The sequence below is a fragment of the Botryllus schlosseri genome, chromosome 3 (assembly GCF_051294905.1).
Source record: "Botryllus schlosseri isolate E-star chromosome 3, Bs_hap1, whole genome shotgun sequence".
NCBI classification, from domain to species: Eukaryota; Metazoa; Chordata; class Ascidiacea; order Stolidobranchia; family Styelidae; genus Botryllus; species Botryllus schlosseri.
The window spans coordinates 23,460,965-23,533,053 of NC_137238.1; the positions used below are offsets into that span (position 1 = coordinate 23,460,965).

Consider the following 72,089-nt stretch of genomic DNA (forward strand, 5'->3'; position numbering starts at 1 on the left):
ATGGTTGGGTTATATTTTTATCTGAACAAGTCACACACAATGTATAATGCGCGATAAGACACAATGCGATGTCATGAACAGATAGGGGGATGTAGAACGACACGCATCAGTAGCGATCCTTTACTCTAACATCCACCTCGGCCTAGAGTGCCCGATGTCACAGTTCTTTTTCGATGTTGATCTCTTTGAAGCCGCGGCCCTTTCTACCAGTTGTTTTCCATTCGTTGTGAGTGCTTTCTTTCATCGGGTCTTTTTCTGGGCTTTTTTTGTCGCCGTAAGAACGGCAACGCCAGGGGAAGAGGAGCCCAGATAAACCTCCGACGGGAATCGAACGTTCATTTTATAGCGAGCTCCCGGTCCACGTAGAATATGTTGTAGCCATTATTTTCATATAAAATACCCTTACACAATCGAGAAAGTAACCTACAGGTTTCTGATAAGGCAGTGGCTATTCGTCCGGAACCGGACGAATAGCCCGCAGCCATAGTCCAGGCTATTCGTCCGGAACCGTGTGACGTAACCATCCGGAATAAATGTTATGTGTGACGTAACTATTAAAAACCAACACTGCATACCGGCATTATTGAGTATTGACGGACATCGGCTGTTTATGTGTTTAGGTTATCGTTACACAATAGCGCCATGCTCTTATCTAATACATTGTTTGTATGGCAGCACATAGTGAATCTCAAAGACACAGTACACGTTGCGTGAGCATGAGCAGTGAGCACGCGGTACATTGTGCAGTGCAATGATTTCCAGTACAGCATTGTCCACTGCTATGCGATGGTACCATCCGAAGAAAAAATTAAGCAAAGTAGTACCGCATCTCTGCTATGCTACCTCTGCTTTTCAGACTTAACAATAAATAATCGCCGTCTTCTCCCAAAAGCAATTTTTGTGGTGCATTGTACTGATAAAAAATGCTAATAAACTGAACTGATATTAGACCTGGTATTTGGACACTGGTTCAACTCGCCCTGTTTTCATCTCTATCTTTTCAGCACGTCTGCTAGAAGATGAAGATATATATCGTAACCCGGGATATATGGCGTTGTGGATGGCTGTATTCTGTACCTCATGTACAACGACCAATTCCCTTTCATTGACTGATGAAGGGATCTCGATGGTATTATACAGACACGTTGCAATACAATTACACATTAGAATCAACAAAAAGTATACAAAAACTCCAGCAAGCAAAGACAAAAGTCTACAGTCGCGCTGTAGTGAAAGGATCGGGAGATCATCACAGAAACGAATGCGAAATAATCAGTGTTCATCATCATCATCATTGGTTTATTAGCAATTTTATCAGTTCAATACACCACAAAAATGCGATACAATGCAAAGAAAGGAAGATGTCGAAGCGACTAGGAGTTGTCTATGGAATCGGACACCCACCTTGGCCTAGGCGATGTAAAGAGGAGGCATGCACACGGAATGAAAGTAAAGAAGATAGTATTGAAAAAGGAAGCGACAATAAATAGGGCGGCATGTCATAGGAAGCGGGATCGATAGGTCAGTCGTGGTCCGGTAATTTTGAGGATGGACTGTGTTCAGTTCATGCAGGAGTAATTTGATGGTATTGTGATAGTGAGCAACTGCGATAACTGCCAGAGCCTTCTTACTAATCGTAGTCTACCTACGTGGATCCTCCAATCGCCAATCCAATCTGTTATTTTTATGAAGTATAGAATGCTGCACGTTATATTTCATCACGGCGCTTGTAATTCAATTTCGTAGTGATTATCGTCGGGTCATAATTTTCAAATAAACACACGTAAAATGCGATATACAGGACATAATGTGATGTAATGAACAGAACAGACATTAGGATGCCGGAAGACCATAGTATTTTAATCCGGTTTCCACCTCAGCTTCGTGTAGGTTCATTCTTGATCTTGTCGCGTCTTCCATTTTCAGACAGCCCTTACTTTCTCGTTTTCATTCGATTCTTTGTTCTGGTATAGAGATTGTAGGATTGTACAATCTCTATAGTTCCGGTCCTTTTACTAGTCTCTCTCTGCGCTTATCGACGACTTAGGACCGAGTAACACTGGGCTAAAGTAGCCCAGATAATCCTCCGGTAATCGAACCCAAGCCGCTAGCGTTGTAGGTGGCGGAAGTCACCATTGCGATAGAGTTCCCTTGTTTGGATATTAGTGGAGATAGGTAACCGGCGACGGTATTATGTTCCGGTAATATACAGCGATTAACTAAACACGCAAACGCAGCCGAACCGAAGTCCGTCAACTCAGCAACGTCAGTAAGCTGGCGGTGCATAATTACGTCACACATCAGATGCTGGCGGTGCTTAGTTACGTCACACAGTTCCGGACGAATAGCCTGGACTATGGCTGCGGGCTATTCATCCGGTTCCGGACGAATAGCCACTGCCTTCTGATAACGGCAACCGCGTACGTAACAACGGCGGTTACCACCTAAAGTCTGGCGACACCTAGTGAATTGATGGACCCTATTGTAGAATGAGCATTTTTGGTCAATAACTTCATTGAATGCTGACTGTCAGGCACTTGGCTGCAACCTGCAATCATGCATGTCTTCATCTTTGCAAACTAAAGATTGAATGAGCATATAGGAGTCAATATTGTTATGCCGTTTTGGGTATGCTACATCGAGATAGGCAATCATCTCCAAATAAGTTTCATGCAGCATTAATGCCAATAAACGAACACAGTAAATTAATATGTAGGCCTACCGGTACTATGTCTGAGAAAATGAGAATCCTGAAATCCATGTATTCTACAAACATTTTGTAGCCTAATAATCAATGTTCCCTCTGATTTTTGACGAGTCTGCGCACACTCACCAACTTACTGCGCAGAGCCTTGGACAACACTCACAACAGTGCGTAACGACTAAAAAATGGTCCTCACTTCAGATTTTTTTGTGCGCAACTTGAATTTTCTGTGCGCAGAGACCGTGTAAGCACTGCGAACGTGCGAAGCTTACAGGGGACATTGCTAATAATCTATTATTTCCAGATCAAGTGAATTTCAGTGCAAACGCTTCAATGTCCACAAACGTAAAAACTGTTGAATATGCATAGGCTACACCGGTAGCTATGCATCTGTTCGCGACAATAAGAAGCCAAGAACTACGTTCTTTACAGTTCCAAGCTGAACTTCTTACAAGATATTAGCATAAACTAATATTAAATCACCTTATATATACGCGACTTCCTTACATTCCAATGGCGCGGTATTCAGAACACTGGCGTAGCAGCATGCGGTGCCGCCCCTGGCTCTCGATTAAAATGCCGCCCCCCCTAAGTAGACCGCAGCAAATTTCGACGTAGATTCCAGCTCAAGCAATCTTATCGATAAAAATAATTACAAATAATACGCCGCGTTTCAGCGTCACCGTCTCAACGTTAATAAGGCCACAAATAATCAAGACAAGAAATAGCGAACGAGTGTATTGTGCACATAGGGGAGGCGAGTGGCGCAGTGTGTAAATCAACTGCGCTGCGGCACCAATGGTGGTTAGTCCGAACCCATGTTCAAGCTAGTTTCTATGTGTCGGAGGTTTATCTGGGCTCTTCATCGCTGATTCCGCTGTACTAACAGTGTCTTGAAAAGACCCAGAAACGCATTAGGCCACGCTGCACAAAGTCAGCATGCGAGACCAGAAGTTGAATGCATGGGAAAGTGAAATGAAGAGTGAATAGTGAAATGAAAGTGAACGATCGCGAAGCGCTTGAAGAAAGACGCAAATATCTACGATACTTAAAAAGACAATGACACTGAACTGTATAATTTCCATGTCGTGATGCACAAGGCCTAACAAGCGCCATTGAAGTGCCTTGAATTCATATTAATAATAATATTGTGCAAATATAAAATCAATAGCCACCTTAAAACAATATTTCGGGCTTTCGCCGAAACAAAATCAGCGATAATATCTTCAAATTCAAGTTTTTGAACGTAGTCTCTTTCTATAGACAGACTGGATAGAGCTGATAGGCGATCATCATTCATGGCAGAACGTAAATACGACCTAATCAGTTTGAGCTTTGAGAAGCTCCTCTCACAGCTCGCATTTGAAACACCAATGGTCAGATAAAGTTACAGACACGAGCATAAATACGGTGTCGGTTCAAGTAGCTTTGCATTAACCAACCACTGTAAAACATCAAACGCTGTTGCACTATACGATCAAACGTGGTTTCACTGCTCCGCACCAGCGTCTTAAATCTGTCAATTTCCGCAGCCTACTCCATAAAGTAGGCTTACCATACGTCCTCTTTTAAGAGGATTTGTCCTCTTTTTTGACTTTTTTGAAAGTGTCCTCGGAGGACGCCCTTTTGTCCTCTTTTTTGAGATTTTGTCCTCTTTTTTGAAAATTTAGGTCAGATTTAGAGGAAATTGCGAGTGATATGCCGCAAATTAGCGCAGAAGTGCAACTCCGGCGGGTATTTCGGAGGGGAAAGCGGTGATTTTAGCTCTGAGCGAAAAGAAGACCTTTTTTTTAGTCATCCACCTGGCAATGTGGAGAGAAAAACGATATTTTGAGCTCTGAGCGGAAGTGATGACCTTTTTTTTTTTTTTTTCTCTTTTAGTCAACCGATCACGAAGTGGGAAAAATTTGCCGGTTTTTGAGATTTCTTCTCCAGTTTTGCATGTTTGAAATTTCTGAAAAAGTGTCCTCTTTTTACATTTCCAAAATATGGTAAGCCTACATAAAGTCCATCTCGTCGTCATGAATGCTTTTAAAAGCGCTGGTGAATAAATTGGGACTTTCGCTTTGCAGCAGCGCCTGGGGATTAAAAATCCAAAAATATCATTTAAGTGGTGTATGCCGGTAAACCTAGTTTCAGCTTCAAGTTTAAATCTGCTTCTGTATTTCTGCTTGTCTTGCTTCCTTCTTCTTTCTAAAGAAAGCTACACTCTCTTGACACGTTTTATTTTCGAGTCTTAATTAACACTTGTATAAATTTAAGCGCAATCTGTCAATCTGACAATTATTACCATCTTAAGCAATTCCTAGGACTGGTTTACCTTCACAGCTATCTCGGTCGGCTGTACCAAATCGTAACCCAGAGTATAGATCACTAACCTACGAATAGATGCGCAACTTAATTCTCACTCTTGAATACGCAGACAAGCCACTGCTGAGCCAGCTAAAAGCAGCATTATTTGTCTTGGTCATCCTATAGTTGGCAAGGCCCTCCGAGCTCTCAAATTTAACAATACTGATCTTAAAAGCTATTGGTGCCCTGATTCCGGAAATACAATTTACATGCTAGTCTGAAAATCGGCGTAGTTCCGAATAATCGCTCGATATAATTTCCATGATCATGGTCAATTGGTCATTGTGTTGCGATTGTCAGGAACAACCGGCCATGACGGCTATTTCGGAGTGGTTCCATTGCCATGTTAACTTATTAATTTGTGTTTTCGGAATCAGCGCAACACTAGCTTTCGATTGAGACCAGTTTGATTAAATTTCACTCGCGGGACGCCAGCTATAGGACTACCAATTACGCTGCTTTTAGCCGGCTGGTGCAGCCTCATTTTGCCGCCCCCTTCGAGCCTGCCGCCCCTGGCGCAGAGCCAGAACCGCCAGGTGGCTGCTACGCCAGTGATTCAGAAACGTCGGCGAATAACCTCGTCAGGGGAGCAAAATGTGGCTGGTTCTAATCTTCATCATCATCATCATTGGTTTATTAGCAATTTTATCAGTTCAATACACCACAAAAAATGCGATACAATGAATAGACAGGAAGATGTCGAAGCGACTTGGATTTGTCAATGGAATCGGACACCCACCTTGGCCTAGGCGTAGTAAAGAGGAGGCATGCACACTGAATGAAAGTAAAGAATACAGTATAGAAAAAGAAAGCGACAAGAAATAGGGCGGCATGTCATTGGAAGCGAGATCGATATGTCAGTCGTGGTCCGGTAATCTTGGCCAGTCATACACTACTGGCGCCAGAGCGCTGGAAATCGTCTATACGAAATTACCATATGTTTCAAGATCCAAAAAAGAGGACACAGAAAGAGAGGACGTATTTGCTGATAAATAAGACATTTAAATTTGGAGTCCCACGAGTACATTTTGGTTTTACTGAAAAAGAGGACATATGCGGGGGAGATAGTGTAGTGGTTGCGATAAGCGCCCAGCACGCAGGAGAACCGGGTTCGATTCCCGTCGGAGGTTTATCTGGGCTCCTCTTCCCCCGCCGTTGCCGTTCTTACGGCGACAAAAAAGCCCAGTAAAAGACCCGACGAAAGAAACCACTCACAAGGAATGGAAAGAACTAGTAGAAAAGGACCCGGCTTCAAAGAAGATCAACATCGAAAAGAACTGTAACATCGGGCACTCTAGGCCGAGGTGGATGTTAGAGTAAAGGATCGCTACTGATGCGTGTCGTTCGACATCCTCCTATCTGTTCATGACATCGCATTGTGTCTTATCGCATTGTACATTGTGTGTGACTTGTTCGGATAAAAATAATAACCCAACAATGTAATGTAATGCTGTCACTAGATTGCCACTTATATAACTGTGCAATTTTATTTGGCAGCCCACTCCATATTTCGGGCAATTCCAAACTGTAAAACTGGATCTTTCTGATGTATCTTCTCATATCATCATATTATTCTTATCAGAGCTTGAGATTACTGGATCACGAGCTCATATACGTAAATCGACGTCGCCTTCCATAGTATGATATTTCTTTTGTCTTCATGTTTTCTTCTATTACTTTTGATTTAATGCTCATGCCTCCTCTTCACTTCGCCTATGACCAAAGTGGGTGTCGACTACTCCAATTCTTTACGGCAATTTTTATCTTCTCAAGATATGGCTATCTTGTGGTGTACTATTGATTGGATTAAAATAAACAGACCTGGCGCAGTAAATAACATTTCCTGGTTATTTTACAAGCAATCTCATATTTTCTCTCTCTCTCCCGTTCTGCACTACTGACTTCCACGGATAAAGCCAAATAATGATTTTATCGTTGAGCGACTCCGAGTTTCGCAATATTTCTGAGTTCGGACTGTGAGTTAGCTGTGCCTCTGCGATTCGCCCAAAGTTTCAGCGAATTTACCAAATTTCATTCGAAAGCGTTCGTCTTACTTGTTCGATATCGTAGATCTTACGTGATGGTTGAATAATATGATACTCGCCATCCATCCGCAGTTGACATCGTCAACTATATTGATGTTGAATCTTAACTTTGGTTTTTCAGGTTATAATAGCAGGAGCATAATTCGTAAGCTACCGTAACTCATTTCTGCGGATACTTTCAAACCATTTCCTGTGGTTGCTTGGACCAGCTGGGGGCGATGTCGTTCCTGAAGTCCGCCTTTGACTTTGTGAGCGGAACTGGCAGCGATGATGACTTCGTTGGATCTGCCGTTGAGCTTGGAAAGAGCACCCTGTACGTGAGAGGAGTAATCGCCGAAGGTCAGTTCAAAGTCCTTTTCATTCGGTGTAATTCAACCCCAAACCAGATAAGTCTTTGAGGGAAACACCGGCCTGTTTTCATTACCGCATATAGATGAAAAACTATACTTGAGTGCTCCGAAGTCCGAAAAAGTAGAAGTACTTCGTTACTGACCACCTCTGTGAGTGATACTTGTTGAGTGGGCGAATCTTGGTCTGCTTCATCATCGCACAAATCATCTTGTTGCCTTGCTATACTGCGGGTTGCCGGTGAACTCGGAACTTGGTGAATTCGGCCCTCAGGAAATTTTGTAATGAAGTGTATTAACAGCTATTAATATGAATTAATAAACTAATAATAGTATTATCAAGTAATTCGTCAATCTTGTAAGGAGGTCAGGGCATCCGCCATAGTGGAATTGGTGGTAACGTCACGCGCAACTTTCCGTTCAATTACTTAATTGTTTTATGAAAGAAACCCTTCTGTCACGCGCAACTTGTTGACGAAAACAACCACTGTGTCCAGTCTGGGGCATCCGTAGGTAGAACACGCAGTCACGGCGTGATTATATCACGGATTGCGTAGCCGGAAATAACGCAGCGCTTCTTCGTTTATCTATCACGACAAGCCAGTGTTCCCCATCAACAAATGTTTCGCATGATCACATCAAAACAAATTATTTTTTGCCTTTGGAGAGACGATTCCACTCTGTGGTTAGCGTGTCTCGATAACAGGGTTGAAGGATCCCAAGATTACGAGATTTACAGCGAGCCACGACACGTTTAAATTTCCTGTTTGGTACTGTTCATTTATATTAAATGCATTTCTAATGCGAAGGTGTTCTAGTGCCAATTCCTCCAAGGGCCGAGTTCACCAAGTGAAGAGCGTCGCGTTATTTCCCGCGGTTACGCAATCTGTGATCTAATCACGCCGTGACTGTGTGATCTACGCATGCCCTGACCCCCGTACAACATTGACAACCACTCAAAGTGCCAAGTTCACCGGCAAACATTCCAGTAACCAATCATGGTGACCGGTACCGCTACGAGATCTACCACGGCACGGCCGAATTCACCAAGTGCCGAGTTCACCAAGTACCGAGTTTGTGCGGCCAAATTCACCAAGTGCCGAGTTCACTGGTAATCATACCGCGACCTGAATCTAATCCCTTTAGGAGACGATACCCTTGTGTTATGATACCTGTCTATTTCACATGATTACCAGAGAACCCGTCCCTTGGAGAACCCGTCCCTACCAACTCGGCCCTCGGAGAACCCGGCCCTTGGAGAACCCGGCCCTCGGGAAATTTTGCATATCAAGCACGCGGGGTCTACTTGTTGTGGTATTCACGGTGTTTTTCGACTACTCTGGACCTCGGAGAATGCGGCCCGCGAACAATTTTGTATTAAAAATGCATTAAATGTGAAGCCGGCCCTCGGAAAATATTGTATTCACCGGCAACCCTAATATCCCACCTCCACCAACCCTAATATCCCACCCCCGGCAACCCTAATATCCTAACCCTAACCCTAATATCCTCCCCCAACCCTAATATCCCCCCCCAACCCTAATATCCCTCCCCCAACCCTAATATCCCAACCCTAATATCCCCCTCCCCCAACCCTAATATCCCACCTCCGGCAACCCTAATATCCCACCTCCACCAACCCTAATATCCCACCCCCGGCAACCCTAATATCCCACCCCCGGCAACCCTAATATCCCACCCCCGGCAACCCTAATATCCCACCCCGGCAACCCTAATATCCCACCCCGGCAACCCTAATATCCCACCCCCGGCAACCCTGATATCCCCCTCCCCCAACCCTAATATCCCACCTCCGGCAACCCTAATATCCCCACCTCCACCAACCCTAATATCCCACCCCCGGCAACCCTAATATCCCCCTCCCCCAACCCTAATATCCCACCTCCGGCAACCCTAATATCCCACCTCCACCAACCCTAATATCCCACCCCCGGCAACCCTAATATCCCACCCCGGCAACCCTAATATCCCACCCCCGGCAGCCCTAATATCCCACCCCCGGCAACCCTAATATCCCACGCATGCCCTGACCTCCTTACAAGACCGACAAATCAGTTGATAATAACATTATTACTTTATTAATTCATATTAATACTTGTGAATACACTTAATTTCTAAATTTCCCGAGGAATTCACCGAGGGCCGGGTTCTCCAAGGGCCGGGTTCTCCGAGGGCCGAGTTGGTAGGGACGGGTTCTCCAAGGGACGGGTTCTCCGGCAACCATTTCACATCCCAGACGTAGTCTTGACGTGATACTTTTTATGCAGAGAGATACCTGGATGATACCTGACTAATACTTGGGTGATACAGAGCTGTACTTAAGTGTTACCTGACTATTTCGCGCATCCCATACGTAGTCTAGACGTGATACTTATTGCAGAGTGATGCCTGTGCGATACTTAGTGTGATACAGCTGATACAGCTGTGATACAGCTGATACAGCTTTGATACAGCTGATACAGCTTTGATACAGCTGATACAGATTTATATCCACAGGGCCTAGCCTTATTGTTTGTAATCTGCATTGATAGTCTGGTATTTAATTTACTGGTCATCACCCCTCAAGTTTACTAAACCACGACCTGACATATCGATATTGTCATTTTGTATTATCTTTTATTTTTCATTCAGTTTGCATAATGCATGCCTTCTCTTTACGTTGCCTAGGCCCAGGTGGGTGTAAGATTTCAAAGACGAGGCCACTCCAAGTCATTTCGACACCCTCTTTTCATTGTATCGCGGTCTTGTGGTGTTTTGAATTGATGAAAATTATTGATAAACTGAACTGGTATAGGCTCACCAAACCTCAAACCTGCACGTCTATATAACACATTTTTCATGTAGCATGTAGCAGCCTATACAGCTGAGTGCTGTAGGGTCGTGTCATTATGAGATCTCCAATGATTATAAGGAACCTATGTCTGGTCCAACAAATTATTCAAATGTATGGTATTGTAAATATAATTTGACTGATAGGCCTACTTGCATGTTTTGGCAATCTACTGGAGCTCATAGCGAGTTTCTATATGTTGCTTATACAATATACACAGTGATTAGTTAATCTGATATAATGAAAAATGCTCCAGGTCTGGGTGACTTTGCTTTGGTACTACTGTTGATGACACCATCGACAACACGCTTTATCTATACCAGACATGGGGTGATTACTTCACGAATGTAATCGATTGCGATTACGATTACTAGTGAATCCCGCGATTACGATTACGATTACGATTACAGCAGAATCAGGAAGTAGTCGATTACGATTACGATTACATTTCAAAAGTAATCACGATTACTCACGATTACATTTGTTTTGCTTCCTAGAACTAATTTCAGAAGAGATATTGGAAGACAATATAAGGCTTGCAATGAAAAGGTCTAATGAGATAACAACTTTCTTTATAAATCATACGTCATTTGCTTGTTACGTCATAATGCACCCATTGCCCAACTCTATGCAGGACTATTCGTCGCACCCAACGATTTGTATTCTTGCCAGGTCTGTAACTGCCACACCCCAAACTCCCCAATAGGACCGGGAACGAGCTCTAAGGGGACTCAAGCGTATTTTCAAGAGAGTTAATTACCTTGAAAATTTTCTTCGAGCTTCGGGATTTAATGTCTATATATAGCTTGATTTTAAAATGCATACCGCTCCCCCTCAAGAAAAAAAAACATGCATAATTTATAGGAATACGCATTTCGGTGGCGGTCATTAACCCACCACGACACACCAAAAGACGTATGCTATTACGGCCAACATGCAGCTCCACAAAGTGTGCTACCAAAGAATGACCTTGGCCAAAACTTTGGGTATGTGTCCATTGTCAGTAGCCGCGATCTGTGGGCGTGACGAATAGTCCGGTCCTTCCAATCTGAGCCCCAACAATACAAATGCCAACCAGGGCACTCACAGAGGAATGAAGACATGACAACTTGTGTGTGCGTCTCACGAAAGTTTTTCTTTTAGTGTGCTAGGTTTGGGCGACTACAGTAACTTTTGATTATATAAAATCGGGAGGTCACGAATTAACAACATACAATAAAGTATTTATAACAACATACCAGATGCTATAATTATGAATTACGTGCCCCCAGCTCTACCGGTAAATCTGAATGAATAGCAGTATAATGCAATTACCAATACTATTGCCAAAATTCAGTCATCAACTTGAAAACTGACCACCCTATGGGCCTGACTCGAGTCATTTTTTCAAATGCGTAAATTGACTCGACTCGAGTCAATTTTTGTAATGACTTGACTTGTACTCGAGTCATGCAAGTCATATGACTCGAGACTAGAACGGCCAAGACACACATTCCATGTAACTTCGAAGAATAGTAAAGTTATCTCATTATTTGCATTTCATCTATCAGTCCTGATACTTGGAAATGGGCCGTAAACTGTGAAAACTGTTGAGAATTACTATATTTTGAATACGAGCCATTCTATATCACTCGAGCAGAGTTGAAAAAAGTGGGGGTGAACCGGAAAGATCTGAAAACTGATCTGAGAACGTAACGACTTGGACTCGTACTCGAGTCAAACACTATGACTCGGACTCAACCCTATACTAGCGGACTTGGACTCGGACTTGACTCGGGGGTGCATTGAAAATAACTCGACTTGACTCCAGTCAACACTATAAAAATGAGATTGACTTGTGACTCGTAACATTGTGACTTTGGTTACAACCCTACCAATACCAATGTTTGGAGTGGGGGACGAATTGCTGTTTTGGTAATGATTGTACCTAAAACCCACGCTAACATGGTGTGCAAGCGGGACAGGTATAAATGTCGAGTGAAGAATTGTGAAATAACTATTGGCGCCCGTTCCAAGTAGAGTCATATGAGAATGAGATAAAGTGAAGTTAAATTTCTACCTTACTTTTAATACAGATACTGAAAGCTGCCATTACGAGAAACGGCAAAGAACGGGTCGGTTATGAAATATATCACCTGCTGTTGATTTTAACCATCGTAATGTTTTACTTGACGAGTACAAAATTTCAAATCTTTGTCCGGTATACGTACAATACATACGTATACTACATAGATATGCCTACTGCTCGCCAAGCAGGAACGGTCAGACTGTGTTTAACTATGAACATAACCAAACACCAATACATAAATTACTATTTGAAACTATCGGCAGAGTGGTGATTATTATCTTACTGCGAGGTAGTGGCGTCTGGAGTGTCTTGATAACCTGATATACAGCATGGTTCACACTGTTCTAACAATCACACAACAATGTACACCGAATATATATTTACTATACGTGTGGATACTTCTTACGCAAGGAATAGCAAAGCTAATACTTCTGACGTAATAATGAGCAGTGGCGTTTGATAATCAACCGTTTGCGCTATCGATAACCTGATATAATATCTCTTCCTTGTTCACGAATATTCGGTTATGTCATATTCATTGTACAAATAAAAAGTAATCGTTCTTTCACAAAGAAATCGATTAGATATGTGAAGTAGTCGATTACGATTACGATTACTTTGGATTTTTTTCGAATGTAATCGATTGCGATTACGATTACTTGAAAATGCTGTAATCGTCGTAATCGATTACGATTACTAATCGCGATTACCCCATGTCTGATCTATACCTTGATCATTTTATCATAGCTTAACTTCAACTGCATGTATAGTTGTATATATACTATAATACAATGTAACGTATAATATACCATAATATACTATTGTATAATATAATGTATTCTAATTGATTGTGTATGTGCATAATTGATCATGCATACTACCAGTATTGATTTGCATGGTTGATGAATAAAAGATTCTCTTTCTGGTACTTGGATATACAGGCTACCTTATGGACTTGAGAAATAAAATTGGTTATTCCCTATCTCATATTGTACATGCAGAATGCATTCTATATATAAATATATTATATATCCCGGACGCTGTATCTCATTTTTGTTTTATCAAGGCATTTCTCCTTCTCTTGTGTATGACACCATTATTGACATTAGTCTTGCATATCTCACACTCTACTTTGATTCAGGTGGATTCGCCATTGTATACGAGGCTGAGGATGATGGAGGCAAGCAGTTTGCATTGAAGGTAACAACAGCAATTTCGGTATTTTAAATAATACTTCATAATTTTTCATATGTCCAGTTAATGACATAATCATGCAGTGGAAGGATCGGCCTGATAACTATGCTGCTCTCGCTAATTATGAGTTTGTATGTAGGCAGATCGTGTGTGGTAATTAGAGAGAGGCAATCTATTTTGTTGATAGCACAAAATATATAAGTATATGGAATAGTAGGCTACATCGGCAAAACCATACACGGCTAATTATTATCTAGGCTTCATGGCCATGATTCATGATGTGGACCGTGTATAAAATGAATGTGATATTGTGGCGGGAAAAAAATCTAAGCATAAAGTAAACCTCGCGTACTGAGTTGGTAAAGAAGAGTTTGGCATATCTTCTGGCTACCGTAATTTTCCAAGTATAGTACGTCCCCATGTATAATACGCACCCTTAAAATGGAATGCAAATTCTGGGAGAAAGCCTGTACCCATGTAGGATTGTAGGCCTATAGTACGCACCCTGCATTCGCAGTACATGAATAGCTGTGTTTTAGTACACGATGGTGTTCTGTTTTGCGATGTCACTGTCGAACAATCATGACATAACCATCGCTAATCATGCAATTAACGGCATTGTCTCTAAACAATAGTAGAGAGCAGCCAAAGCCTGCGAGGCTGGCGACGCGATAGTTCAGGCCAGCGACACGACGTCTTGCGCACGAGGCCTATTACAGATGCGATTGCTAATCATTTTACAAGTAACGGTATTGCCTCTAGACAATAGTAGATAGCAGCCAAAGCCTGCGAGGCCGGCGACGCGGCATCTCGCGCACGAGGTCAGATGCGATTGCTCAGGCCAACTGTTATGTCGTGCACACCACGCCTGTTGGAGGTGCGACTGATTATGCAAGCGATTATATTTTGCGCACATGGCCTGTCGATGAATTAGCCTGTAGATGAATAACCTAATTTCGCTCGCGTGCAAACGGCAAACCAACTCAGCAGGAGATTGCGTGCTGTGCAGACGACTCTCGTTAATTGGTAACTCGTTTTTTGCTAATTGGTAGCGCGTTACACTGATAATACGAATTACTGGGCACGATGGCTGAAAGTGATGCGCGATAGGAAACAAACATGAAGAAAGGTGTGATTTCAAGTTTTTTATCGAGGGAGATTTTTTCAAGCGTGTTGTTCCCATGTATAATACGCACCCCCATATTTTAGGGCAAAAAATCGTGAGAATTTTGCGGATTATACATGGGAAATTACGGTATATCTGTCTCCTTAGTCTTCAGTAAGGCAATCTTTTAACTCTCGAGACAGACACAGCAAAGCCTGATTCAAATTTATTGCCTTACTCACATTGGATCGCAGTTGCGGCACGATCCAATATAGATTATACAAATGAATGCTATGTTTGCGACGACAAAAAACTTTCGTGTCGCTGGATCTGCTTTTACACTACGGTAGCCTACTTGCAAAAAAGTGTCCGTTAAAAAGTGGTGGTTTATAAAATAAAATGCAGCTGATCATAATTATTAGCCTACTAACTTGGAATTGCGTCATGAGGTAGGAGAGAGGAGGCCAAGATTTGACACGGGGCAAGATGAGACATGCAATTTTTTCGTAGAAAGATTTTCTGATGGACAAATTCATTCAACTATGTTGTTCCCGTAATGTCATTCTATAGTCCTACCATATTAACAAGGCAAACAGATTAGAGGTTGGGCAGAAAAATGCCAAAAACTGTATTTTCATAGTCTGTGTCAGTTATGTGAATTCGCGTTTGTAAGGGCATACCCAATACCCATCATAGTACTTCATATTATAAAACAACTTTACTGGAGCTGGTAGAGTGCAATATTAGCAGTGTAATCATGCGCTTACCGCTGAATAGTTGTAGACAGAAATTTTTTTATTGACGTTTATACACTAATTGAGGTGAGGGGGTAAGATGAGACAGTGCCATGGGGGTAAGTTGAGACATGGGTCTCGGAGGGCTTTTCCATGGAAAGCCTCGTCATATTCGAAATTAACTGTTCAAGGCACACATGATAGATTATACATCTAGTAGTGGACCAGATGTGACATTACAAGACAAAGTAATACCGAAACTCTTATTGTTGCTGGATCCCATGGATAATTGGTTTTCGATTTCGATGTCATTTAAATTGATATATGATGTGCAATTCTTTTTAAAAGTGAATTATTTCATCATTATTATGTTTTGTTGTTGATGTTGCTAGTTGATTCATCATTTGGGATGAATTGGTGGCGTAATGAGCAAGAATTGCTTGGTGTCTCATCTTGAACACAGTGTGTCTCATCTTACCCTCACCTCAAGACACAGTCATAAATAGTATAGATCAGAGGCTTTCCATTGGTACCAAATTTAATCCTCAGAAGGCAATACTCTTCGAGTGGCGTTGAAATATCAGAAAAGTGTCTCATCTTGGCCTCCTCTCCCCTAATCTAGCCATTTGTCTAACCCTGACGTCGAAAATAGCGATTGAGACAAAATATCACTTGTTTTTTTTCACCATTCAGAGGCTCCTTGCTCAAGAGACGGCAAAAAGCAAGTTGATTCGTCAGGAAATTCAATTTCTCAAAAAATTATCCGGCCATCCAAATATTATTCAATACGTTTCGGCTGCCGCTAGCATGCGAAAAGACTCTGGTCTTCACCATGACGAGTTCCTTGTTTGTACGGAGCTGTGTTCCGGTAAGATTACGATATTAGGGCTGTGTGATTGGGACAGTGTGTGTGGTGTGGTATCTGTTGATTGACCCATATGCTAGCCTTCCGATATATCTGACTCCACAAAATGTATGTGAATGTGGGGCACTCCCCAGTTGATATCATCCGATATGTTAGATGAAGTCCTTTGCTAAGAATAGTGAGTATTTAGTTAAAGTACAAAAGCTGATCTAAAGAATCAATTTCAGTCATTAATGGGCGTAGACTTGAATTTGGATGTGATACTAAGTCAGTGCTTCTCAAAGTTGCTAGGTCGGTGCCACTGGGGGCGCTGTGAGCCATGAATGGGGTTCATTAAGCACTACCGGTATACAATTATGTTTGAAACATCCATAAATTAGTGGCTGTATTTTATACCGTGAATGTGTCTGTCTTGAAATTTCAGTGTTTTGTATTTGTATTTATTGAACTATTTTTGGCGCTTATCGCCAATAAGGTCATTTGCGCTCGATCACGAATATTGTCTTTTGCTTGGTCTTTGCTTGAGGTACGATTTTTTCGAACTTCGTTCAGTCACACTCTCATTCGCGTCTTTCACTCTCTGTCGCACGCGTCCTCGTCATAGTCAGTTGCAGCCGATTTTCGTAAGCTCGACTTTACTTGCTTCATCTGGGCTTTTTCGTACGACACTGCATATGCAGTGAGGTCAGTGATGAGGAGCCCAGATAAACCTCCGACACATAGAAGTAGGCCCGAACCGGGATTCCAACCACTACCCTTGGTGTCGTGACACACTGGTGCATAACCAACTGTGCCACTCGCCTCCCCGCTTTCAGTGTTATAACAGTCATAACTTGTAGGCCCATCATGCTGCACATGAATTGAATGAGCATACAGAATTTCTTATGAGCACCGACGTAGTATGTGTTTACAGTATAATAATCAAAACAAATTTACGTTTGGATCACTGGGGTGTTATGTTTCGTTGCATGTGGGGCGTTCTGTAAATAGATTAGGGATTTGAAGCATTTAGTCCTAATCTCTGGTGCTTTTATGCCAATGTAAAATGCATCAGGTGTAGCATACTTCGTCAAATTGTGTCTGTTCCTATTAAACTTGCTTTTTGAAACGATTTGATTTACTATATGCAGGTGGCCTCGTTGACGCCATGAAAAATGAACCCGACGGCTTCTCCATCGAGCAAGTGCTGAAATCGTTTTACCAAACTTGCCAAGCCGTGCAGCACATGCACAAGCAACAGCCCCCTATCATCCACAGAGATTTGAAGGTAGGTTCTCTCGTTTTTTGTCCAAGCCCCTCACACTTCAAATGTGTGCCTTATTCCTGCCACAAAGAAAATAATGTCAGTTCCACTTCGCAATAATTTTGTACATCCTTATCAAGACTATTTATGGCTATGCTGCAGTTTATATGAATAATCGCAACAGTGTGCTGAATGTTTTAGATTTTTTACAATCAATTACATTTGAAGAATGCATCGAAGCTATATTTCTCGATGAGAGAAAAAAAACTGTTTGGAATCAAGATTGTAGAAATCGAATCATTACAATTGATACTAGAACAGTCCTGGTACAGGTATCAATTGTAATGCCCAAAGGCGGTAATTGTAATGCCTACCTTGACATGACACCATATTTCATGGGACCAACTTGCCTTGCGTTTCATGGCAATATAACATGATAAATTTTTATTCGTCCAAGTTATAAGTAGGGCTGGGCAAAATCGAGTACCTGAGTGATTCGATTCTGAGATTCGAGTATCACTCATTATGACGTCACACCAGATTATACTATGTCGAAGTTCAAATATGCGCCTTTTATGCCACCACGAAGAATATAATGCCTGTTTTCTGTCACATTAAAGATACTTTGGTATTTTTTCGGCCATAACGATTTCAGTGCACTTCTGACAATTTTGTGGGATGATCATGACGTCAGAAATGTGTTATTCCCAGTAACGATCGTAGCTTTGTGCTATGTCTCGTACTCTGCGACACGGCCAATCAATATTTCAAGGCTTCCTTCCTTAGTAGAGGATAGTATCAAAAGTATAATTCTCGTTAGTAAATTAACTTTCAGTTGCTAGGAGCGAATAATTTCAGTACTCGAAAAAATGGTATTTTAATGCTCGACTCGAATCATTAAAATTAATGCTCGATTCTGATTCGAGTACTCGAATCATTGTGCCCAGCCCTAGTTATAAGTAGGGCGGTTTTTTTTGACATGTCAAAATTTGTCAAGCGTTAGGTCAAAATTTGTCAAAATTTTTCACAAGGTCAAAATTTTTTTGATGTCTGCATTTAATTTGTATCGTAGATTTTGCACTGTCGGTGAACTTATCGTTTGATATTTTACAGCTTGTAGCCTATTTTATAGGCCTACCGTTGTACACGACTGCTCATTGTGAATCGTAAACGGTCAAATAAAGCAAATAGGTGTTATGGTCAACGTACCGCATTACCGCAATATCTTAACTGAAGAAAGACTTGGTGGGCATTGCATTCATTCTTATATTAAAAAGCCCATGATAAAAAATTGTGATGTTTACAACATTGTCAGAATGAAGCAACACAGTGTTTCAGAGTGCTGTCAGCCGACTGCTGTTGTTTAACGTCGTTTGCAAGCTTCTTAGTAAGGACATTCACTTTCTACCCAAGAATGTAGGAAAGTATCTCTCGTTGCACGACAAAATTTTTTATTATTTCTACCATAATACATATTGTAACCACAGGAATTTTTCATAGGGCCCGATTTCGCTAAAACATTGTTTTTTTCAGGTAAAAAGTTGCCTGTTTCTGAGCCAAAATACTTTTTTTCACGCCAAACTACTTCGTTAGGACAGCCAGTTCCAACCAGAAATGAAGATAACTGGTACAATTTTAGCATTACGTGGGGAAACACCTAATTTGCATACGTTAGGTCAAAATTTGGTCAAAATTCAGTTTGTTTCGGTCAAAAAAAGTCAAAATTTTCCTCTTTTTAGATAAAAAAAAACCCGCCCTAGTTATAAGCTTGCTACCTCAAGTTGTCACCTCAAAACTTTACGTAGGCTACTGTACAGCTTCCTTCTTGTTGTGTGAGTGTTAGTCTGTTGTCTGTTTTTAGTAAGTTTTTGGAGGTGACGTATCCTGGAGACATTTCCTGGTATACAGTACGTAAATGTGGCGACCACTTCTATAACCGGCTATAAAATGCCTTGCGTCTATATGATATATCAGGTGGTCTGTACCAAAGTGGATCTTCATATTTATGGAGCCAATTTTTGTGATCTTAAAATCATTAGACTGTTTCAATTTTGTTTAGATTGAGTAAACCTTCAGCTTCTATTGAGAATTTATGGCATTTATTGTGAGTCATCACCCCAAGTGTTTTGGCCTATGGGAATGCCAAAGACTTGAATTCGCTAGGATAAATAGCCTACGTTTGTAATTTACCTCCTAATAAGTCTGATAGTCGAGAGTGTATAATATAATGTCTATGTCTTGTATTTTCAGCTATAGAAATACCAGATAACTCGCTTAGACTCTAGTATGCTTCAATATGAACGCTCCATTCTCAAGTCTGTGTGAAACAATTCATCCCCAGAGTAGGCTACACTAAAACAAGTCAGGCCATTGGCGGATTAAGCATATTGGACCTTTATTTTCTGCAGGTCGAGAATCTCCTGGTGTCCATGAATGGAATTATCAAGCTCTGCGATTTCGGCAGTGCCACAACGCAGGCGCATTATCCCGACCGCTCTTGGACTGCTTTGCAGCGATCAACGGTATTATGAGATGGATACAATAGGTCTATCACGCTTTTATATGAATTGTGGTTGTAATAGTCTTTGATCTTCGTACGAAACTTGAAATCAGCCATGATTCAGTGTTGACCCCGAAATGAAGCGACAGACTAATGAATAATTACACGTGAAAGAACTCATCACACTATGGGCCTATGGATTTTCGAATGATTCTCATCAGGAAGAACCCCTGTAAACCTTACTATTGTGAATTACTCCTCAGTAGAGTCATATGAAAATCTTTGAAGAATGTAAAGAAAGATATTTCTAATAATTATTCTAATAAAAGTAATTTCCAAGATTTGTCACGTGAATCATTCACTGGAGCTTATGTAAATTGTGTCGGCGGAATAGCTTGCTTTGACAAATTCGATAATGTTAACTGAAACCCGTGACTTTGTTGATGCAGGTTATCCTAGCTCAGGGGTTGGCAAACTACGGCCCGCAACACCGTTTTGTGCGGCCCGCGAAAGCTTCAAGAAACGTAAAAGTATTGATGAAATGTGTACTACAAATCAAATTACTACTTGATAAAACTTTTTTCTTAATATATTTCAACATTATAATGATAAGTTATATTCTTACAGTGGTATTTTTTTATTTCATTGATAGCGCGAACTCGATAGCCCAACCTGGAGGCCCATGTATTTTGAGAGGTTTCAATTGCTAAACATCACAGAAACTGAAACATAAATAATTCGGACCACGAGTGTGATTTTAGATTGGCAACACAGGCCAGTGTATTACTTTTAGTGCTGTACTTGGACAAATCTATGACCAGATCGCTGCTCACATACTCAAATTTACATCCAGTTCTAAGAATCGAGGCAACAGACTTTGATCCCTAACTTTGTCAATGAGGAAGACCCGCTTATAAATTCTCGTCAATGTTTTTGACGCGTGTCCGACTGTCCGTTATCATCAAATCAATGTTTGGTTTGTTTTAAACATACAAATATTATAATATTTCCATGTCGTCGGTCACTATATTTATTCAAATAACATTATTGAATTTTGGCTTAGTATCGCAATCTTCTATAGTGCGGCCTGCGAATGGCTTCAAATGTTGAATGTGGCCCGCGAGCTAGAAAGATTGCCTGCCCCTGTCCTAGCTCGTGCAAAATCTGTTGCAGCCAAAATATGCTGTTCAAGTTAGCTACTCGCACCCCACACAGATTCAAAATCCTGTACTAGTGCTCCAAATGGCAAGTGTCTTGATAGTGAGTGTCAACATAAGGCAAATAAAACAACCAAAGCCAACGCTAAGCATAATCATAACCCTGCCCTTAAGTCCGTCCAAAACTTGATATAATCCCTACTGGAACACCAATAACATGATCCCTTACAGCAGCTAACCTTTTTCTCTATATTAATAACTTGCCATTTCAAACAACCTATTTTGAACCCAGTATTTTTATGCTCGATTTTTTTGCCCGGTTGACTTTTCGCATTGCGTAACTTATATTTAACGTCACCCAGGCATACCTTGCCAGTGAGCAATGAGCATATAAGCCCTGTGTATTTGAACATGATACTACTGAGTGACTTAATTGAGTGGTGAGCCTATTCAATTCACAATATTACCCTATGGGAACATTCACTTATTCCAAGTAAACAAGTCCATATTCACGCTCAGTAGTAAGCAGGTTGCAGGTAGGCTACAAACTTTAGGCTTTGATTGAGCGGATTGATCAAAATCAATGCAGAATATTGCCAGCAGAAATGCTCCTGTATTTGATAAAATATCAACAGGCCTAGCCTTGATGCGTTTGGAGCTGATACATGACATGAACTTGGGCCATTTGCTTTTTTCCTACGCATTTTACCCTTGTTCAGGTGGAAGACGAAATTCAGCAGAATACGACGCCGATGTATCGCACGCCGGAAATGATCGACATGTACAGCAACTACCCCATTAACGAGATGCAGGACATTTGGGTGAGTTTCGGCTAAGCCAGTGGTTCCCAACGTGGGCGATATCGCCCCCCAGGGGGCGATTTGGCGGTCTAGGGGGGCGAAAATAACGAAGGGGGCGATAGGGGGGCGAAAATGGAAGAAGGGGGCGATGGGGGGCGAAAACAACGAAGGGGGCGATGGCGCGTTAAAACGGCTATATTGGAGTCGGGACCGTAACTACCGCACCCCAAACCCCCCAATTGGGAGTGGGGGCCCGAAATCGAAGGAAGCCCAAATTTATTTCGTGAATTAACATGAATGATAGAGTAATTTTTTATAAAATCATGCGACTTTTTCAAAATTTTCGCGCTGCGCGCGATTTAATATCTTCATGTATCTTGATGTTGGGGTCCCCTTCATCCAACAAAAATACGCATGCTTTATGGAAATGGGAGACTTCAGCGTCGGCCATTACTGCGCCACGTCGCACCTAGACATATGAAGTTGGAGGCCATGTAACATGCGACTCCGAGAAGTGTGCCAGAACGATCAGCAGCGAGAAGACCTTGTCCAAAAGGAATGCCCTTGTGCTGACCGAAAACTTCGATATATATACATATTGGTTTAGTTGTCTATAGGCGCCTCAATGGCTGGCGTCGAATGTTCCTGTCCTGGCGACCTTAACCCTACAGGACAAATTCCATCCCGCAAGGAAAATATTATTTGACAGTAAAGAAATACCAATATGAAATCATGTGCGTCTTTTAGTTTGGTACGTTTTGACGATTTCCATATCTTCTGATATTGCAGATATAGGAGGTCACGAAATAGTATCATGTAAAGAAGTCAATATAACAACGATTCCGCCGAAGATGTTTAATTATTATTTAGGGGTCCTACCTTTTCCAACATACCACATCGTCCATATTGACCGATTCAAACATGAATTATATAAATTTGTCGCGCTTCGCTCGTTCAGGCGAAATGCGGTGACTCACCAAACAGTACATGAAATAGGGAATAGCTGGTATGTAGCGACAAAAAGCCCACAGGCTGAGGGGGTCTGGGGTTTGGTTTATCACCGTATGGGGCCAAAGACCAACGTTTTTTTTGGGGGGGGGCTGACGAATACTGTTTTTCGGTTCCCAATATCTGGGGGGCGATGATCGGTGTGGAGCTTCAAAAGGGGGCGATGAGTCGAAAAAGGTTGGGAACCACTGGGCTAAGCCATATCGCAGCAGAGTTCGTTGACGTCCGTACTCGAGTAGCTAACTAGGCGCGTAGCCGGCGGAAAAATGGACAGGGTTTGAAAAAATGGAAGGGGCATGGATTTTTTTCAAATCTACCAATGTAGGAATAATTCATCAGATTTAAGTACATGTGTCATTGCCAGTTATACCAGCTTCTCGCATTGATGATAGTTTTACCTGCTAGTCTGTCAATTTGGGGACCTTGATCTCTCATGAACAATTAAATGCACATTGTGTACAACACAACCTCGGTGTCGTGTAAGTCTTTTGTGGAATCTTTTCTGTAATGGCGCAGATTTCAGGAGATTCAGGCCTTTCAGATCTTTGATGACATTGACATGACATGGTTTTTATTTATTACTATTCGCAAAAATCACTCGCGTCGCGGCGATTGATTGGTATTCAATTTTGCGATGTCTCACCTGAACCAATATGACCTAATCGCTAATCGTCATACACATTGTCTCTTAACCAAGTATAAATAGGAGCCAAAGCTTGCCAGGCCTGTTGTTGATGCGCTAGTTCAGGCCGGTAATGATGTTGTGCGCAGCGGTCCTGTTGCAGACGGGATAAATCAGGCCATCGACGATAGCGCAAACACAGCAATCGGTGATCTAATTTCGCTTGCACGGTCGAATCTCAATTATTGGCTATTGGGCAGCACGCAACCCTGATAATACGAATTACTGAAATGCAACTGAATATTGATCGAGATCTAAATAGTAGCCTGCTTTGTGTTTCAGTATCTGGGTAGTATCTATGGATTGTAACGGGCTAACGTTAATTTATTTCGTGAAAATTGTGTGCCTTTCGGATTTAAGTGACGAAGCAAAGCATAATTTGAATTCTTTTTAACGGCAGGCCTTGGGATGTGTCCTGTTCTTACTGTGCTTCAAAAAGCACCCTTTCGAAGATTCTCAGAAGCTGCGCATTCTCAACGGAAACTACTCGATACCGACGAATGACAAGGCTTACGTCCCGTTCCACGGATTGATTAGTGAGTTTTTCAACCATGCGCTCCATGAGTCGCGTTTATTGTAGTTTCTGCGGTTTTTGTATTTGTGGTTATGCATGCAAAGTAACTTATGGACTTTGTTTTATTCTGTCCGCCAAACGCAGAGATTTACTTCGCTACACTGGATCCAAGGGTCTTGAATGTTTCACGCCCGTATTTCGATAAGCCCATAGCCGTACCGGCAATATTGTTATTGAAAATTCCGTGCGAGGACAATGTTAATTATTAACTCTGTAGTGATGTACATGTTTGTAATATGCAATATGCTGTGGTGTGGTAATGGTGTTATGAACATGAAAATCCCTTGTATGAGACTCCAATTTTACAATTTCCGATGGATAATTCCACAGTCGGGTATAGATTGACCCACACTGGGTATCAGGGTTGTAACCAAGTCGCTAGGTTACGAGTCACAAGTCAATCTCACTTTCATAGTTTTGACTCGAGTCAAGTTAAGTCTTATTCAATTCGCCACCGAATCAAGTCCGAGTCCAAGTCAGTGAGTAGCAGGCCGAGTCACAGTGTTGCGACTCGAGTCTAAGTCCAAGTCATTGTGTTAACTGTTCAGTTTTGAGCTCAGTCTGGTTCAACCCATTTTTATCAACGCTGCTCGAGCATGGCTCGAGTGATACAGAATGGCTCGGAATTGAGAATGACTCGACTTGACTCGAGTCAAAACTATAAAATAGAGATTGACTTGTGACTCGGAACCTTGTGACTTGGTTACAACCCTGATGTGACCCCTTGAAGAAATCTACTACTAATCTACTAATCTCAATTGAAGTAGTTCTGGAAAGTTTTTAAAATTTCCACTTATAATTGTGTCAAAAGGTATGGCAATACTTCTAATACCAACTACAGTTGCAAGACTGACTAATGAGACCACCTCCGTTTGACATGATGTCACAAATCCTCTATCATCAGTGGCTTGGTATCGGTGAATTGAACCATGTCGAGAGCCATTATTTACCTTTTACAGAGGCAATCTTACAAATCAACCCTAACAGTCGGCCGCCTGCCGCCGTTATTTCGGAACAATTGAAGGAGCTGGCATCGTCGCAAAACATTAATCCCAGCGAAAGGATATACTTTGTAAGTGCATCCGACAACAGTTCAATTTAACCTAAATTCAGAGACTATCTGGCCTGCTGCAAATTGCGCGCAGTACACCAATACTTTGTAGGGATGATCGTAAACTTCTATCTTCTCAGAGAAAAATCACACCGGTGCCACCCAAGGAAATTCAACGCCCCGCGCCTTCTCCGCCCACCCAAAGACCGCATTCAAACAGTCAGAACGAAGGTGAGTTGAAATTGTGGGGGCACTCGCTTGTAACGCATTGTTGAGTATGGTTTCGTGGAACAAATTCTTATGTCTCTGTAATTGTCTCGCTTACTTTTTACGAGTCTTAATCTCGTAATCTTATCATTATGGCGAATTTTTTACCTAAAAAATGGAAGATTTTGATCTAAAAAATCCAAATTTTGACATTTTATGACCTATGACCTATGAAGAATTCCAGTAGTTACATCACGCACTATGGTAGAAATAATACAAATTTGTTGTTGGACAACGGAAGATAGGCCTACTTTCCTACACTGTAGAATGCAGCCTTTGAATCTCCCTGTCATTGAAGCTGTACTGTCTGATCCCACGACAGCTGGGTTTTTGCAGAGTTTGGTGTTGGAAATAAACTGATACATTTATTGGCAAAACACGACCTTTTCCATTGGGAGGTGACAAGTGACCGAGGTAATACTGACCTGGTTCTCCTACTAAAACAATATGTTTCTCCAGCTCTGTTGTCATAGAGCATTCTCCAGTTGGTGCCTCAACCATATTCAAAGTGTCATCTTTTCTTCCATCGAAGTAGAGTCCATACACAAGATTTAAGTTTTCTGCTTCTCTTCTTTGTATTTCTTTTCTGCACCTTTCTCTCTCTCCTCGTAATTTGCCGTGATCTACCACAAACGAATCACTTTTTTAGTTGATTATTCCAACATCTTGCAATACACAAGTTGCAGCAGCAGCTCCTGTAAGGTCCAATACATTATACCGTTTACAAACTCTTGCCAAGTTGATCCCCAACACATGGTTTTGGTTTGATGGTTGAGCACCTCCCATAAAAGTTGAATCATTACCAGAAGATGTTGATTAAGATTGCATTGACTCTGAATCACTTTGATTAAAGCTGAATTGCCCAATAGAAGTGCTGGCACCTGCATTAGAATCACCGGTTGTTGGATTGAGTTTGACTGCCTTCGAAATCTTTCGTCAGCTGATGAAAGAGACACTGCGTCAACCAAACATTTTCCCTTGCGCTCTGCTTTCTGATCTTCAAATCTTTCGGAGCCATCCTTAAGCCACATTGGAGTGCAATTTTATCTCTCTGTTTGCTATCGCAGCAGAAGATGCCAAAAAGCCTATCAATATCTTGCAAGAACGTAGTTTCCATTTCTTTATAAGAATTTGATGTTCTAGATTTCTTGTGATACTGAGTTAGTTGTCTAAATTTCAACATCAGTTGATTGACTTTTCACGCAATAGGAAACTCATTTATGGAAAATACATTGCACCAAATCCAATGGTCATGTAGCTCCTTTGCAACTATGAAGAAAGTTCAATCATGCCCTCTACTATCCAAATTATACTAGGTTGATATGAAAATCAACTGATAAGTCCTTCAAACAAGATTTCGTTGTTAAAGCAGCAATGTAACAAACAGTAACATGCTAATCGGCATTGCAAAGTTGGTACAACCATCCAACACTTTTAATGGCGGTCTAAAAATCGACAATTTGCTTGTAACTTTTTTTCTGTACATTTTCAGGACAAAGTTCTGTGGAAGTGAGATAGAAACATGTTGCTTCCACAGATTTTAAACCCAAAACTGGCTTTCTAGCATAAGCGGTTATCAGGATATGGCAAAATTAGCTATTTTCGACTCGTTTGGTGAATAAGCTCGGCCACTAGAGGGCGTAAGAACCTGAAATTATGATAGAAGTTATTCATTTTTGATTTGGGGCCAAATATCAGAGGCACTTTGTGAAATTCAAAATTTTCTTTTTTTCACTCCACCCTATTCCTACAGTATCGTGTAGAAAGTGTCCGTTATTATAAGCAGGGCATGGTATGGTATGGTATGGAACGAGAATTTTCCATACTCCATACTTGCCTTACTCTCTCCATACCATACTTGCAATTTTCCATACCATACCAACATTGTTCCATTCCATACTTGATACATATTCCATACTTTCAAATACTTCAATATTATGAGTATAGTACCTTTTCCAGCACCTATATTATTGATATTTCGGATGTCATTATTGCGCAAACTAGCCATGATGCGAATATAACTCCTGGTAATAGTTTCACAGAGTCTGTTTCGGTGAGGTTTGGTTCTCATTGGTGAGGTGCCGTGTACAACATACGGCCCGCAACGAGATTTTGTCCGGCCCGCGGACAGTTTCCCGTCTTACATGATAATGTGGCCCGCGACCCCAGTCTGCCGAGATTCCTCACTACTTGCCTAAACGTCAAATTTTAGTGACCGCATGTTATTATATAGGTCTGCGCACTGCTCAGCGTGCGAGAGTGGAGCTTACGGGTAAGTTCTTCGAAGCGAAAAGACTTGCATTATCGGCATTTACGATGTACTCAACCCTAATGAATTGATATCTTGGTAAATTCGGGTAAAGGGGCTTATCAAACGCTTTGAAATCTTAATTAAGGATTGCACTGTGAGTTAGTTGATCAGAGAGAAACAGACATGGCGGCGACTGTATGTCAAATGCTGTTCTCAAATCCACATTGTATTTTCATTATCGGCTAAAAATGGCTTTGAAGTGACATTGCTGTCGATAAAATACATTCAATAAATACGATTTATTCCTTGTATATATGGTCGAATAATTTATCCATTCAGCAATCCGGCCCGCGAAGTAGGCCTGCTTAATTTTGCTATATCCGGAACGCCGACTACAGAAGTTGCACGCCCCTGCTCCATAAGAATATCATCGCATTTCCGGTACATTGGCATGAGGCACATGCAAGTTTGAAGTAAATACTCGCAAAATAATATATAATATATGCGCACCCATAAAATATCCCAGCTGCAGGCGATCAATACTGCAGCGACCTGCGTGATTATTAGTACGGTATTTGGTTGGGGTCAGTTTGGCGAGAATTTCAAACTAAATCTACCACACTCCCTGATCTATAATCCTAATGAGATAGCGTTTGGAATATGACCAATAAGATATCTCGGTAGGTAAATAGTATAAATGTACGGATAATGTTTCAGAAGAAATGTAATCATCAATCACATTGAGCATTAAGTACGTTGCATCATGATTGCTTGTAAGCTCTCGTCACTCAAGGAATGAGGTAGTTGGAGTAATCAACATTACCAATTATTGCGTCACATGATAGACTACGTTCGGAGACGTCGTGTCTAGACTCAATAGAATATCGGATCAACATTACTGTTGTCATTATTACATCACAAAATCATGCCATTCCAAGTGCTCTTAAAACCGTTGCACCAGCGTGTATTTGATCCAACACAGCGTTTAATGGTTCACGTTCACACATAACAAAGGCGATCGTATTCCGTTAACAGCGAACAACGTACGCTTGATGAAGCTTGCACAGATCACGATAAAATGCATAAGACACCAAAGTATGGAAGTATGGAAATGTCGTTCCATACCATAGATTAAAATCTTCCATTCCATACCATACTTGCATTGTTCCTTATTCCATACCAAAATATCGATCCATACCATACCATACTTCCATACCATACCATACCATACCATGCCCTGATTATAAGTAGCTTGCCAAGAATGGAGAAAGAACATTCACCAGCAGCAGTTGTTTGCTGGCAACACTGAAGTTGTGCGTCCACTGCTGGTAACACACCGTGTTGCTTCATTCTGACAATGTTGTCTACATCACAATTTTTCATCATGTGCTTCTTGATATAAGAACAAATGCCCACGCAGTCTTGCTTCAGTTGGGATAATGCGGCACGTTGAGCATTACACCATGTCAACCTATGTTTCATTTGACCCTTTATGTTTCACAATGAGCAGACAATGGGCCGTCTACAACGGTAGGCCTTTGAAGTAGGCTGCAAGCTGTGAAATGTCAAATGATAAGTACACTGACAGTGCAAACATCTACGATACAAGCGAAATGCAGGCCGCAAAAACATTTTGACTTTGTAATCAATTTTTTGACCCAACGCTAGAATTTTGACAAAATTTTGACTTATTTTGACATGTCGAAAAGAAAATCGCCCTACATATCATGTTGTTTGGAAAATTGGACACAAAGTTGAGTAATTCTGTATCACCCGATAGGAGAATATAGGCGTGTGGTATGCCAGGATTTTTACAGTTTTCCTGCCGATACTTGATATTTTTGGTGCAGTAGTGGTGGTACAGCAGTGGTACAGTGGTGCTAATGGCGAATATTTACCCATCAATATATGATTGGTACTTGGTCATTAAATTAATGTCTTAGATGAGGAACGGAGTCATGGAACAGCCTTGACAGTTGTAAGCAATTATGTTGTGTGATTGGCTTGCTTTGATCAGTAGATTTAGATCTTGCGATTCTATCACATTTTTTAATCAGTGTGCTATTAGCTAATGTAGACTGATCATAATTCATAGGCGCAATGTGAAGTTGGCTACTTGCCACATGAAGGAATAGCCTACTTTCTTAGGATGATATCTTGGAGTATGGATATAGTGTCGCACTTTCTGTTTGTTGGATAAGTGGTACAATCCGGCGCACACTGATCAGAGTGAAGGAAGCGTTGTAGCTTTGGAACTTCACCAGATACATTGCATTTGGAGCTTGATTGCCCAGATATCTTTGTTGAATTATGGCTCCAAGAAGATTACTAGAGGCCAATATGAAGCAAAATATATGATGTCTATAGGCCTACTTCAGGTTGAAAAACCCTCGTTAGAAGTGGTATTGATTTAAATGCACCTAGGTAACAGGCGTAATTTTCAGTTTCTGATGTGATTAGACCTGGTTTGTATCTGATCAGCCAGGCATGTTCAAATATTCCAGTTTGTTGATGTTTACTGTGTACAAATGATGATCGAACATTATTTATCATAGGTAATGTGTACCTTGGCTATGTCGGCAACAACATTCGTTTTTAGTTTTGGAAAATTTACTGTTGAAGGTTTTGCTACTGGTTTGATTTCAGAGTGGAAGTCGGGAAGACTAGAAGATTTGCCCATTTTATATTGTGATTCATTGTAAAGCAGTGTCATTTCTCTCAACTTGAGTGGCCTGTAGCAAGTTTATATTGTAGGGGTAGCCCACTATATTGAAGTGACTTGCCCCAAGCTTCCTACTTGAAGGATGGACTAAAAATGTTCATTGCTCATTGCTCACACAAGGTGGGGATACTTTCAGTCAGAAGTGTTGCTTGGTTGGTTTGTGCTGGGATAATGTGAGAGGTAGTCGTGTTTTATGTCCTTTTTGTCCATGCTTAGAACTTGGAAGGAATGCATTATCGATTTGGAAGCTATTCATCTGCTGTCTTGCTACTGTACTAGGACATTAGTAGTAATTTTGACCTGTGAGATTTACCACAAGTAGCCTACTAGAATTTTACAGATTTTGTGTCTTATTACACCATGGTTTTATGCCATTTAGGATGGCCTGGATATGAATTTTCTAAAGATGATACAAATTCCTTGGACAGAGACTTTTTTCTCCACAGTAACATGGCTCAGGTCTCACTAGTGAACTATATATTATGGTGTTGGCGTATCATAGATAGTAAAATGACTAAAATCAACTTAGCGATCTGTAGCCTATAACCTGAATACGTTTATCAGATATCTACCATTAATATTTTGTTGAATGCGAGACGATTGACGATTTGTTTCAATCATACTGATGCCATTGACAGGATGCTGGTTAGCATACTCTCTCTGTTTCACATATCCGAATGGGCACCACCAACATAATTCAACTCTATATTCACTAAGTGGCTGGCCTGCTGCATCCTTATTTTACCACTATTTGTAATTTTTGAACACTTCAGAATTGAGCCTATTGAGGTGTGAGGCTTTCAAATCAAATCCACATAAATGGAAGCAGAGGGCAGAGTCGATATTGCACCGGTTTGATGATCGTGGATCTCGTCCTGTGTCACTCCGAAAGGCTCTTGAAATCGATGAGCATATTGATTTCTCTGTTCTGAGCGCTAGGTCAAGAGCTTTTGCCAGACTTGTTGTGGTATGGAGCAAGATATGACTTCAACTGCTAGGCTGTTGGTTTAGTGGAATACGTGCTAAGGGATAGGTTGAAAGATGTTTGTGGTTAATAAGATAGCTTCTGAAACATTGACTGCAGACTATTTGATCTTAGTTTGATGTGGTTACTGGTTTTTAGCGCTGATTAATGGGTGTTGGTCATGTAATTTAATTTATTGCGCAACATTAGATATTCATACCAAACCAGGATGTAGTGTTTTTATAATTCCAACTGGAACCTTGATTTCCACTTTTTTATCGTAATCTTCTGGAATTGTTTGATTTCGCTACCATGCTTGCATCTGAACGCAAAAAAACGAAGTGTGCAATAAATTACATTATGTGGTATAATGCAATGTGTACTAACTCCATGTGATATACATTCAGAAAAATAAATGGTCTGTCTCAGTGGTAAGGTAACCTTCTTATTTTGTCTGTAGAGCTTCAATTCTCCATCTTATGGCAGAAATTGTATTCAGGTGGGGAATATAATCCAACACTTACTTATAGCAAGTCCACTTCCGCTGCCTAAATTTTCAGGCATGTTATCATCTCCATATTTCAGTGCCCCTTAATTTTTCATCACTTGTCCTCGAGTTGCTGAGATGTCACATGCTGTTATGTGTGAGATTCTTTTTATATATTCATGTTTGGCTTTTCACCAGCTTAGCAGATGAGCATGATGTGAATAATTTATGATTGAGGATTATATAGATATTGTCTGGATTTTAGGACTATAGCAGCCTAGTGGCTTTTGTGGAGATGTCATTCCAGTCAGCATAACTTGCACACGGATTTGCGTAGATTTCTTGTTGACTTCAAGTAACTTTTTTTTAACCACCGAGGTTATGTTTAAACAGTTTTAGGAATAGTAAGTTGTCATGTGTGCATTCTGTATATCTGCACACTGTCCCACAGTTCCAAGGATAGTTTTTTTTAGTGTAACCATGCTAGTAATATCAGCATTAAGCTATGATGATCTGTTCAAGTCGAAAGTTAACATTGGGGAGTGTTGTGGGACTGAAATTATTGATAGCAGTAGGACATTTATTAATATTCATCGCTATTTCCAGCTCAGCCGTAGTAGCGTCAGATAATATGGAAGATAAAGTGTTACAGCTCATGTATTCAACTGAACATATTATTTTACTGTCTGTACCTTGATCCCTCGCAAAAAAAAAACTTGAAAAAGTGACTGCACGGTATCTTGTGATGTTATTTTCTTGTTAGAGACTATTTACTGTTGGATATATTTTGGTTAACCATAAGGTCAGAAACATTTCTGTCACATCGGCCTATTTCGTTGGATGCACACTGCACAGTGCTTACCAATGATACCACTAGGCCTGTGATTTATTTTCGTAATGATAACTAACAAGTGAGAATATCCTACCCCTGCTACATTTTTAAGGTACATTTTGGGAGTTTTGTACGCTGGAATATCCCACACAGTTCAATTGCATTAGTTATGATACCAATTAACCATGTTCTCAATGTAGGCTACATTGCAATACTATTGAGGATAACTTTTCCTTTATGAATCAGCATGTGAGTCATAAAATTCAATGCTAATTTCATTCCCACCCTAGCAGAGTCACTGAGACAGCTGTGTCAGCTTAGTGGCAGATTTTTTGACAGGCATTGGTGAATGTATGTCACTGACTTTATGTCAAATCAATGCTTGTTGCAATACCTAACAGTAATTCAATTGGTAATGTTGTAAGCTTGACTTTAAACCAGACGTATCTCAAAACAACAGTGATGTTATGATGGTGTTGTATCTTTATGGTCAATCAAAGTTCCCCTTCTGTGGCTTGAGATGAATCTTTTTTTTTTCATAGCTACCAGCCGCCCTACAGCACTGCCAGATGCCACCAGCTAATTAACTGTATTGGTCTCCCCTCCGCATAATTAGTTATTGATTTCTGTAATGCTCATCTGTGTATCAATGAGATAAGGTACCCTACTTCCCATCTGCCTCCTGGTACCACACTAGTTGGTGATGGTTGATATTGTTAGCATTGACTCGGATTCCAGCATTGTCTTTGTGAGAAATTACCAGGCTAGGTTGTTGGAAGAAATTTCTAGCATAAGTTTCTGTAGTTGCAAGAGTGATAGTCTGTGAATTAATTGCTAGGTTATTGGGACATTCAACATAGGAATTGTGAGGATAAAGTGTAAAACTTGTAATTCGTATGTGTCAAGGCTTCGAATTGTATTGGTAAAGCTCAGTCTGAAGTGTATGTCATGGATTCTAAATTTTCAAGTGTGTCTATCATCTTACTTTTTGTAGCTTAAAGTTTAGTTAGTTAGTTTGTGTATGGCCAAGAATTCCTGTTATAGTAGAAGCCCATGAGATCATAATTTCGTCTCAGTTATGTTACAATCAGCAACTAAAAGTTGCATACCAGTATCTATATGGATAACCTAGCCGGTACACTTTCTAATCCATGGAATTTGGCCTCGGTGTAGCCATGTGATATTTCCTAGTATCATAAAGACCATTAGAAACATGTACCATAGCTTATTAATTGATGTAACAAGGATGACAAATTAACAATTATCTTGTGAATTAATACCAAAATCCCAATGTCTTCTAAGAGTTGGCTACACAAGTTCAAAGTAAAGTGTTGAGTGTTTTAATTGAAACAGACTCTCTCAATAAGTAAGTCAGACTGACACATTGCACAAATTGTTAGGTGATTGTATAAATGAATCAATGGTCTACATGTGTATTGCTCTCCATGCAAGTATTATCATTGTTTAGTTCCCATTTCTTTGTATGGAAAACTAGGCTATTTGTACCATCAATGCCAGTAACGTAAAAGTTCACTTGGAGCAGAACCACAGAGCACAGACGTTTGCCAATCTATGGTCTTGGACCCACCCGGAAACCATCTATACCTGTCCTTTTTTTAATAGGCCTGGCAGCCAGGCGCTCTGGTTTTCAATTGATTTGAGCATCATTCGGAATACTTCATTAGAAAGCATTGTAGTCATACTGTGATGTTTGGGATGTACATGAAAGTCTCCTCTGACGAAAATACCAGCTTCAAGCAGGACTACAGTGATTCAGAGGACTATGACGACGGTACTGTTGCGGCACCATTCTGGGAGCGGATTGGATAGTAGTTTAACCTTGTTTCACGTAAAAATTACTCAGTTTTAGCTTTGAATATTCTGTTCCATAAAATTAACACAGAATTAGTAATAGTAAGGAAAGTAATACTGACTTTATTTACATATAATTTACCTGTCCGTTGACTAACTCTAACTTTGAAGCTTATCACAAAAGGAACTTGCAACCCAAACCTGCTTACTATGGGCCTACAGGCTGGTCCCATTGACCCATCCAAATTGTAATTGGAGAAAATGCTGTGTTCGTTCCTGGTGGATATCTCGTGACTGGTGCAACATGATAGCCTATTGCTTGGAACAGGGTCGAATCTAACAATCTTTCTTCTCTGCAAAATTGCAATGTTACCTAGACTTATCTCTCAAAAAATGTGTCTAAAACAGTTCGTAAAGAGGTACTACTTTTTAGATACGACTCAAGCAACGTCAGACTCGGGTGCTGGCGGCGGCGGCCTCTTCAGCATGATGCGTGGCGGAGCAGGGAAGCTTCTGACCAACATCAAAGACACTTCGTCGAAAATGGCCCAAACCGTGGCGAGCTATACAAAATCCGAACTCGATTTGACCTATATCACGTCGAGATTGATTGGTGAGTAATTTCTGAGAAATTAGTAGTTTCACTTTGAATTATGTGTTACAGTTTGATACTTGCTTAAAATATTGGTTTGTCTGCGACATGCAGTTATATTGTAGACATTGGCATGATAGCCTACAAAAGAATTTGATGTGTGTTGTCCAGAACTTGTGTCTATTTGGTTTTCTCCCATTTACAGTGATGTCATATCCTGCCGAGGGCGTGGAGGGCACGTATAAGAATCACGTCGACACAGTTCGCGCCCATTTGGATTCGAGACACCCAGACAAATACGCCGTCTTCAATCTCTCGCAGAGACAATATAATGTCGCCAAGTAAGACCTATTTTCTTTCACATAAACTCGACTTTTTGTGGATGCGAAAAGTGTATGCCTAGATCTGTTCCAAGTATGTACTGTGCAATGTGCATCTTTTGTTGAACCCAGTCTTCTGTTGTAAATTTTACAAATTTGCAATGAGACTGCCGTGATTTTTCGAATTACAACTGTATTTTTAGGGCTAGCTTCGAGTGACAGAATATATCAGGATGAATACTTACTCTACTGTGTAAAATTTATCAGTGCAGGGGTCGCCAACCTTTCTGAAAGCACGAGATACTTCTTGGGTACTGATCTGGATTGCAACCAAGTCACAAGGTTCCGACTCACTAGTCAATCTCACTTTTCTAGTTTTGGCCGAGTCAAGTCCGAGTCCAGGTCATTATGTTATCTGATCAGTTTAAAGTTCAATCTTGTTCCACCCACTTTTTTCAACTCTGCTCGAGTGATATAGAATGGCTCGCAATCATAATATAGTCATTTTCCTCAGTCTTGACAGTTTCTGGCCCTATTTTCCAAGTGACAGGACTGATAGACGAAATACCAATACTGTGGTAAATTTACTAGCCTATTCTTCAAAGTTACAATGAAATGTCTGTCTTGGCCGTCCTAGTCTCGAGTCATATGACTCAGTTCGAGTCATGTACAATGAATCGAGCACAAGTCGTGTCAATACATAAATTGACTAGGGTCGAGTCATTTTACGCATTTGAAAAAACGACTCGAGTCAATTTGAGTCTTCAAAAAATTTCAACTTTTGTAATCACATGGATTTTGCTTTTCAGATTTTATAACCGAGTCGTTTACGGCGGCTGGCCGTTAAAGTCTGCTCCTTATTTTCCGTCGATATTCTCGATTTGTAAGAAGATTTTTCAATGGTTGAAAAAGGACCCAAAGAATGTGGCCGTAGTACACTGCGAGGTATCCTTCTTCAATTCGATCGATCCCAAGCCGAGGGATTGGGAGATTGAGAATGCTGACTTGGTCGTTTCGACATTGTCCTATCTCTTCGTTACATGTCTTTGTGTCCTGTGTGTTGAATTGGACGTTGCGTCTCCTTGCGTGGAATAAAAATTCTGGAATCGCCACTTCTACCCTGTTTTAACCACATGGGACTAAAGTAGTAACCAATGCTACTAACGCAGAATGAATTCAAAGGCCTGACACTACTCTTCTAAAAGCTTAATTGCGAGTCGGTGATCAACTTTACTTCTAATAAGATTGAAAAACGAAACGACGTGAAAATACTCTTGTTGGTATCGGGTATCGATGCCGTAGTTGTAAAAAGTAGTTTACGGCGATGCCACATAGGCCCACACGTAGAGATTTCACCGGCTCAAGTTGAACTTCAATATCAGTAGGCTAGATTTAACTTCATGGCTAATGTCTGATGGCTACTGGAACTATGAATAGATGTGATATTTTACTATTCTTCGATCATTATATGAATGTGATAAAGCTGGTTTACTGTAGCGATCTGAGGCACACATATGATGCTAGTTGATCGTAAAAGCACTTCTTGTGTGATGAAATTAAGAAAGTCTATATTGTGTGATTAGGTATCGATCTCTCTAGTAAGTTTGACGCAAATCTATTCAAAACGCACTTTCCGTGTAACAAAATTGTAAAGTAGGCCCCCCCACCGTTCCTAACTATTGTGCAATTCAATAGTGATCTCACTTACATATGCATGCGTTGGAGATATGTAATCGACGGTATTTTCAGGATGGAAAAGCAAATTCGGCCGTGGCAGCCTGCAGTCTGTTCATCATGTGCGGCTTGTTTTTAACGCCAGACGCGGCCCTGTACATGTTCAGTATGAAACGATTGAATCCGGGAATATCTCCGTCGCATAAAAGGTAGCCTACTGTTCCCCCAGTTCAATTGCTGTAATTGGGGTTCTTTATTGGTTTCGCTGCAGCAATTGTTATCGTGGTTGTAACCAAGTCACAAGGTTCCGAGTCACTAGTCAATCTGGCTTTTATGGTTTTGATTCGAGTCAATCGAGTCATTCTCAATTCACCGCCGAGTCAAATCCGAGGCCAAGTCAGGGAGGAGCGGGTAGACTCCCAAGTCATAGTTTGTAGACCCCAGTCCGAGTACAACTCACAGTGTTAACTGTTCAGTCTCGAGTTCAAGTCAGGTTCAACTCACTTCTGTGAAACTCTTGAGTGATATCGAATCCCTCGGGTTCATAATACACTCATTTTTCTCCCTCTAAACATGTTTATTCAAACAGATAAGATACAGTTTCTGGCAGGGTTGTAACCAAGTCACAAGGTTCCGAGTCACAAGTCGATCTCACTTTTATAGTTTTGCCTCAAGTCGAGTCATTTTGAAATTACCGCCGAGTCGAAGCCAGTGAGTAGAGGGTCGAGTCCGAGTCATAGTATTGTAACTCGAGTCCAAGTCCAAGTCGTTGTGTTCACTGTTCATGTTCAGTTTTGAGTTCAGTCCGGTTCAAGCCACTTTTTTGACTCTGCTCGAGCGATATAGAATGGCTCGCATTCATAATATCGTAATTTTCCTCAATCCTAACAGTTTGTGGTGCTATTTTCCAAGTATCAGGACTGATCGACGAAATACCAATAATGTGGCTACTTTACTATTCTCCAAAGTGGCAATGAAATGTCTGTCTTGGACTCTTGGCCGTCCTAGTTTCGAGTCCAAGTCGAGTCAATTTACGCATTTGAAAAAATGACCCAAGTCGAGTCACCAAAAAATCTTGACTAGAGTCATTACAACCCTGGTTTCTGGCCTTATTTTTCGATTATGACCCTGATATACGATACCTGAATAAGTCAATATAATGTGTCGCGTCATGCGCAGTGACTCGAGTACAAGTATTGTCAATACACGAATTGTTTCGAGTCTTTTCATTTACCAATCTAAAGAAAATTACTCGAGTCAGGTCGAGTCAATGAATCATTGTGACACGTGTCCGACTCGGGTCATTACAGGGTTGTAATGACTTGAGTCATGACTCGACTCGAGTCAGACTCGAGCCACGATTTTCGGATGACTCGACTCGACTCGAGTCATTTTCTCAAAATACATAAATGACTCGACTCGACTCGAGTCAATCTGTGTATTGACTCGACTTGGACTCGAGTCATTGCGCAGGACTCGAAGCAAGTCATTGACTCGAGATTCAGACGGCGAAGACCGACATTTCATTGTAATTTCGAAGCCAACACACTATTTGGATTTCGTTTGTTGGTACTGGTGCTTGAAAATGCGACCAGAAACTGCTAAAAGTGAGGAAAATTGATATATTATAAATGCGAACCATTCGATATCACCGAACAGAGTTTAAAAAGTGGGTTTAGGAAGACTTTAAATGGAAACTGAGCAGTCAACACAATGACTTGGACTCGGACTCGAGTCATAATACCATGACTCGGACTCGATCCTCTGTTCGCTGACTTGGACTCGGACTTGACTCGGTGGGAATTGAAAATGACTCGACTTGACTCGAGTAAAAAATATAAAAGTGAGATTGACTTGTGACTCGGAACCTTGTGACTTGGTTACAACCCTGGGTCATTATAATCCTGATTCTGCTATTTGTGCGACATTTGAACTAATACAATTAGTCAATTTGGGCTCGTGATTGAATCTGGAATAGGATTAGCATTTGAAAACGATATATCAGAACGTTTTTAGGTAGGCCTAATCGATATTGTCCCATCTGCTAGACGTAGCTGAATTTCTTCGGCATTTCATGCCTTCCTCGTCTTTTCATTCCAGATATATGGAATACCTGTGCGGGATGGTGAAGCCTGAGAGACCAATCGTACCTCACCAGCGACCGCTGAAAGTCAAGTCTATCGTGCTTCAACCGGTGCCATTGTTCAATCGGCAGCGCAACGGCTGCCGGCCGTTTTGCGAGATCTTCGTCAGAGACCAGAGGATCGTCACCACTGCGCGGGATTACGAGGATATGAGGTCGGTCGGTTGGTATTGCGGTGTGAACAGAGATGGGCAAAATGCTGATATCGTAAACCGACCACGGGCGGTCAAATTATTCAGCGTTTGTATTCGGTTTATACCTGGAGTAATAGCAGTTATTTCACAAACATGTGAATACTACTGCAAGGGGAAGTAAAATATGAAAGTGTAGTGGGTAAATGTAGAAGTCAAATTTATGCCGTAAATTTATGCCCGATTACCAAGTATGAATAATGACTTTCAAGACATGTCAACGCTACTTCGTTTTGGGGACCACTGGGCTTGCTAGACGGAGGCTGAGGAGTTCATAATTGCATAACTTCTATTGCTGCGCACATAGTCGCCAGCTTCCTTCATAGGCCATGAGGTTTGGGCAAAGGTGATGACTGAGTCGGTTTTTTTTTTAACTTGAAAAAATCTAAGCTTTTCACCTAAAAAAGTTGATTTTTGACATTTTTTGACTTTGAAAATCTTGCATTTTGACCTCGTGTATGTGATATAGGTGTTTTCCCACATAAAGTTAGAATTGTACTGCTTTTCTTCATCATTTCTGGTTGGAACTGTCTGTCCTTGCGAATTAGTTTGGCCTGAAAAAACTTTTTTGACTTAAAAACTGATAAAATTTTTGCATGAAAAACCTTTACGTTACCGAAATCTGGACCTACGGAGAATTCCAGTAGTTACATCACACGTTATGGTAGAAACAATTAAAATTTGTCGTAGTGCAACGAAAGATACTTTCCTACACTCACCGTCAGTGCTAACTCTACGATGCAAACGAAATGCAGCTGGCAAAAAAGTTTTGACTTCACTTTGACAAAATTTGGACTTATTTTGACATGTCCAAAAAGAAAACGGCGTAGTGATGACGCTCAGCACGCCAAATTGAGAGTGGAGTCGTGGGACATTTTCAAATCGAAATTTGAGGCCGCGACCATAAAAAGGTTGGGAACCCCCGCTGAAAAAGTAGAAGTGTTTCGTCACTAGCCACCTCCTTCGTTTTATCCCATTTATTAGTCCTGCTTTTGTCGCACCTATGTGAAAAGCAGCATTAACCAAAGAAATAGGAAATTGAAGGATCAGAAAAACACGAGTTCATTCGAAAAGGCGCATTAAAATTTTCCAAATTTTATTTCCAGACAATTTTCTGTGGACCAGCCCAAGGCGGTCATCGACGTGGACGCCCACATCACCGGCTGCTCCGACGTGTCTGTGTCGCTCTTCCACGCCCGGCAAATTCTCGGCGGCAAAATCCAGGGCAAGCAGAGCGGGGTGAAGATGTTCCAGCTTCAGTTCAACACCGGATTCCTGCCCGACGGCGCCAGGGCCGTTCATTTTGAGAAGTATGTTGAGGTTAACCCATAGGGGCCGGGGGTTCTCCCGCTACAATTAGAACTCTAGTATCGCAGTGTCGTTGTCAATCTCTCTCAAAACACCACAAAACCGTGTGTCGTTTCAGATACGATTTGGACGCTTGCGACATCCGGGAAAAGTACCCTGAAAATTTTCAAGTCACACTAAACGTCGAGGTTTCGTCCAAAGAAGATTTCCACGACACCGACGACTTGCCTTGGGAGGACTTTTCCGCAAAAGGGATCAATCCGAAGATTCTCTTCTCGAGCAAGGAGGAACAGCAGGAGATACTTTTGAAATTCGGTGGGTTCTCTTGCAATTTCGAATTGAATTTACTCGCCATTAGCTTGACTTGTACTAAATACAGGATTTGCCAAATTGGCGATTAGAACTAGAACCAACCAAGTAACTAAATGTAAACCGTAGTTCAAGTGCAAAATTCGCAAATTTTCCCCCTAACACACCTTGTTCACGCTAGATAGGTTTCTGAGTTCGAGAACTTTTGCTGAGAAAACCTAAGTAATATATCTTGCATGACACACAGTGTCGATATCGGAGAATGAGGCGCTATACCACTTTAGAGTGAGCGACCTTTGGGCTTCTTTCCCAGAATGATGATCTTGTGCTATCCTTTTATTAGACAGCTGCAACTTGAGTCTTCACTGTACCATAACGAATGATTCTGTTTGTGTTGTGACCCACAACCTCACATGTATGTAATATGATTTGTTTACTTTGTTTGGAGTAGACTTACATGTATGTTTGAGTTAAGAACTAGGTGCATCATTACCATTGCAATTTCGAAAAGGGGCGCTGGAGGAACAAATATAAAGAACCACTGGCCTAGATAGAGATGATCTTAATGTGATGACTTATTAAAAAAAAACTGGATTGCTTTACAGCAGTGGTTCTCTAAAACAGGGGATCCGGAAGCATTTTCAGGGGGTCCTCTGAATTTACAAAATAGTTGTTAGCCTAATTGCATTTTGACAGTCCAAAAGTGGTCCGCAAGTACAAAAAGGTTGAGAATCACTGCTTTACTGGCATCAAGTAGCCTAGAGATAGTTCAAAGGTATTTTATTCATTGGCTGCTACTCGAACTAAAGAGGGAGTCTTTAGTTTCTGCATGCTGGCATAGTGCACACTTGTAATCATGTCAAAATTTTCGGGGCTACTCGAACTAAAGAGGGAGTCTTTAGTTTCTGCATGCTGGCATAGTGCACACTTGTAATCATGTCAAAATTTTCGGTATTGATATTTCTTGAGTACTAACGACATCTACTATGTTCACATCCAATTGAAATCCGGATAATTTCAGGTCACGCCGAAGAGGACCCGATGCCCTCTATCACGTATACTTGCGACCTGGACCCACCGAAAGCCGTCCAGCAGCCAGCGGAACCACGAAAAACCGAAGGACCAAAACCAACCACCGCGCCGACCGCCAATTTCTTTCAAACTCTGGACTGGTCCGGGGCGGAGACCCAACAGACCGCGGCCGCCCCGGTTAAATCGCCCGACAATGAGTCCGACGCGAATTTGTTAGGGTTGTCGCCACCGCCTACCCCCGGTAACAGTGTCCTGCCGACGGCAGCCCAACTGACACCGCCCACCGAGCGAAAAACAACTAAACAGGAACATTCTCAGGACGAATTTGATCTTTTAGGGTTATCCAGCGGGACCAGTGATGCCCCGCCACCCGTCATACCCGCGAACCGGCCCACGAGTAATTTCGATATCTTGTCCGGGTCTTCGAATTTTACGTCCCAGCCGCAGAGTGCCCCGCCACAACCTGCGGCGTCCGGGGTTGACTTGATGGGTGGTATGACCGACTCTTCGGACTTTGCCTTTGACCCTTTCGGCAGTTTTTCCACTACGTCCGCGCCAGCGGCGAAACCTCAGGAAGCCGCGGTATCTGAGGCGCAATCGGAGTTTGTGTCTTTTGACCCGTTTGGTTCTTCCAAGTCCAACGGTTTTGGTGCAAATTCTTCAGTCTCGGCGGGGCACTCGCAGCAGAATTTACAGAAGCCTGCGAGTCAACGAATTGTAAACGGTCAGGCAGCCGCGAAGCCCGCCGATAAATCTGACCCATTCGCGGGTAAGTATCCTACTGGTTGAGTAATCTTGCGGGGCTTTGAAGCTGCACCTTTTTTTTATGGGCAGGCCCTCCGTGATGGATGGCAATGGCGTTCATTTTAGTGATATCATCCCTCCTATGACTTTTCTCTTTCATTTAATGTCTTGGAGTCCACTCAAATCAAATTTGTGCCAACAGAAAATAGCACATTGAGCTTTTAAGCCAATGACTCCCAACCTTTTTCAAATCATTGTGCCCTTATCAAGCTCGACACAAATTCTTGAAAAAGAGGGCACATAAGTTGCAGGGAAATTTATACACATTGAACGCTGGTGAATTGACTAAAAATGTTCATTTTTCTTCGTAGGTTTCCCTTTCCAAGTCTATTTTCCGTTTTAAAGTTGGCCCCTTTTCGCGTCATGTGCAGAATAAGCCGTCTTCATGTGCATTTTTTGGCCGTGGTAATTAAATATATCTCAACAGACGTTCTAACATTCTCGTCTCCAGTCGCCCTCTTTGGTATGTTAACCCCTTGTTTCTCAAAATCGCCCATGGGGGCAGGGGATTTCGCCCACTCTTGGAACCCCTGGCTTAAGTCATCTGTTCGTCTCAATTAATCAAATTCTCATGCCGGTGACGATATATTTGGCGTCACGATTGTTGATGTACGTACGAGTTTCTTTCCGATTCTTTACTATGTTGCTGAGGATTAACCTTGACAAGCGTCAGCCAAATATAATTGGGTTTACTTTGATATGAATATATTATTCAATTGAATTACAATTCTACTAGAAGCACTAGTTTTCTACTCTGCTAGAGTTTGACTGCGAATAACCAAATCAATTTTGTACGGGATATAGGCTACCAATCAGATTACTGCCTCTACTTGCAAGTTCTTGTCTAAAGACGTCAAAATATGTCGTATTGACTATATTGAAGACTGCCGTCTGCACTGATCAAAAACCAGATGCAGCTGAAACCTCTTGAGCGCGAAATTTGTAATCGGATGACTAAAAATAAAAAGGTCACCACCAATGCTCCCTCTAATTTTTCACGAGTCTGCGCGCACTCACCAACTCGCTGCTTAGTCCCTCGGACAACAGTGCGTAACGACTAAAAAAAAGGTCATCACTTCGGATTTTTTGTGCTCAGAGACCGTGACAGCACTGCGCAATTGCGCACGTGCGGAGCTTAGAGGGAACATTGCCCGCCACCTTCGACCAGTCGTTACATTAGTTTCTTAAGACATTAGCAAAATCATAGAAACGAAGACAATGTTCTATAAGTTATGTAATTTTTTTAAGACATCGTCCTTAAATAGTTATGTTGCAAATAAATGTATCTCTATTGGAGATGGCTTTTCAAAAGGAGTGAAAACTTTGAGATACGAACAGTGTAATTTTATAGGACAACGCCTTTCAAAATATGAAAGATATGGAAACCCGGCTATATCGATTTCGGCAAAAATTCTGACATCTGTCCGACTCCCACTGTAACCGTTGGTTTTTCGTTACAGATTTTGGAAATTTCAACAAGCCATCGAAACCCATGATGAGTCAGAGCGCGCAAAAGCCTGTGGCGGCGCCACCGAGCAAGCCGGCGATGCAGAAAAACGCGTATCAGATGGGCGGACCGCAGAGACCTCAGCAAGCAGCGTCGCATCAGCCGTCGAAGCCTAACTATCATTTGGGCGGCTTTGCCAATTCCAACAATCAAGGATGGAAGTCCAGTGAGTGCCGTAGTTGTGGTTGTCATTAGGGCTGGTCGAGTGTAAGCTTAGAGTCTAGTAGGCTGGAGTGTCACGCATTGTAACATCACAACAGTAGGAATGATGTAGAGAGTTGAAATATGTACCTATTTATGCGACCATAAAGAATGCAATGCCAGTTATACAATTGAATAGTATGTTCATATTGAAATGAACACGAATATTCACGGCTGACACTCGTCAGGGGTAATCGTCAGCAACTAGTAGAGAATTGCTGAGAACATTGTATATCAACAATCGTATACAATGTTCTTTCCAATTCTCTACTAGTTCCTGACGATTACCCCTGACGAGTGTCAGCCGAAAATATTCGGGTTCATTTCAGTATGAATATACTATTGAATTGTATACTGAAGTTCTGTACCTCCAAGAAGCTCTTCAAATGCCAGTTATACAGCATTGAAGACAAGATATTTTGTTTTATTGACCATGTGGGTTAATCACGACTTCACACGGGGTTGTAATCAAGTCACAAAGTTTCCGAGTCACGAGTCGATCTCACTTTTACAATTTTTACTCTAGTCAAGTCGAGTCATTTTAAATTCACAGCCGAGTCCAATTCAGGTCAGCTAGCCGAGGGTCTAGTCATAGTGTTCATGTGTTCCATTTTGAGTTCAATCCACAATTGTCAACTCTGCTCGAGTGATATAGAATAGCTCGCCTTCATAATATAGTAATTTTCCTCAGTCCTAACAGTTTCTGGCCCTATTTCTCAAGTATCAGCACTGATAGACGAAATACCAGTAATGTGGTGACTTCACTATTCTTCGTAGTTACAATGAAGTCTGTCTTGGCCGTGCCAGTCTCGAGTCAGATGACATGGCCCAAGTCAATGCAAAAATTCACTATAGAGTCGGGTCATTTTTTCAAATGCGAGTCATCAAAAAATCGAATTCCAGCCATCACAACCCTGACCTCACTGATATGTCATTTCCACTAACGTGCATACTGTGTATTTTGTGCTACGTTCTTTGTATGCGGCGATACGACCCATTGAGGATTATAGCCTTCAACAGTGGCAAATAGTATCGAGGCTATGGCTCACGTTGATAAATGAACTCTTATTATTATGAAGCTAAAGTTAATCGACTAATTAACAAACAGTGTTATTAGCTAGTCGGTCTATTCAGGGCAGGTTTTGAACACCAACACAGCCAAAATAAAGTTCCAAGTGCCTAATGCATCCCCAAAAAATACGATGGCTTTGGAAGAAAAATCACGTTTATTTCTTAACCTGATCGTTATTGGAATATCAAGTATCATCTAGTTGTCGATAGATTTTCTTTTGACTGTGACTGTGACTTCTTTCGCAGACGTCAAACCTCAAGTGAAGGAGAACACTTTCGACGACCTGCTGTCGCAAAGCGGATTCACGGCGTCGAAAAAGGAAGAGACGCGAAACAAATTGGCCGACCTGAAAAAGGCCACAAGGACCAAAGACATGGACCCGCAAAAAGTGAAGGTGCGCGCGGGCTCTGTTTTAATTTCAGCTCCTTCCGCTCTGGATTGGTCGTCAGGCTCTACATTTCATGTATTCAAATCATTATTCGGTTGTGGATTTAATGCCTTGTCTTGGATATCCCTAACTGCCGTTGAACCTAGCTTCGGACGAGCTTCAAAATCCGAATCTGGTTCTGTATTTGATGCCACTAGAACTGTCTTCGTCATCCCTAGCCGCAATTCAAACCTATCAGCAATGATCGTATTACTATTGATAAACCTTATCCTGATCATCCCCAACTGGTGTTTAAACTTACCTTCTTTCTGCTCCAGATCCAAACCTGGATGAAATATTTCAATCTAAATCACTACCATTCAACTTTATCATTCTCTGCTTTTACCCAATGCCGCTGTATCTGCCGTAGTGAAAAGCGCCGTGCTCTATTTCAATCGCAGATTTTGGACTGGGTCGAAGGCAAGGAGAGGAATGTTAGGGCCCTTCTATCTACGTTGCACACTGTGCTGTGGGATGGTGCACGTTGGAATCAGTGCGGCATGCATCAGCTTGTACAGCCTAACGACGTAAGTCTTCGTTTAATTATGATAAATACCAAGGACATGATCAACCTTTGAGTATTCAGTATTGGAAAACTCGCGTATGGGTTTGTTGTTTTCTGATTTCATGCATATTTTAGGTGGCCTGTGTGAATCAGTAAGTTTGGTGTTGAAGACAACAATATGACCGACTTTGAGAGGCTTAGAAAAGTTGAATGTGTTTTGAATTAGTTTGTAATATTGCGTTGAAACCACGGATATACCTGCATTCTGGTAAAATGTAGCTTTTGAGCATGCGGTATTGTTACGTACTTAAAAAGATATGCATTATATTCTGACATCTGACCAGCTTTAATGAAAGCCACACGCTCAAAAACATCTGTGGATAATAGCATTGTAAGGAACCATGGCCGAAATCGACTGAAATACCGTAAATCAGCGCTGATTTACGGTATTTCATTCGAATTTGGCCGTGTATTTCACCAAAATTCTCAAATTCTCAAAAACAGTGACATAATCAAGCGATCTATTTACGTATACTGCCAAATATTTCCAGGAAAAAGTTGATCACATGAAAAATCGAAAAAACTTTGATGAAAAATGAAAAAAGTTGCACTATAAGATTCCTTCAAACAGCCTGCGAAACCATTCTACATAACTTCCGAGTATTTAGGAAGCTGTAAAAAAAGTTGCAGAAACTTTCCCTGCTCATGATCCAAACTCGGGGCCAACACTGCGTCACCAATAATACGAAGGTAGCACAGAAATGGGCCAAATTCACACCATTTTAGTGGAATATACTGTATTGAATATGCTAAACAGTGTATTTTACCAATCCCGTTGTTCATCATACAGCCTTAACGATCCGTGATATTATAAACCATGCGTAGGCTTGGCAATGAAGCTCCTCATGGAGAAGCTGAAATATTGATTTTGGCACCAAATCTCACATCTTCTCTCAGGTGAAAAAGATGTATCGTAAAGCGTGCCTCGTGGTTCATCCCGACAAGGCCACTGGCCAGCCACACGAGGAATTCGCGAAAATGATCTTCATGGAGCTGAACGACGCCTACGCGGAATACGAAGAAAAGGGCCAACATCTTTTTTGAACTTGTTTTACTCCGAAAAATTCATCCGACGTTCGCGACATTCGGGCTATCCCGTCGAACAGGGGGTCGACGACTTCCGATGTTTGTTTTTTCTATGCTGGGCTTGGTTGTGGAGTTTTTGAGATTGCGTCCTTTTCCCTGTAACTGTGCTGCAATGGACTCGAATACCAATCTCAGAATGTGGATTTACTGGAAAAATACCGAATTCATAATGACTTTTTCAGAGGTTGAAAAAATGTACGATATGCCAGAAATTCCATGTCCAAAATCGGCGGCAAAAATGTCGCAAATCCAATCACATTACTTCGGTACACTAATCAATTGTTGGCGTTATAAAACTAGTGTAGCAAAGATTAGCAAATTGAACAGTTTATGTTTGGATTCCTGATTTAGGATGATGATTTGGTAATGACTGACATTTTGTGCAAAAACTGCAGACAAAATTGTCAGACATTGAATATTTCGTGCTCAAATCCGCTGTAAAAAATTAACTCAGCTTTCTGGCTGCCGTCACTGAAAAATCATCATTTGTGACCATCTGGATAGTATCGTACATGTCTGTAAACGAATTATCCAGGCCCCCGCATCAGAAACGTTACCAGTCCATGAAGCGTCATAATTTTTATTCCTAAATTGGGAGATGTCATTTTTCTGCCAAGTAAATAGTCTCTATTTATGATTTCGTAATATATTTAACCCTGTGCTACTACCATGGTCTCGACGTCGTCAGATTAAATGCGTTATTATTATCGACTCATCTTGAGCTGGGGGATATTCGGTTAATGTACATCCACCCAATGAAATGTATGTTTATATGTAAAGGGCTTAAGTAATGTTACTGCTTAGATGAGCGAGTCGTACTCTGGTATTACCTGAATTGTGCCGCTGCGCCTGACAGCTTGATTTATGCTGTATTCGCAACGCATATTGGTCGCAATACACTGTCCGATAGTAATGGTGCAAGCTATGATTCTGAAAATTTTGGACCCAATTTTTGATCGAATCCAACCACTTTATCACGGTCAAGTTTGTCTCTTGTGCGTCATACATTGATCGCGATCATTTTACGTGAAATTATTGTTCTGTTTCCTCGTTTCGTATGCTCTAAAATATCTTACAAAATTGCTGGAGTGTGTGTAATGTATTGCCATGAGCAGTTGACTGGGCCTATTCAAACTTGACTTTTGAAATAGGTTCGTTCTTCATTTAAGACATGGATGTACTGTACTGACTAACCATTCCATAGTAATGACCATTAAATAGCTATGAACTGTTGGTATGCCAAGGCAAAATGGCATTAAGATCTTTATGCTGTCCTTAAGTCAAGCTAGGCTATTTGATGTAGGATCATATGTAGGAAACCTTCTTTGTCGTCTTTTTTATCTCTTGAACGCGTAGTTCAGATTATTGAGCACCACGATAGGCTAGGCATGGTACTTTTCCGGGTCTAACGCCCGCCATCTATGGTTGTGTGCAATAATGTTATCTTATTTTTTGTAATATTGTCAAACTACTACGACGTGACTATAAGTGATAGATGTGTAGATTCGATAGTAATTACTGATTTCCAGCGAAATATATCCTAATGACAACGCCTGTGTTGAATTTTAGTGCCTGTGGGTGAATTATCAGGGTGCCGTGATGTGTTCAGAATACTGTGTAGGAGAATGGGGACTGTTAATCATGATGACATTGAATGCATCAAATCTGAGAGTGGCTGTGTGTATGGCTACTTCCACTTCAGTGTTTCAGGCTTCACACTCTGGAGTCTGGATTTGTAGTTTTCCTTGGCTTCCATAGTGTGTGAGAATAGTTGATACATCCACTCGTGTTGTGGTATGTTTAGTCCAATGTGGAAATTTGTTACGTCTGCATCATCTTACCAAATCTTAACAGGATGGTGGACCTTGCAGCTACTAGACAGCCCATGAATAAATAGTGTCCATGTTACATACAACTGATTATTTACTACACCCCTATTGTATGTCATGCCAATGTTGCTGACAAATGGCTATGAACAATCTACAAACTTTGGTTTGTGTAACATGTTTCAAGTGCTGTGCTACTAGGTGTCCTTAGATCCAACAGTGTGATATTGTTCACGATAGATAAAACTGGTAGTCGTGAATTTAGATACCAAATTTGATGTGCCCTTGAGTAGAGTAACAGCTGGATGAAAAAGATTTTATTTTACTATGAAACAAGGACAACAAATACAACCACAGTAATGTACAAATCAAGTAGTGCCAGACTAGATTCGCAGATATGTACAAATCACGTATGCACGCATGAAGACAGCTGCCTGCTGCAATAACAAATAATTCCATCAGTGATGGCACACGACAAGGAAAATTCTTGCATAACATCGCTCCGTAAGCCGAGACAGCGTACCTGCTTTCGTCGATCAAAGCTACTACAAATCGATTCCAATTCCGCACCTGAATCAAGTTTAGAAATTACAATGACTTAATACGGACTGACTCATCTTTCAAATCATTGAAGTCGCTGTGGCATTCCATGAGTGTGTGGAAAACCCCACATTACCAAAAGCTGGCCCGAATTCATTGTAATTTCCTGTGGGCAAGGAGTTTAATCTGGCAACTAATGGCAGACCAACATATCTTTGAAGATATCAAATAAATCACAGGGCAATTTGAACGCATCTACTTCAGAGCGTGATTAGTTCATGTAAACTACGATGGTTACGTGCATTTAACATCAAACTTCAACCTCAATTGCGTATCGTAAATACTGTCCAGCAGGTATTAACACGGTGGTTTCAATATACAACAATAATATGATACAGTAAAAAAGCCAAGCGAAAAATGACAGCAGTGGAGAAGCTATTTACAGACATCAACATGGCAAGCCCTTATAACTTTGGTGGAAGAACCTACCACTTAGCATTAACATGACTATAGAATAAAATGATATCAGCGTCTCGTAATCATACACACAAAAATAATTTACAGTTATGTATCCTCCTGGTTGCTAAAACCAAAAAGGTTTGACATAGCGGCATGGCAGTGATTGTTTAGCTTATTGGTTCACATAATTACCAGCAAGTATTTGTTACTGGAGTAACACAACGATAATATTGATTCAATAACACAACGATAATATTGATTCAATATGGTGTAAACAACCCTGTCTCTAATGCACAAAGAGAGCAAAAATTGAAATGAGACTATATAGTTGGTCAAAATGCCCTTCAATATTGCTTTCAGTATGGCCTAGTGCGGATACCGATGCAGTAGTGATTGGTGGTGCCTTAAACTAAATTCATTTGCGGAAGAAGTAGAACATGAACTGTATCGTCTATACCTCTAAAAATTATGTAGGCTATGTATCACTGATTTGTTTGCACTGATATTCAGCCACAGTTTTAAAAAGTAGCCATCACGAACACACAAAGACTAAAAGTGTTACAAATAGATTCGGTTTAGAAAGAGTTTCCATAACTATGTTACAGATTTTACCTTTCACACCATAGAAATTGTTGCAGTCAACTGTTGTCTCAGAACAAATCTATTCTAGTGCACTTCAAGGTGAAATTATTTAAATCGAGCATTTGATGAATGCGCTTGACCACCTCATTGATTAGCTATGTCACGTGTCACAGGAATATGGTGGTTTTGACCAATGATATTGTTCCCATCCATTATAGTGTCGTATTCATTATGGTGATATACAATAGAGCTTGAATGTTCGCATACAATACATGCGAGAAGCTAATAGAGCGTTAGCTTCCATTCATTTTTCAGATGTAGCCAACACCATCGTCGCGAATAGGAGTAATAGACAGTAACAATCAGGCAATGCTTATGTGACAGCATCATGCACACATTGTGCAACATATCGACAAGACAAAGAGAATGTACCAATGGTAAAAACACGTATAAAAGTCATTTACTCAATGCAATTAAGCGAATATCGTTAGCCGGGATTTTGGACACCATAGATTCCCCGGCAATCTGAAATCCGATATCTTTGTTGTACGGTAACACTACGTTCGCCACCACAGTGTGCCCAAACCATCCCGAACCGTCGCGTTTATACAGAGTCACATTCACAGTAGGCGCCCAGCCGGCCACAGCCCATAGCGAAGTCATTGCAGTGTTCCGTTGATGGTTGAAAACCAGTTTTTCGACGTCAGATCTTTCACAGTTGAGTTCGGCGCATCCTTTGAAATCGCCTGTAAGCAATCGTCCTCCGTGAAGCTCCACAATGTCCCAAGTGCCGATTTGATTGAGCGCGTTTCTAGACTGGTCGAGCTGCGAATAAGACAGCTTTGCAGAAAGAAAAGAAGGAGTGACAGAGTCCAAAATTACTGTTGAGAATGGGCGTCTGAACGAGTTTAAAAATTCCGGTAATCGCTTCTGTGTGATCACATAATGGTCGTTTTCGATTAAATCATCGATTTGACATTTATTGTTCATCAAGACTACGAGAGGAAAAAAGTTTTTCTCACGTAAACATATACCGGCACGTCCAAGATGGTTTCTTAGTATGTGAGCTTTATTCCTGATACCGTGAACCGGGTTTGGAAACTGAGATACAGACGTAGTCACTTTACCGTTGATACGACGCCTTTCCCAAAACTTATCGTCAACGCAAAGCGTGATTTGCCCACCGATGTTCTTCACTTCGATGCAATAGATGCCATCTCCCGTGACTACCACCAAGTCGATTTCGTGTCTTTGCGTTTGGAAGTTATCGGGCACTCTCAGCCTTCGGAACACGTCTCGGGAGGGAAGACAAGCTTTGGTTAATAGGAGTTTTTCCAATTCGTTTTCTGCTTCGCGGCCGGCTTTCTCTGCTTCGTTATCGGCATGATTTGGGGGAACGCTGGCTTGCTGCGCTTGTAATAGGCGATTCGTAATTCCACTTATCATGTCTTTATAAGCTTCAACTAGTTATTCGAGATAAAACAGTAAGAAACAGATAAACTTTAGAGTAATATGGAAGGTACTATAGGATCTCTCTAATCGTTGGACCACTACCATACCAAAAGAGATTACAAAAAAGTCTCCAATACTGTGCTGAGAACAGAATCAGCTCTGCTTTATTCAATCGGATTAATTCATACTATAAGCGAATGAATGATTAATAATACATCGAAAAGGCTGTAGAGGTGTTGAAAGAAAGGAAATGAGCAACTAATGATAGATCACTGGGTATTTGAATTGGCATATGGTACCGTAATTTCCGTGAATATATGTGTGTTTATTCTAGCTCGATTCGTATGTATCTAAATACTCGAAAATCCTGCTCAGAGAATAGTCAATCTGCTGCCTTGCGCAAAACATCGGACTGTAGACTCGACATTCGATTTTAGTTGTGATGATTTTTCTTTGTTTACGTCTCATCTCGTAGTGCTAACTCATGCATGCGAAGATATGGCTCATTTGCTGAGCAAATTTTATTCAATCACTTTATTTGGATATAATCAATATTCGTCAGATTATATTTTCATCTGCCCAAGATACACACACAATGTGCAATGCGATATAAAAGACGTACAATGTGATTTAACGAACTGATAGGGGGATGCCGAACGACCAACCAGTTGGGGTCTGGCATCGACCTCAGTAACCATAGTAGAAAGCTACTATATCATATATAATCGTTGGGTTATAATTTTCATCTGAGCAAATTACACGCAATGTACAATGCGATGTAAGGAACAGATAGGAGGATGTCGAACGACACGCGTCAGTAGCGATACTTTACTTCAACATTCACCTCGGCCTAGAGTGCCTGATGTCACAGTCTTTTTCGATGTTATTATTCCTTCTTCAGTCCTTTTTAGAAGCTTTTTCTTGGTCTTTTTCTATATATATTAGTTATTATTTTCTGATTTTATTTTTGTTGTTGCCGTAACAACAGTTAGACGGGGGACGAGGAGCCCAGAATAACCTCCGACCACAGCGAGAGACAGCGTAGTGGTGACTATAACCATAAAATGTTATAGCGTGCTCTGTCGTGGGCGCGCGTTCTTCTTGGTCCGCGGCTCGATAAGTGTGGTTTGCATGCGTTGTATGTGCACCGTGACCTGCGAGAGGCACTGGTGTGGGGAGAACGTGAGAGCGGCGGCGGTGGTGTGTCGGACTAACTTTGCCTGTACTGATTCTGTTAATACAATTACTATCTACAAGCTATCGCGGCAATATGTCGACGGTGAGGATAACGGACATTATGCCTATGTATGTGGACTTCGCTACTTCGGGGGATGTGGCTGTGTGGCTGGATAAATTTGAGACCGTTATGAAACTGCGAGGTAACAAGCCAGAAGAATATGTTCCTCTAATGTTGGACACTGCGGCGTTCTCAGTATATAGGCAATTAAGTGATGAGGATAAAAAGGAGTACAGTAAAGTAAAGACTGCTCTCTTGGCAGCATTTGGCGTCAATTGTTACGATGCGTACTGCCAGTTTCAGCGCAGGACTCTTCAAGAACGTGAGAGTGTTGATGTTTTCGTAGCCGACCTCCAGAGACTGGTTACTCTTGTGGGTATGGACCCTGCTGCTTCTGAACCGATAGTAAAGGGCGCTTTTGTGACTGGGCTGCCGATCGATGTGGCATGCCAGCTGAAATTGAGAAACTGGAAATTGGTGAATTGGTGGTACGAGCTAGAATGATCATGTCCACCAGGGTGCCCGTTGGCATGCTCTGTGCAGCTGGCACATACAAAGGAAAGACTTTTGAGTGCTTCTCTTGTGGGAAAGACGGACATATAGCACGCGAGTGCCCAAATAGGGATATTGGGAGACGGAGTTATGGCCGTGGGCTGCCGCCAATAAAGTGTTTTGAATGTGGTAACCCTGGTCATATAGCTCGGTTCTGCAAGAACGGTGCTACATGGCCAATCAATCAGGGAAACGGCAATGGGGAACGGTCAGCATCGGATGGGTTCCCCAGCCACCGACAGTGAGGAAAAAGGTACTGCCAATCATTTCTGTAAAAATATTTGGAATATCTGTAGAAGCTCTCGTTGATAGTGGTTGCCAGAGATCAGTGGTGCGAGAAGACGTGTGTAAGCAATTGGGCGTGCCAGTGAGGGGACCAAAGCTAGTTGTGGAAATGTTGAATGGCGAATTAACATTTTGTCATGGTGACGCGACAGTCAAACTGGAAATTGACGAAGTTGACCTCTGTATGGAAGTTTTAATAGCAACTCGTCTGGTTTGTAATGCAAAGGTGATTCTGGGGACGGATGTGATCGAGAGGATGGATGGGGTGTTTGTTGGTCCAGATCTTCGAGTACGGTTTGGTGCACTTCCCACATATGTTGCTGTGGGAGTGAGTTGTCAAGAAGAAAATGAGAAGTTGAGTGAAGAAGAAGTTGAGAAGCCGATTGAAGTAGAAGAAGTCGACAAGTTGGGTGAAGAAGAAGATGTGAAGTTGATTGAAGAAGAAGTCGAGAAGTTGAGGGAAGAAGAAGAAGATGAGAAGTTGATTGAAGAAGAAGTGGAGAAGCTGGTAATCGATGATAAAGATTTTAACGCTATTTTTGATGGTTCAAAGTGGGTTGTAGAGTGGAAATGGACGAATGAAGAACCAACCTTGTCAAACCGCTGTCCAGGGTACGCGATTCCACCTGAGTGCCAAGAAGAGTTCCATCATGAAGTGAATCAATGGATTCAAAATGGCTGGTTGGAAGAATACAACCCAGACGTTCATGGACGTCAAAAGGGTCTGATCCCTCTGATGGCAGTAAAACAACCGAACAAATCAAGAAAGGTGCGGCCAGTTATGGATTACCGCGAGATGAATAGGCATGTGATGAGTCATCCCGGTGCAGATGTTGTGGTGTGCCAGGAAAAACTGAGAGAATGGCGGAAGAAAGGCACACATGCGTATATGTTCGATCTGCAAAAAGCATATCTACAAATTCACGTTTCAGAGCGCTTGCACACATTTCAAATCGTGCAGCATGGCGAGAAGAAATACGTCATGACGCGTATGGGATTTGGCCTCAATGTTGCGCCAAAAGTAATGTCAAAGATCCTGTCGGTGGTGTTGTCGCAGAGTCAAGAGATGAAGCGTGGAACAGATCATTATATCGATGATATATTTGTTGATGCCAGTATTGTGGATGTGGAAACGGTGAGGAGGCACTTATTACGGTATGGACTAAGAGCAAAGGAGCCTGTCCCATTGAACGAAGCACGGGTATTAGGACTGAGAGTCACTGCGACGGCTGCGGGGTCGTATGAATGGGCCAGAGATGGAATCCTACCAGAGCCGGCTAAATGGTCGAAGAGACAGCTCTTTTCTATGTTCGGTAAACTTATCGGTCACTACCCTGTGGCAGGCTGGCTGAGGATTGCTTGCAGCTACGTAAAGCGCCTTGCTAATGAAGTGGCATGGGATGAAACAGTACCACTTCATGTGTTACAACTAGCTGGCGAAATCCTTGCAAGGGTGAAAGAGAAAGATCCGGTGGGGGGAATTTGGCAAGCTCCTGCTGGAGGAAGGGTGCAACTTTGGTGTGATGCGAGTAACCTAGCAATTGGGTGTTGTCTAATGGTGGATGGCCATGTAGTGGAAGATGCGGCCTGGATGAGAAAGCAGGATGACGGTGCTCACATCAACGTCGCAGAATTGGAGGCAGTGGTGAAGGGACTGAATCTAGCGCTAAAATGGAAAGTAAGGAAAGTAGAGATTATCACTGATTCCGCAAGTGTCTACAATTGGGTGAGATCAATTTTGGAGGATTTGAACCGGCCAAGAGTGCATGGCTTAAGTGAAATGATTGTTAGAAGAAGGCTGGGATTGATGGCGCAGTTGATTGAAGAATATGATATGAAAGTCAGTATTCGTCTGGTTCCCTCTGCAAAAAACAGCTGATGCTTTGACACGGGTACCACGGAGCTGGCACCCAAAGATTTGTGTGGGAGTCGCCACGTAAAGTCAAGCGGTGGAAGATCGTGTCAAGAGGATCCACGAAAAGCATCACCTGGGAACAGACAGAACATTGTATGTAGCAGAACGCTGCTTGGGGCGGGAAGTAAGCCGGGAAATGGTTAAACAGGTTGTTGACAATTGTAACATATGTCGCCAAATTGATCCTCATCCAGTCAAGTGGGAACACGGGCAGTTGTCGGTGGATAAAGTATGGAGTAGGCTGGCATTAGACATTACATACTTTGGTGGGCAGCCTTACTTGAGTATGATTGATTGTGGTCCAAGTCGATTTGCGATATGGAGGAAAATAACAACCGAATCTACCGAACAAGTCATCCAGCATCTAGGCCAAGTGTTGCTGGAGCGTGGGGCTGTCGACGAAATTTTGAGTGACAATGGTAGTTGCTTCAAAAGTCACAAAATGTCACAATTTTTGTGGAATTGGGGAATTGGCCATGTATTCAGCTGTGCTTACAAACATTCCGGATATTCGATTGTTGAAAGAAATCACAGGACCATCAAACGGATGGTGGCCAGGACTGGTGGTAGTGTCAGTGAAATGGTGTATTGGTATAATAATACCCCAAACGTTGAGTCCTTTTTAGAAGATTTTTCTTGGTCTTTTTCTATATATATTAGTTATTATTTTCTTATTTTATTTTTGTTGTTGCCGTAACAACAGTTAGACGGAAGACGAGGAGCCCATAATAACCTCCGACCACAGCGAGAGACAGCGTAGTGGTGACTATAACCATAAAATGTTATAGCGTGCTCTGTCGTGGGCGCGCGTTCTTCTTGGTCCGCGGCTCGATAAGTCAAAGTATTGCTCTTTTAATAAAACAACTAAAACATGACGATGCTCGTCCGACGAGGACTAAAGATATCATATCACGTGATGATCAACATTACAATAGTTTTGGGATATGTAACGTCTAGTCGTGACTGATGGCGTAAAATAACGATAAGAATTCATTAGAGTCGACTGAAAAACGGTCAATACGCACATGGAACAAATGAATGAACATGCAAATATTGCTAGGGGAACGTCTATCAACATCACGGGGCGGAATTGTTCGACAAGTACACTGGCAATGGATTAAGAGAATCCCTACATTTCGATTGAACTTCGAGCGTTATTGGACCAGCACGTTGACGTTGCACGAATTAACTCTGTCGTGCTCCATATTTCGAAAGTCGTGTCGTTAAGGTCCGTGAGACGCCTAGTAGATTCTCGGATGCGTGAGAAGGTAATGCAGAACAAACGTCGAAAGCGTCTGCCACATAATACTGTGACGAACAGCGTTTTCATTCGGAATATGCCTACCAAGGTGATAGGTTGATTGCAAGTCGTCTGCTACCTCGACAAAATTAAGTGAACGGTGATCTGCGTTTGAGCGCAGTTCCCGCTGTTCCTGTCGAGGTGATTCGATTCGGCTCGCTTCCGTTCATGGTCCCATCATGAATAATGGTTCCGTCGGTTTCGTAAAGTTTTGTTCGGCTCATCTTTCGTTCTACATTTGGAATGCGTAGTTAGACAGATACAGTATAGCTGCCTCAATCTACGTAGAAAAACAAGAATATCGGTGTCGGGCGATCGGAGAAAGAGAGAGAGAGAGAGAGATAGTCTTTATTTTCATCAAACCAAAATACTTAACACTCGGCAGTGGTGGTGGTACAGAAAATATGCATGCACAGTATTCGGTATTAGATAGGAATGATTGATAAGACCGTGAGGGTCATCTAGTCTGATCACACCAGCATCAAACAGGTACACTTGACTCTAAACAGTCTGGCTGTAAAAAAGTTACAGTAGTTAAAAAAATAAAATAGAAGAAACATTAAACGATGGTAGCAAATGATCAATGAAGCAATGTCTGGGCGAGGTAGGGCAACAGTGTTAGTGTAACGATAAGAGGTGATCAAGTAGGGCTTTTTTGAATCTATCATAAGGCAATTCACGGATATGTGGTGGTAATGCATTCCAAATGATAGGTCCCGAGTAGTCGATAGATCTCTTAGTTAGGTTGCTATTGGGTGGGGGTAAGTAGATATTTCCCTTTGACGAGGATCTCGTGTAATGGGAATGGACATTTTTAGCAGGTATGAAAAAGTCATCAAACACAGGAGGCAGACTATTGGAAAAATATTTGTGAACAACTTTTGATACTTCGAAGCGATATAGCTCATCAACTCGCAAAATTCGATGCTTACGGTAGTAAGGCGATAAATTGGTACGTAAAGGTACAGATGAAAATGCTGCAGCCACTTTTTTTTCGCTTGATGGTTTTGTAATAGTCCGTTACAATTGATAATATTGCATGGTTGGTGTTGTGGTTTGATCTGAATCCATGCTGGGTCGGAGACAGTACTGCATTCAATTCAAAAAAATTTTTGAGTCGGCAGTCAATCAGTTTTTCAAAAACCGTGGCAAGATTTGGCAGAACAGATATCGGTCGGTAGTTAGAAATTAGCTTATTTTTACAGCCTTTCTTAAACACTGGCATTACTCTGGCAGTTTTCAGTGCAAGTTGCGAAGAGAATTCAGTGTACGTGCATGGTCGCTGCGCTAATGCTCGGTCATGTCGTCGTCGTGCTGCAAAGATACAAGTCTGCAATCGATGAAAGAAGTTGTACTTGGTGGTGAAGTCTTCAGCATGCAAATTCGAGTTCTGGAGACTTGAAGTGGACGAACTGTCAGCGGTATGGCGTACTTAATCAAAATTAAACTGACACAGACGTTGGGTGTCATCGGGTCGAAGCGTCGTACCAAAGCAAGTACGTGTGGAAAGGTCCGAATTCCATGTCGTTGAAATCCCGCATCCATGAAGACAAACTAACGATTCCTATGTTGGCAGTGCAAAACTCGTGTTCGCGTTCCGTGAGTTCATCACTTTCCATCGTTGATCCTAGTCAATCTTGCGGCATTACAGCAGTTCCGTCTACCGCGCTGCATTTCCGAAAAGATCACGTCAGCTATCACGTTGAATAGCGAAATCACATCAGCTCACGTCGGGTTCACCAAAATATAGCGTGCTCTGCCGTGGGCGCGCGTTCTTCTTGGTCCGCGGCTCGATAAGTCAAAGTAGACAAGTCAGCATTGCTCTTTTAATAAAACAACTAAAACATGACGATGCTCGTCCGACGAGGAATAAAGATCGACTGGCTCGGACGGTGACTAAAAGCGACTGCTCGGACGGTGACTAAAAGCGACTGGATAAAAGAGTACAACACAACAAGACGTAGCAGTAACGTAATCAGTCATCAGCGAGGGTAATTATGGGTTAATCATGGAGCGGTACGCTACAATGTTAACATGGAATGGCAACGATCGATTTTGCAGTTTTGTTCCGCTTCGCTGAGGCTGGAGTGGAGAATTGTTTTGCGTTTCAAGCGACTGTAGGATTTATGGCAATCCAGAAGCTATCTTTCAGAGCTCAGAATATACTAAATCTGGTCTTGATCGAAAGCTACTGTTGCAACGATTCCGAAAATATAAATTAAAATATGATCATTGATCAGGTACTGATCCACCTAGAATCCGCCCTCCAAGTCTGAAATATTGACATTGCTCGAACGATTAGAAAGTTGCAGCGGGTCATTGTTATGGTCCTTGTTTCACGGTTATCCGATTGTTCTGAACAATGCACATTTCATATGTTGAGGGTGATTTTTCGTCAAAGTATGGAGTGACGAGAACATTTTTTTTCATATTTTTGGTATTAGTGCTCTCGATCAAGACCAGACCAGTAAATTCTACGCTCTGGAAGATAACTTTTGGATTGCCAGATATCCTGCAGTTGCTTACGCAAAAGTATTTTCGACTCCAGCCTCAGCGAAGCGGAAAGAAGCTGCAAAATCGGTCGTTGCCATTCCGTGTTTACATTCTATACCAGTGGTTCTTAACTTGCCTCCAGCGCCCCCCAGGGGGCCCTGGCGATTTTGAAGGGGGCGAAAACGCTCAGAGGGCAAAATGGCGGGCGCTGGGCTCAGGGGGGTGGTATGGGGGGCGCTGGAGAAAAATGGCTTCGCAGTAGATGATGTGGTGGTAGGACATATCCTTAATGCCGATCATGCTTAATGCTTAATCCTTAATCCTTAATGCCGATCAAGATAGCGTAATGGTTAAGCGCCCGGCTTCTTGCTCGGTAGGTCGTGGGTTCGATTCCCGGCCGGGTCAGACCAAAGACCTGATTAGTAACACTGGTATCCATGGCTTCCCTGATTGGCGCTCATGCATTACTGGGATAGCATGGAGGGGTGGTGCATGACTTAGAAAGCTGTAAAGGCTATATCTGCACTTCCTTGTCCAGCGGCATATGCACATCATGCACTCATGGTATGCATATGCGCAGATCGTGTGTATGTGTATCATGAGTCGGTGTATATGCCGCAAAAACATCAAGGACAAAAATAAACTACGTCCTTACCTTTAACGTCCTTAATGAGTATTCAGAGTAAATTAACACCGAAAACTTCGTTATATATAGCCTACAAAACACATATAGGTTTAATCGTCCATGGGCGCCTAAATGACTGGCACCGAATGTTCCTGTCTTGGCAATCTGAACCCAGAAGAGGAATCCCATCTGGAGGGGAAAAATATATGCCAGTGATCGAAGAAAGACCAATTTGAAATCGTGTGCGTCTTTTAGTTTAGTCCGATTGGGCGACAGGGATATCTAAAACTAGATATCCCTGTTTTGCGATATCCCTGTTGGGCGATATCCCTGTAGGGCGATTCTATATTTTTTGATATATAGCAGACAGGAGGTCACGAGATAACATCATTTAACGAAGTCATACCAACGGGTTCGCCCGCCCAAATATGTTTAATTATTGGGTACGGGCCCTACAGTTTCGAAGACACCTCACAATGTTCGCTCTACGTTTTGATGAGTCTGCGCACACTCAACAACTCACTGCGCAGACCCTTGGACAACAGTGCGTAACGACTAAAAAAAAGGTCATAACATCGAATTTGTTGTGCGCAACGTAGATTTTCTGTGCGCAGAGACCGTGTCAGCACTGCGCACGTGCGCACCTTAGAGCAAACATTGCACCTGACTCAGGTCTACCGGTAAATCTGGTAACGTGAGCAGAGAGGACAAGGAATTGATAGCAATATATATGCAATTCCCGATCTTACTGACTGATTTTATCATGAATTATCGTAAGTTTTCGCGCTTCGCACAGGCTCGCTAAACAGTACAGCTGATTTCGTGGCAAAAGCGAACAACGTGATGGGGGCGGTCGGTTTATCACCCTACGGGAGCCCAAGACCCAAGTTTTTTCGGCGAGCCTGGCGAAGTGCCGTCTCGTTCCTGCCAACGGGTATACGCCCGAAGATGTATAATAATTATTATTGAGAGGTCCTACCTTTTCAATCACACATCACTCATCAGCTCTACCGGTAAATCTGTTTACGTGAGAAGAGAGAGCATAAAAATTGATATCAATATACATGCAATTCCCGATAATATTGACCAATTCAATCATTAAATATTGAAACTTTTCGCGCTTCGCGCGTCTATGAGTATACCTGGCTCATTAAATGGACAGTGGACACCCAATGTAGAAGACTAGTATCATCAAATAGCGGATAGCAGAACGGGGGCCCGGGGGCGAAGCCCCCCGGAAGTTTGGTTTATCACCCGATGGGGGCCCAAGACCAACGTTTTTTGGCGGGGCTGACGAAGTGCTGTTACGTCCCTGGTAACGAATTAATTGTACCTACGGGCACGCCCGAATATGTTTAATTATTAATTACGTGCCCTTTATTTACCCATACAACAGCTCACTCAGCGCTACTGGTAAATCTGATTTCGTGGGCTGAGAGGATAAAAAATTTATAGCGGCTTATATATGTAACTACCACCTATTCATTCATGCATTATAGAAAATTCTGGTACCTAGGGCGACCAGGCCACACAAACTTTGCTGACCATCGAAATCACGCTACGGGGCTCTTGTGGGCGAAGCCATCAGAAGTTTGGTTTATCACGCTATGGGTGCGCAAGGCAATCGTTTTTAGGGGGTTGACGAAGTGCTGTTACGGCCCTTCCTCTTACTCATTGTCTTTATTACATTCCTTACGTTATGAGGTTGGGGGGCGCTGGAGCACGATAATTTTTGAAAGGGGGCGCTGGAGGAAAAAAGGTTAAGAACCACTGTTCTATACTATGAACGAATAAATTGTTAACGCCATTTTAATATTTGATCAATAAGGAGACTTGCCAACAATGCCTAATTCCATGAAGTGAAAACCCGTTAAGAACATTTGTGCTACCTGGTAATCTATATGCCGTGTGAAATAGAGATAAGAAGAAATAAATGGTACGATGCATAATCTCTCGTGGCTATAATATCCATACGAATGTAATTCAACGCAGTGGCGTAGCAGCTAATTGGCGGTTCTGGCTCTGCGCCAGGGGCGGCAGGCTCCGAGGAGGCGGCAAAATTATAGACTGCACAGTGCACAGTGTACACTGTACACAGCCGGCTAAAACCAGCGATATTGGTAGTCCTATAGCTGGCGTCCCGTGAGCTAAAATTTATTCAGACTGGTGTCTCAATCGAAAGCTAATGTCGCGCTGATTCCGAATATGTTAACATGTCAATGGAACCACTCTAGCCGTCAAGACCGATTGTTCCTAACAACAGGAGCCCCGCAACACGATGACCAATTGACCATGATAATGTAAATTATATCGAGCGATTATTCGGAACAATGCCGATTTTTAGATCAGCATGTAAATTGTATTTCCGGAATCAGGACAACGATAGCTTTCGTTCAAGATCAGTATTGTTAAATTTGAGCACTCGGAGGGCCTGGCCAATTATAGGATGACCAATTGACCATGGCCGATTATGCTGCTTTTAGCCGTCTCAGCAGGAGGCTTGTCTGGGAATTCAAGTGTGACAATTAGAGCCCGACCGATTATCGGTTTGCCGATAATATCGAGTCGATATTACACTTTTAAAGAATCATCGGTATCGGCCATTGCAGGTGAAAAATAGCAGCAATTTTCGTGGCGTCATAACAATATAGTAGGAAGTCAGAAAACTAAAATCATTGACCGCTAGTCTGGTAATATTACTATATTTCATGTAGCTTATACACTTCCGAGGTGTCCAGATGCAGGCATTCTAATCTATTTCCTGTTCAAGTAGTGCAACGGCTGTGACGCTATTGAAATAAATGCTCTGAAGTTATGAAAATGTGCCTTGTGTGGTAGATTCCACCTCATTTGAATATCGGCTGAATATATCGGTGTTATCGGTGAAGTTGTTAGATATCGGCTTTATCGGTATCGGCTCAAAAATCCTATATCGGTCGGGCTCTAGTGACAACTAAGTTGCCCAAATCCATCCGTAGGTTAGTTATCTCTGGGCTACGATTTGGTACAGCAGACCGAGATATTTGTGAAGGTAAACCGGTCCTAGGAACTGTTCAAGTTGGTAATATTTGTCTGATTGACTGATTGTGCTTAAATTTATACAATTAAGTGTTAATTAAGACTCGAAAATGAAATACATTCGTTCGCTATTTCTTGTCTTTATTGTTTTTGGCGTTATTAACGTTGAGACGGTGAGGCTGAGACGCAGCATACTATTTGTAATAATTTTTATTGAAAAGATTGTTTGAACATTAATCTATGTCGAAATTCACTGCGGTCTACTTAGGGGGGCGGCATTTTAATCGAGAGCCAGAGGGGGCAGCACATGCTGCTACGCCAGTGATTCAAAGTATACATTATTCAATTCAATTTGTATGATTCGGAAATACTGTTGTTGTACGTGATTCAATAAATTTACAAGTCGTGGAGACAGAAACAAAAGAATTGTCCTTGTGATCTTCGACTACGTGTGTAATAGACAGGCTTCGTGGTACGTCAGCCAACGAGCCATCCGCTGGCGTGGACGCCGGTCCGTCGAAGGGAAGAAATACGCAACGAATGAAAAGTAACCTTCTGGAGCCAGATTACACAACAAACATTCGCTCTGCGTTAAAGTGACGATAATAAGTGCCTACCGCCCATGCGGCATGGGTTCGATTACGCGTCGGAGGTTATTCTGGGCTCTTCTTCCCCCGCATCGCTGTACGTAAGGAGACGAGAAGCCTAGAAAAAGAACCGATGAAAGAGCGCACTAACAAGAAATGAAAGGAGGATGCGGAGCCCTGGCTCACTCTATCCTATCTGTATTAGGGCTCTTCAAAAATGACATTTTTTCTCAAATCATACTGGCTACTTGATAAAATTGTTAGGTTACCTAATTTAGGCCTACACACAAAATTTGGTTCAATTCCAGCCAGTAACCGCTTTGCTACAGGAGAAAAAAGTTTCTATATAATATATAAAAACAAATGATAAAAAATTTGATAATTTTCTGTTCACCCCATGAAAGTGTTAGCCTGTCTATAGGAACGATGCTCACCAAATTTGGTTCAATTCCAACCAGTGGAAGCGGAGTTATTGCCGTCGAAAAATTTGGATTTGAATAAAATAGTATTTACGGTGACCGATTCTGTGTTTATTTATTATGGTTGTGCTCACCGTAAATACTATTTCATTCGAATCCAAAATCGAATCCAAACAGTTGGCTAAAAGTAAACAAAATAAAAAGCAATGATAAAACATACTTACCGAACAAAGAAAGAGAAATAAATTTCAGACTTGCAAACAACGGATATATATTTGGGGACCTGAAATACAGAAGAGGAATGTTGAGGGTGAGGAATGGTAGAATGGAAATTTACCGCTGTAAATTCTGTGGAAAGACTGACACCATCGAACATGTCTTCCTATATTGCTCAACGACAAGAGACGGGCCATCGAAGGCCGAAAAGGTGATAGGTATAGATAAGATTGGGAATGAAACAATTCTATACAATGAGGGCGATCGAGTCGACATGGTGACGACGCTAACAGCAGTTTACAAAAAGAGGATATTAAAAACTAAAAGAAGCTTAGACATTGAAAACTCGATGCTAAAACAGGAGAAGATTTGGAAGGAAAGTACAGTAGCAAAAATACTAACAAAAACGTATAAAAGACTGGAAAACGTGCACCAAAATCCAAAAGAAGGAATAATCATCAAGAAATGGAAAGAGAACATCGCAAAATTTATGATGAAAAAGAATGGAATTCATCAAAACGGACCTCTTACCACCACTGACGAGCGACCGACCAAATGATCACCTGAGGCCGATCGAAACAGACGAACCTGTCGAAAGAAGGGAAAATGACGAACCGAGCCCGAGCTCGAAACACGACGAAATTGCAAACGACGACGAGCCGCGTGAAGAGCCCTTGCTCGTAACAAGTGATCCCGATTCGACAACGGATGACGAAGCGAGCGCGTGCCCGGACCGAACGACGACGTGCAGAGATGACGAATCCTGAAAGATGAAAAAATTCGATTTTTGCAATACTATATATATATTGAATTTATTTGTATTGAAATTTTAAAGCAATAAATTATGGCGGAAGGCCGAAAGAGAAAAAAAAATGAGCATCGTTTCTATAGACAGCCTAACACTTTCATGGGGTGAACAGAAAATTTTCAAATTTTTCATTATTTATTTTTATATGGTAAATAAAAACTTACTTCTCATGTAGCAAAGCGGTTACTGGCTGGAATTGAACCAAATTTTGTGTGTAGGCTTAAATTAGGTAACCTAACAATTTTATCAAGTAGCCAGTTCGATTTGAGAAAAAAAGTCATTTTTGAAGAGCCATAATCTGTATAGAACAATACTACATCACGTGACTTATCGCATAGTTATAACCAAGCGCATATCGCAGATCACTTCTTTTCTATATAGAGAGACTCGTGTACGCCATATAATCTACTGCTTGAATTACTAACCATCCGTCCAATACATATGGAAAAGGCAATTGTCGTCTATTGAACTACCAGTCAAGAGCTACACGCAGGACGTTAGTATACGCTACTGCCAGTTAAGTATACTGGATGCCCCTATCCGTAACATACACACTTGCTGTATATACCATCGCAGACTATCGGACAGACAGCTCCTTTCACCGCACGGAATAGAGCAGGGTTGTAACCAAGTCGCAAGGCTCCGAGTCACAAGTCAATCTCACTTTTATAGTTTTGACTCGAGTCAAGTCGAGTCATTTTCAATTCGCCACGAGTCAAGTCCGAGTCCAAGTCATCGAGCAGAGGTTCGAGTCCGAGTCATGGGATAATGACTCGAGTCCGAGTCCAAGTCATTGTGTTGACTGCTCAGTTTCCAGTTAAAGTCTTGTTAAACCCACTGTTAGAACCCTATTCGGTGATATCGAATGGTTCGCATCTATAATATACTAATTTTCCTCACTTTTAATAGTTTCTGGTCGCATTTTCAAGTACCAGTACCAATAGACGAAGCCCCAATAGGCTGGTTGCTTTGCTATTCTTCGAAATTACAATGAAATGTCGATCTTGGCCGTCTGAGTCTCGAGTCATATGACTTGGTTCGAGTCATGCGCAATGACTCGAGTCCAAGTCGAGTCAATACACATATTGACTCGAGTCGAGTCGAGTCATTTCCATATTTTGAGAAAATGACTCGAGTCAAGTCTAGTCATCAGAAAATCGTGACTCGAGTCTGACTCGAGTCGAGTCATGACTCGAGTCATTACAACCCTGGAATAAAGGGCCGCGGATTAGTGACTATGACATCGAAAAAGGAACTGTAAATCTGGCACTAGGCCGAGGTGGATGCCAGTTCAAAAGACCGCTACTGCAACCGCAACTGGTCCTTCGGCATCCTCCTATCTGTTCATTACATCTGTACATTGTGTTTGTTTTGATCGGATGAAAATATATTATGACGAATAGTGAATTGAATTCAATCAAACTTAGGCCGCCTGGATATTGAAGTTCTGTACCTCCAAGAAGCTCTTCGGTAATATATGAACTCGCGAAGTAAACGGTCATCATTAAGTTGGACAAGATCATCTAACCGTGGCAGGTATAAATATCTCGGAGGTAGGAGGTCATCATAAACAGATTCGAATATATATTAACCGGTAATAATCGAATGCTGTTGTCGCACTGATTATGAAAATTCGACTATTAATAACGCCAGAGCTCCAGAACCCCCTCGAAATCACCAAGGAATGTGAGATTCTGCTTCAGGTTCGCACAATGACAAAGTAGAAAAACAATGGACAGGTCAGGCACAGATGGATTTGCCTCACTGACTGTTCCTAATAATCCAGCAATCGCAGCGCAGTGATACAATGCGCTATCTGCTTCGCAAACTGACGGTGTAGTATAAATCGTCTATATGTAACGGTCGACATGTAGTGCAGAGGAAACACATTTCTTTTCTGATTGAGCTGTTACGTATTTCCCATCCAGATCTATGCCTTCAATTGTTCGATTCCCATCGGAGGTCCGTCTGGACTCCTCTTACCCCGCTGTTGCCGTTCTTACGGCGAAAAAAAGTCCAGAAAAAAAGAACCGAAGAAAAGCATATCACAAGGAATGGAAAGAACAAATTGAGGGGCCCGCTGCTTCAAAAAGATCAACATCGAAAAGAACTGTGACATCGAGCACTCTAGGCCGAGGTGGCTGTTAATGTAAAGGATCGCTACTGACGCGTGTCGTTCGATATCCTCCTATCTGTTCGTTACATTGCATTGCGTCTTATCGCATTGTACATTGCGTGTAACTTGTTCAGATGAAAATTATAACCCAACGATTATATATGATATAGTAGCTTTCTACTATGGTTACTGACTATACTTGCCACTGTTGGGATGACTCGAGTCATCTTTTTCGCATGACTTGACTTTACTCGTGCCTCGGAGCAAAATTCACGAGTCAATTTTAAGTCTTCGCGTAATCGGTATCGATAAAAATAACTGTATCTTGCGTATGTTCGGATTGTTCGCGAAACGTTGGTGTTACCAGTGAGAGCGACTAATCATAAAATGATCGTGCGTTTCGCTGAGCCTCGATTGTTCTCTCAATGACCACCCTTGCTTCAGTTGCTGGAGAGTGTTCTCAGGTATCGTACGCAGCTCATAGTTCAAAATAGAATGAAAGTGATGATCATGATATTTTTTGTTGTATCTGTATTCCTTCAATAAAATACTATTTCTTTCGTGTTAGCTATGCTCTTCGCCCATGTTAGAAAGCAACGCGTTGTACTGACGCAGCGATCAAAATGTGGTTGTTATACTGAGTTATTTTTTCTCGATAGTAGCTGTAATAAATAAACCTGGGAATACCTCATTTTTAAACCTGGTATCACCGACCTCATGTCTAGACATGAAACAATAACACTGATGGGTCAACTTGTTAATTCCTATGCTTATAGCTAGCATGATATGCATAAAACGATGTATTAAATATGCTTCAAAGTGCATTTTACCTCAACTAATGTACACATACAATCTGTTTTTGGATACAGTTTCAGTATAACAGTTCAGATTCAGATTGCGGCCACTGTGTAATCCACAACGTCCCCGCATTGGAAGCTCTATAAATGAAGGTTTTTGCTACATATATATTACCATTACAGTCAGGACTCTGGAGCCGGAGCCGGATCCCCGGAGCCATGCATTTTTACCGGAGCTGGAGCCGGAGCCAGTTAATTGAGAGGTAGCTCCGGCTCCGACGTATTTCATAAGATGCTATTATGCATGCAACAACCATATCTGCTGAGAGATAGCAGGCCTTCGCGAAATTAGGAATCTTTTCCTCTTTAGCGCTACCTAACCATGTTCCTGGGATTTAACAGCAGCAGTCATATGTTTTGAGTTTTTTTGTATTTTTGTTTTGAGTTGGCGACCCCTGCTGTGAAGATTGCTGATTATTTAGTTCTTCCATCTCTATATCTCCATGAGAAGCAATTCCGGAGTACAAGTTATCTTCACTACTGAAATATGCAGACAAACGTTGAAAGCATTTGGCGATACGTCCAAAGCACCTGGAAAAAACATCCGAAACACCACGCCGACGTTCTTTAGCCCCCTGCGTTGGGGTCGGGTTGGAGCTCTGACTTTGCAGTACTCCACATTCTTCCAAGATGTTAGAAACGATTCCAGAATCATTATAATCTTCATAAATATCCTTCAAGAAATCTGCCAACGTTTTATTGGTGTTCTTGCCGTCTTCTAAAATGCGTATTCGCAACTTTTCAGCCGGTTTACCATTACACAAAGCTTTTGCCACGGCAAACCGTCGCGGACCACGGCTGAATTCCTTCGAAAAGGCGAAGTATAGAATGGAATGAATTTTGCGATCACGTGCTCCGTGGTCCAGATAATCGAGGTCAATCAACTTCACAATGTCTGTGACTTCTTTCATTTCGAAGTCGCAGTTTTGCAACATCGCAACTATCAGCGCATTCGAAACGCGTTCACTTTTCTTCATTTCGTTAATGAAATCTATGATATGCTTTTTCACGTCGTTAATTGTGTACTTTGCAGCTTGCACGGCTTTAATAAGCATGTCATCATTTAGTATCGCCAGACTTTCTTCAAAATATAATGTCTGTACAGCATGTATCACGTCTGCTGACACTTGGAATAGGGCTGATTTGATCTCAATAAGATCGTAATCGCGATTTCTGCAAATAGATACCATATTGTCGCTGAGAACATTTTTGAATTCTTCGGAATGGAGGTAATGTACCAACTTTCTCAATAAGGTAGACTGCACTGAGCAAGCACTCTCCGAAAATATTACCAGTAAATGAAACGAACTAGAAACACGGGAAACGCCCATTTTAGTTCCATGTTTGCGCCATTTATAGCACGGGACTGAATGTAGAGCAGTCTGTAAAAACAGAGTTGCAATGTATATCCAGAAGAATACGCAGTTGGTCTGCGTAAGGTTTGCGGCACACGTGAACTCGTTAAATGTGATTCCTGACTCATTATCTTCTATGCAACACGTCAAATCATTGCTCCAATTGCCAAATATCAAATCATTCTTCCATTGTCCAAACGTCCGCTTGAGATAGATTAACCCAGCGATGGACCCTGACATGAGTAATGTAAGCAATATACACCTGATGACGTACCAAATGCAGACCGAAGCCTTTGGCGGAGCGTACGCAATCAGCCGCATAACCTCTCTCATCGCTTCGTGATTTGTAGAATTATCATGCTGTGCTAACGGCTCTGAGCAAGACCTCTTCATTTGTTCCTCAGAAATAACTAGTCCGCGCAATTTGTTAACTACTCTGTGGAAGGTTGTTATTCCATCTTTCACATTCTTAATATGATGCCAAAATGATGATGCGACGAGGACAAGGATGGCTATTGCTAGCATGATGGCACCAGAGTATCTCAAAAACCATAACTGCTCTTGTGTGGCACATTGCGAATTGACGTACGCGGTCTGTGGCGCCGATAATTTCATGTTTGCAGCATAATTTTGATCTTTTTTCTTCACGATAGAATCGGTAGACAACGAATGTGAATTGAATGCTTTATTCGAGGAAATATTCACAAGTTTAGCATGCATCGGGTTCACGGTAATATTTGATAATGAGCTCATCCCATTGATTTCCGAAAGTATCTCCAAAGATTGTTTCGCAGTTTCCATGGACTTCTTAGGAGCACAGTGAAGCTCCAGTCCATTCAAGGTAATATAGAATGGAAACAAACTGCAAGCAACACTACAAGCAAAGAAGTACCCACGCCATTTCTCCCATGCCGGATTGAGGTTCAGCTCATTCAGTAAATTTTTTGGTATCATGTCGCTAACCGATAATACATACATAGCAAGACCGTACTGAGCACACACAATAACTGTCAAAATAATCGAATAACATTATTGCAGAAATTGAGAAATTTTGCAGTAATCATACTGATAGGCCTACAATATGATATCCTATCCTATTTTGGCAAGAGCGTCAGGAATAGACGTAAATTCATTTGCTTTATACTTAGGAGGTCGAACACTGTGTGGAAGGCATTAAATTAGAGCCTTGGGGTCGCAACAGCATACCTTCAATAAATTCGAAGATTGGAATTCGACTTGTATATGTACTTTTTACGGTTTCTGTTTATTTCAGAGTCGCAGTAGGATTCCCGCTTGTAAAAAAATATGTTCATAAGCTACAAAATACCAGAACATATAGTCAATGGCAAGTAGGCTACGTACGTCAAAAGAATGGCCTTTTTAACGGATGCTGGCCTCTAAAATTAACAATGAAACTGGAAGTCTCAATGATAGACCCATTTCTCTCCACGGATGTCACTCAGTTAACTTTGTCAACGAATGCTGTCATCTAAGCCCTAAGACATTAAGCGATACAATTGGGTCAAGGTATTGTTGCAGTCAAATCCGTGGAAAGTTGCAATTATTTTTCACAAAGTTGCACTAAAAGTTGCGTTATGTAC

At 41.6% G+C, this 72,089-nt stretch overlaps 2 protein-coding genes across 2 annotated transcripts; one reads left to right on the forward strand and one right to left on the reverse strand.

Moving 5' to 3' along the window:
• Nucleotides 1-7,232: 7,232 nt before the first annotated feature.
• LOC145436118 (cyclin-G-associated kinase-like) lies at nt 7,233-49,400 on the forward strand. Its single transcript, XM_080313401.1, has 21 exons — nt 7,233-7,440; nt 13,509-13,567; nt 16,094-16,268; nt 17,396-17,532; nt 19,917-20,030; nt 21,885-21,986; nt 24,056-24,191; nt 25,189-25,301; nt 25,421-25,511; nt 35,049-35,228; nt 35,413-35,548; nt 36,337-36,472; nt 37,277-37,410; nt 39,302-39,499; nt 40,642-40,845; nt 40,962-41,158; nt 42,174-42,953; nt 44,449-44,661; nt 46,014-46,162; nt 46,597-46,722; nt 47,658-49,400. The coding sequence occupies exons 1-21, from the start codon at nt 7,320-7,322 to the stop codon at nt 47,802-47,804; spliced, it is 3,648 nt and encodes a 1,215-aa protein (XP_080169527.1). The 5' UTR covers nt 7,233-7,319; the 3' UTR covers nt 47,805-49,400.
• A 574-nt stretch (nt 49,401-49,974) lies between these two features.
• LOC145436119 (uncharacterized) lies at nt 49,975-52,949 on the reverse strand. The gene has a single exon (XM_080313402.1). The coding sequence runs from the start codon at nt 52,697-52,699 to the stop codon at nt 51,710-51,712; it is 990 nt and encodes a 329-aa protein (XP_080169528.1). The 5' UTR covers nt 52,700-52,949; the 3' UTR covers nt 49,975-51,709.
• Between the last annotated feature and the right edge of the window lie 19,140 nt (nt 52,950-72,089).

Bases quoted from the DNA above. Each gene is read 5' to 3' on its own strand.
- LOC145436118 (XM_080313401.1), top strand. From the start codon at position 7,320: ATGTCGTTCCTGAAGTCCGCCTTTGACTTTGTGAGCGGAACTGGCAGC. The intron at 21,987-24,055 runs GTGAGTTTCGGC...TTTTAACGGCAG, and splicing joins ACGAGATGCAGGACATTTGG to GCCTTGGGATGTGTCCTGTT. The intron at 41,159-42,173 runs GTGGGTTCTCTT...GGATAATTTCAG, and splicing joins GGAGATACTTTTGAAATTCG to GTCACGCCGAAGAGGACCCG.
- LOC145436119 (XM_080313402.1), bottom strand. From the start codon at position 52,699: ATGATAAGTGGAATTACGAATCGCCTATTACAAGCGCAGCAAGCCAGC.